Source organism: Ranitomeya variabilis, chromosome 8 (assembly GCF_051348905.1).
Source record: "Ranitomeya variabilis isolate aRanVar5 chromosome 8, aRanVar5.hap1, whole genome shotgun sequence".
Classification (NCBI taxonomy): Eukaryota; Metazoa; Chordata; class Amphibia; order Anura; family Dendrobatidae; genus Ranitomeya; species Ranitomeya variabilis.
The window spans coordinates 29,501,807-29,573,895 of NC_135239.1; positions in this window are offsets into that span (position 1 = coordinate 29,501,807).

Genomic DNA, 72,089 nt, shown 5'->3' on the forward strand with positions numbered 1-72,089 from the left:
GAAGGCGACGGTATGACCCTGCGATATTCCTGGAGAAGTGAGGGACAGTACAGGGAACGGAATGGAGACAGTTTGTGAAGAACCTTGTGCTGTTTCTGTGACTAAACTGGACAAGCTGAGTAAAGTTGTTTTGTTGAAATTGGATTTGGACTCTGCCTGTCATTATGTGGTGCTTAAAGGAATATAGCCCCAGCCGATTGAGGTGGACCCTGATGTACAAGTAAGTGGATCACCAAGTGCACCACAGAAGGGACAGTGTGTTTATGAGATGGAGGGCCGGGGTGTGCCAGTACTGCCACCCTCAGCCATGACTACCCCCGTGGCCTCTGTTTCACATGAGGCAGGAGAGTCACTGTGCCTGTGAGGCAGGAGAGTCAATATGCTTGTAAGGCAGGAGAGTCATTGTGCTTGTGAGGCAGGAGAGTCACTGTATCTGTGAGGCAGAAAAATCACTGTGTCTGTGAGGCAGGGTAGTCACTGTGCATGTGAGGCAGGAAAGTCAGTGTGTACATGAGGCAGGAGAGTCACTGTGCCTGTGACGCAGGAGAGTCACTGTATCTATGAGGCAGGAGAGTCACTGTGTCAGTGAGGCAGGAGAGTCACTGTGTCTTTGATGCAGGAGAAAACAAATTTAAAAAACTGACCATCACATCCAAACATAAACTAGGTCAGAACAGGTGCTTACCTAGAGTCACCAACTCATATACAATCAAACAAATAAAGCAGCACTCTGTAGCGCCATAGCATGCAAATATGAAATATGAAAATTGAATTGCATTATTGCACTAGAAATATGAAAAATTGAGAATGCTTAGCGCATAAATTGGACAATTCATGTGTACCTGGAAGCCATGTTAAGACGTTTCTCATTTCCAGGACCTAGCTTAATGCCAATCCTCTCTTAGAATAAAGTCTTGGTGGCTTCCAGGTACACATTGGCCAAGCATTCTCAATTTTCCATATTTCTAGTGCAATAATACAATTCAATTTTCATATTTCATATTTGCATGTTATGGAGCTACAGAGTGCTGCTTTATTTGTTTGATGGAGGAGAGTCACTGTGTCCATGAGGCAGGAAAATCACCGTGTCTTTGATGCAGGAGAGTACATCTGAGCCATCCAAGAGGAGGCATAATGAAAGTTATGTTGTTACGTGCCAAACATAAAATGAACCAAGACGTGATCATTTAGCAAATTGACCCATTGCACAGATCAATTCATAAATCTCCCCCAGTGGTTTTTAATTGGATATTTAAAATCCTGAAAATGATTGACTTTGTCATCCTCAAGAGTGACTTGTCCTGAACCAGTTATGTGGATCCAGCGTTGGTCATCACTTTTCTTACTTTATTTGTTTTTATTAAAATTGCTACAAATAATCCTGAAGCTTAAATCTGTTGAGCGTATTCAGTGATATGTTTCAATCTATCATCACAAAGGCTCTTTCTAAATCCAAATCACATCAAATAGTGTCACAAAATAATTAGTGCAGACACAAAACCAGTTACCACCTTTTCCTCTGTATATTTCCAAGACACACAAACAGTTTGCAGGTTTTAAAATATAGCTGAAAGAATTACAAGTAATCAGATCTGGAGAGGGTCAACAGTGCAAACTTTTTAAGACTAATGTTTATTTAGAAAGCTGAGTGATGTCTGTTGCTTTTCTTATGTCCCTGTGCCAAAATACTAATGACTTTACCAGACAAAGCAAAGCTTTGCAGGAAAAAGAAAAAGAAAAAAGAATCAGAAGACCACCAGAGAAAACCTATATGTTGTGGAAGACAATCTTCAGAAAATAAACTTCACATTCCAGAGGATCGATAACTGTTTCATCCATATATATTTATTTTATTTATATATATATATATATATATATATATATATATATATATATATATATATATATATATATATATATATACATATACATATACATATATATAATTGCACTCCAGTCTTTTAATTTATTTTTTTATTTCAAATATTTGTATGTTATTTTTTTTTCATTTTGCTTTCAAATATTTTTTTTTATCTGTATGAATTTGAAGAAAGAATATTTTTTTTGAAAAATCACTAAAAGACTAAAGAAACTATACAGACAGTGTGTAACAGCACCGAAGTGTAGAAACAATAGTATGCGAGCTAGGAGAGTCACTGGGTCTGTGAGGCAGGAGAGTCACTGAGTCATTTTATCATTTTTGTGCTATCATTTCTCTCTCCCCTTTTCCCAAAAGCTGTAGCATTTTTTTCTAATTTTTACCTCAATGTACTCACATGAGGGCTTATTTTTTTTGCTGGAGTTGTAGCTTTCAGTGAAACCATTCATTTTACCATTTAACATACTGAAAAACACGAATAATAAAATTCCAAGTGGCTTGAAATGGAGAAAAAAAAATGCAATTCCGACACTGTATAAGAGCAATTATCTGTCAATGTGAGGGCAGTATGATGATTATGATAATACCAGACTTCAATTTTTTTTATTTTTTTTAATTGTTAAAAAAAAAAACCAATGAGACTGGTCCATTAAAATTAATAAATATATATATTTATAATTATATATATTATACTATCAATCATTTTTTCACAAGAAAATAATGTATTTTACCCCCTCCCAAAAAAAGAAATAAAATAATGAATATATATATTTTTTGCTGAAAGGTTTTTTTTTGTGAAACATATGTCTCTACTAATTTTACTTTTTACATAATAATAATAATAAATATATATATATTATATATAATGGAAAAAGTTAAATTATTAGACATATTTTTCAAAAAAAATAATAATAATAAAAGAAAAATATATATTTTGCAAGATATATTTTTTTGAGAAAAATACATATCTGCTAATTTAACTTTTTAAATTATGCATATACCATATACATATATTTATTTGGCAAAAATTAAAATTGTTAGAGACATATTTTTAAAAAAATATTAAAATACAATTTAAAATGATCTTGTGTTGTTCAAATTTTATTTTATTTTTATGTATTCATGTTAAAACCTAAATTTGGAAATAGGTCAATTTTAAAACCAGACTGTGTAAAAATGTAAATTATTTAATTTATTGGTTAAGTTTATAATGTCCTTTGTTCTGTCATTTGTTAAGATATTGTAATAAAATGCAATTTTTTTTTACAATATAGAAAAATATTTACATTTCATGTTGAAATGCTAATGTATGTGTAATAAAATAAAGCATGGTGATACAGTTTCTACAACAGTAAAGTAAATATTTAAAGGTTTGCCTTACCGGATAATTGATTGCTCTTTTCGTGAGATGAATAGGGGGGTGGTAGAGGAGGCAGAAGGTGGTATTAATGTGTTTGCTTAACTGGCAACCTCATCAGAAAATTCAAGAAGCGTCCCTCGCTTCCAACAAAAGATCCACATGGAAAATCAATTGCAAGCAACAAGCTTGTACGGAGCTCCTAACACTTTCTGTTGAGTTATTAGCCAAGAATTACGTGAATGAAAGTCGGATTTAGAGAGGTGATTCATTTATTAGTCTCTAAACTCGTCCCAAAACCACAAATTTTGGTTTCCAGTTATCCGAATCTAAAGGAAGAATTATGATTTTTCGTTAATTAGATCCATTTACAAGTTAAATAAAGTGTAGAAAAAATAGACAAATAAAAATCCTGGGAAAAAAACTGTTTTATACAGATTGTAGTTTAATAAAATATATAATGTCAGGTTGAATACACGGTAGTTTTATTGTAGCCAGTAAAGATTTTTAATAGATCTGGAAAATGAATAATTTTCCGTGTTTATAAACTTGGATAAACTCTAAAGCTGTAAAAACGAGATTCTCATGTGCTGTATAGAGCTCAGGATGAATCCTCTAAGGCCTCGTGCACACACATATAACGCAGCCATCTGCACCGCTGTGATCTCATATCGTAAGTCATTTCATAAGCTATAAGATTTAACAGTCAGTCGATGTTTGACTCTATGGACAACTAGGACTAATTGTTAAGGCATCCCTTAAAATAGAATATTGATAACTAACTATAAAAGAGGATTCAGAGCTAAAATAAGCAAAATATAACATATCATATATATATATTATAGTATTGGGAAGCCATTTTCTATGACTTCCTATTCTAAATCCATAGGCATAAATATAGAGGTGGTCTTCACTTTGCCGCTATAATTCCATCACATTATTCACCCTTGTTTCACCAAATCCAGACTCGTCCATCAGAAGTCAGATAGAGAAGTGTGATTTATCACTGTACAGAACACATCTCCTCTAGAGTCCAGTGGTGGCGGCTTTACACCACTCAATCCGACGCTCAACATTGTACTTGGTGATGTAAGGCTGCATGTAGCTACCCGGCCACGAAGTTCCCGGCAGGGACGCAGTGTTTGTGCTGAAGTCATACCAGAGGAGGTTTGTTCTCTGCAGTTGGGGTCAGCAGAGCATTGTTGACTTTTCTGTCCTCTGCTCCTCAGCACTCGGTGACCTCGCTATGTAACGTTACGGGGTCTCCACTTTGTGGCTGAGTTTCTGCGGCTCCTTCCACTTCTCACAATAATATCACTCACAGGTGATGGAGGAAGATTTATGGGGGAAGAAATGTCATGACCGGACTTGTTACACCGGTAGTTCCTATTACAGGACCGTGCTGGTATCAGTGTGCTCTGCACCACCAGCCTTTATGTTAGTGAAGGCAGATGGCATGGTGGGGGGGCCAGATATTAGACACCATCTTCTACAACCCCCCAACATCGGCTATGGAGGAGTAAGAGGGTACTGTTCACTGCAGGAGCCCAGACTGGTAAGAAGAATCATTAGTTTTTTGTTTTACATGTGTTTGTGGAGAGCACCAGAGTGGAGGACATTATTATAGGACAGTTGACATTACTACAGGAAGCGTGGGACAATTTTAAAGGATGAGGCCCAGAACGGGGAACATTATAATGTTCCTGGAAGGGGCCAGGACGTGGGACATTATTACAGGAAGTGGCCGGGATGGGGGACATTATTACTGGAACGGGCAGAGAAGGGGGACAATATTACTAGAAAGGGCCAGGACAAGTAACATTATTAAAGGATGGGGACATTATTACAGGAAAGTTGACATTATTACAGGATAAGTGCCTGGGCGGGGAACATTATTACATTCCCTGACAGAAGTTATGTCGCTTATCCATGTTATGTAAATAAAAGCTTATAACCTGACGTTAAATTCATCCATTGGTTGTCAAAATTATTCTTTTGATAGCTGAAACCCTCCGAAATGTGATTTAGGTTAAGAAAATAAATTGGCATCAATGCAGAAATATTGATCAGTTAATGGACACAGAATGGTCAGATTTTGGCAAGACTAAAGTTTTGTCGCCCGTAGAAAGTAATGTGATATTCAAACAAATAATTAACTTAAAATATAAATATGTGTTGCATAACATTGGTGAATGAAGTTGTGGTGCTATTAGAGTCATATTTAATATTTTGTGTGTCTTCCATGAGCTTGAAGGACTGCATCCATGCGGTTCAACAATGATTCATACAATTTATTAATGAAGTCATCAGGAATAGCAAAGAATGCAGCCTTACATGCCTCCCAGAGTTCATCTAGATTCTTTGGTTTTGTCTTCCAAGCTTCCTCTTTCATCCTACCCCAAACATGCTCAATGATGTTCATGTCTGGTGACTGGGCTGGCCAGTCCTTGAGCACCTTGATCTTTTTTGCCTGGAGGAACTTTGTTGTAGAGATGGATGTATGAGATGGAGCACCATCCTGCTGCAGAATTTGACCTCTTTTATGATTTGGATTATAAGAGGTAGCTAATACTTCCTGATATTTTAGGCTATTGATATTGCCTTCCACCTTGCAAATGTTTCGCTCACCCCCATACTGAATGTAACCCCAGAACATGATCTTTCCACCACCAAATTTAACTGTTTTCTGGGTGTATTTTGGATCCATACGGGCTCCAGTAGGTCTCCTGCAGTATTTGCGGCGGCTGCGGTGTAATTCTACTGAAGATTCACCAGAGAAATCCACCTTCTGCCACTTTTCCAGCTTCCATCTGTTTAGCAGGCTGTGGGACTTTGCAAATGCCACAAGGTTTTTTATTTGCCTTTTGATTAGTGCTGGCTTCTGGGCACTGATTCGACCATGGAGGCCATTTTGAGACAGAATCCTACAAACTGTTCTAGTTAACACAAGGACTTGAGGTGAGCAGGCCTGTTGGAGCTCTGCTGCAGTGGAAGAGGGGCTTGCTTTGGATTTTCTAACAAACAAATGTTCCTCCTGAGCAGTTATCTTGCGGGGTCTGCCGGACCTGGGCTTGTCAAACACATCTCCAGTCTCTTCAAATCTTTTTTTAATTCTTTGTACTTGACGCTGAGACACATTAAAGGTGCCAGCCACCTCTGCAGTGGATCTGGTCTTCAGCCTCTTGATAATCCAGGCTTTGGTCGCAGGGTGGATTTTTGGCATGTTGTCAGAGCTCAAGTTGCAGTTCAAGTGAAGGTCTGGGGTGGCGGGTTTCTTTTTATACACACACTAATTAACCGATCATTTACTGAGCACAGGTGAGGATGTAAACTAGGATTGAATGCATTATATGACCAGGTGACAAAACTTTTGTCTTGCCAAAATCTGACCATTCTGTGTCCATTGACTGATCAATATTTCTGCATTGATGCCAATTTATTTTCTTAACCTAAACCACATTTTGGAGGGTTTCAGCTTTCAAAAGAATAATTTATACAACCAATGGATAAATGTAAAGTCAGGTTATAAGCTTTTATTTACATAACATGGATAAGCGACATAACTTCTGTCAGGGAGTGTATAGAATAGGGGATATTAGTAAAAGATGAAGCCTAGGACGGGGGACATTATAACAAGATGGGTGACATTAGTTGTAATAAATATAGGGGATAACTCAGGAGACTCTTTGCATGGAACAAGACAACTACAGGACACAGTTTTATAAGTGGTAAAGTCTATATTATCACATGGTGATTCAAACAGGTGCAGAGAGAAACTCAAGTCCACAACACTTGGTGCAAATAATAAACGCAGCTTAGCAGTCTATAGGAAACTTCAGAGGAAAATGCAATCAAGCAGAAAGTCTATGAAGCACAGTTATTCTTGAGGATACTTGACACGAATAAATCCTTGTCTTAGTCCAGGCACAGATAGATATGCTTATTAGGCAGTTCAAATCATATCTTAGCTCAACCAGGGAGGCCTGGTTAATAGTCTCAGGTTATTGCAAAGCAGCAACAGCTTACATGACCAGCAAATACAGATGGAAGTAAACACGAACAGCAGATGAAGGAGGATTACTGGAAACTTGTGTATACAGCAGGAACTCAGAGCAGAGTAGCAGGATCACCACACAGGTTCACAGGAGCAGGTGTATAGCCAAGGAGTAATCAGAGGTCAGGAGCTGGATGCAAGGCAAAATACTCTAGCACAGACTGAAGGCTGGGGTGGAGTTTTATAGCAGGAGACACAGTGCACATGAGACCAAAGACGCCATCTTGAAAAAGGGCAGTAATGCACAAAAGGTAAAAAATGTTCAGAGTCCTGACATTACTCCCTCCTTAGAAGCGGCCTCAGGACGATCCTGCAACTGGTTTCTCAGGGAATCTCTGATGAAAACGAGAAAACTTCTGTTGGGCATTGATGTTTTCCACAGGTTCCCAAGAGTCTTCCTCAGGGGGATATCCCTGCCATCTTATCAGATATTGGAGCCGATTCCTGCGAGTCCTGGAATCAATAATTTTCTCCACCACGAATTGTTCTTGCCCATCAATCACCACAGGCTGCGGAGGTGGCACAACACGTCCCTGGAAGGTATTAGGAGATTCAGGCTTTAGTAAAGATACATGAAAAACTGGATGTACCTTCATTGTCCTAGGCAGCTTCAGCCGGCAGGCCACAGAGCTCACAATACCGTTGATCTTGAAAGGGCCAATTAATTTCTGTCCAAGTTTTTGTGAAGGAACGTTTAACTTCAGATTCTTAGTTGCTAACCACACGGAATCTCCTACCTTGAACATGGGTGCAGACTTACGGAATCTATCAGCCGATCTCTTATAACGTTCTTGAGCTGTGGTCAGGGATTCCTTCAGAACCTCCAGATTCTGTCTCATCGCAGTCAGCCTTTCCTCCACTGCCGGAACCGGAGAATTAATTGGAGACCTAGGTAAAATACACGGATGAAAACCCAGATTGGCAAAGAAAGGTGTAAATTTAGTGGAGGCGCTCTGAGAATTATTATATGAAAATTCGGCTAACGGCAACAACTCCAACCAATCATCCTGGAGATGGCTGACATAACATCTTAGATATTGTTCCAGCGTCTGGTTGGTACGCTCAGTCTGACCATTTGTCTGGGGATGGTAAGCAGAAGAGAGACAGACATTAATATTGAGTGCAGAGCAAAATCCCTTCCAGAATCTTGAAGTGAACTGTACTCCACGGTCAGAAATGATCTCATCCGGAACCCCGTGCAACCGAAAGACATTCTGTATAACCAAGTTCACTGTATCTTAAGCTGAGGGGAGGCCGGTGCACGGAACAAAATGAGCAGCTTTAGTCAGGCGATCAACTACCACCATGATTGTATTCATGCCCCCCGATGTAGGCAGCTCCACAATAAAGTCCATTGATATAGACCCCCAAGGGCGGGACGGAACAGGTAATGGTTGTAGAAGACCCGTAGATGCCACATGAGGAGTCTTGTAATGGGCACATACCTCGCAAGAGAGAACATAGTCCTTGGTATCCTTCAGGCAAGTTGGCCACCAGAAGAATTGGCTCAGGAACTCTTGTGTCTTCTGTACCCCCCTGTGACCAGCCAACTTGGAGTCATGTACCAACTTGAGGATCTGCAGACGGATGACCTCCGGGACGTAGATACGTCGATCTCTGAACCACATGCCACCCTTAAAGACAAGATTAATATCCACAGGTGGGTTGGCCAGAAATACATCACCTTCATAGGCCTCCCTGCACTCCTTCCACAAGTCCTGATCGTGGATAACTCAGGTGAAATTGGCATCAGATAGAATGGTCTTGGACGGGGCTCCAGGTACGGAATCTGCAGCATGGATTCGGGATAAAGCATCAGCCTTCCCATTACGAGAACCTGGACGGTACGAGATAACAAAGTTAAATTGATTTAAAAATAAGTTCCAACGAGCCTGACGAGGAGAAAGACATCTAGCGGATCTAAGGAACTCTAGATTGCGATGGTCAGATAGCACTATGATCTGTTGTGCAGCTCCTTGCAGATGATGCCTCCATTCTTTGAAAGCCGCAATAATAGCCAGCAATTCCTTGTCTCCCACGTCGTAATTCTTCTCTGCTGAGGTTAGTCTACTGGAAAAGAAAGCACAAGGATGTAGCAGACCCTTCTCTCCAGTTCTTTGGGAGAGAATAGCCCCAAAGCATTATCAGAAGCGTCCACCTCCACAATGAAAGGAAATGTTGGATCTGGGTGTATCAACAGCGGTGCTGATGTGAAACAGACTTTAAGCCGATCAAAAGCTTCTTGAGCCTGTGATGACTTAAAGAGCTTTTCCTTCTTTGTCAAGGAAGTAATGGGACGGACAATATCAGAAAAATTTTGAATGAAGCGTCTGTAGAAATTTGCAAAACCAATAAAACGTTGGACCTCCTTAACGTTCTTGGGTACCGGCCAGTCAAGGATAGCCTGAATCTTACCAGATTCCATGTTCAGCCCCTGGGGAGAGATGATATAACCTAAGAACTGTATCTCAGAACGATGGAACTTGCATTTCTCCGGCTTAATATACAGATGGTTCTCTTTCAGACGTCTTAAAACAGTTTTGACATGTTCTTCATGTTCCTGTAGAGAGTCAGAAAAGATTAGTATATCGTCCAAATAGATCACTACAAACTGGTCCAACAAATCTCTGAAAATGTCATTAGCAAGGTGTTGAAATGTTGCAGGGGCGTTACAAAGCCCGAAGGGCATCACAAGAGATTCAAAGTGTCCATACCGGCATCTGAATGCTGTCTTCCACTCATCCCCTGGACGAATACGCACCAAATTATAAGCCCCACGAAGATCCAGTTTAAAGAACACAGCATGGCGGACTCTTTCCAGTAATTCGGAATCAGAGGCAAAGGGTAATGGTTTCGTACGGTTACCTTATTGAGTTCTCGATAGTCAACACAGGGTCTCAGGGTCCCGTCCTTCTTCTTTACAAAAAAGATAGGTGCTCCTGCTGGTGAGGAAGAAGGATGTATGAAGCCTTTGGCCAGATTTTCATCAATATACTCTTTTAAGGCTTGAAACTCAGGTGCCGCCAAAGAGTATACGTTACCAAAAGGAATGGCTGCCCCTGGAAGCAGTTCAATGGGACAGTCATAATGCCTGTGTGGAGGAAGCTGATCTGCATTCTTCTTGTCACAGATGTCAGAGAACTCTTTATAAGTTGGAGGTAAAGAAAATACCTGTACATGTGGTTCCGTAGCTGTGGACTCAGGGACAGCTTCTGTTAATGCTGAGTTGCTCCTTGTTGGGAAGATAATCTCCTTGGTCTCCCAGTTGATAATTGGGTTCTGAGAACGCAACCAAGGAATACCTAAAATCACAGGAAAATGAGGAGAAGAAATTAGCAAGAAAGAAAGTTGCCCCTGATGCTTAGGCTCCAACAAAATTTCAAGAGGTATGGTCTCCTGATCCACAGGCCCAGAGATTAAAGGTGACCCATCCACTGTTTCCATGGTATTTGGAGAGGCTCTTTGCTGAATTTTAATACCATGTTCCTTGGCAAATGCGATATCCATGAAATTGCCACCTGCACCAGAGTCAATCATAGCTGAACTGGAAATCCACTGTCCTGAACACAGGATCTTAATAGGGAGAGAACAGTGAGAGTTCTTTTCCTTCAGCTCCTTGGGGGGTGAAGTCATAGAAAGTGAATGGAATACAGCGTTTAAAGGCAGGCTACATTGAGAGATGTCAGATTCATCATCACAGTTGTCATACTCCCCTATTGCTGCTAGCACCTTGTTAGGCCGTCTATGACACTTAGGACAATTGATCAAGAAGTGGTCAGACTGGCCGCAGTAGAAACATAGACTTTCACGCAGGCGATGCTCCCGGCGCTCATTGATCTCGCGCCTCTGAGCGGAATCAATTTGCATGGGCACCTCCTCCACCTCCCGAGAGGTTTTACCTGCAGGCTCTTTGGAAGGAAGGGAAAAGTTAGAAATACGGTTATATGCAGCAAATTTCTCCTGCCTACGCTCAGTAAGGCGAATGTCAATGCGCACACAATGCTGTATAAATGTCTCTAGCTCTTGCGGTGACTCAGAGCGAGCTAGTTCATCTTTTATAATACTAGACAGACCCCTTTTAAAAATAGGCAATTGTGCATAACTGTCCCAATTGGTATCTAACGCCATTCTCCTGAATTCAGTGGCATACTCAATAACAGAACGTTTAGCCTTTAAAGACAACAAAGCAGATTCAGCGGTTGCACGGCGATTAGGGTCATCACACATTAATGCCATAGCGGCCAAGAAATCATCCAAGTCATTTAACTGTAGGTCACGAGACTCAATCATCGGTTTCGCCCAGGCGAGCGCTCGTGAGGTCAGTAGCATTATTACACACAATACTTTGGATCTATCAGTAGGAAAACGGTCAGCATGCACATCAAAATATAGCATACATTGATTCACAAAGCCACGAAATTTGTCGCGATCACCATTAAATCTGAATGGGGCAACTTAGGTGGGCCAGCTGGTGGCGGTTGCCCAGAGGGTAAAGTCACTTGTGCAGCTATTTGCGTGCTTATGTCCTGAAAAGCCCATCCATACTGGGACTCTATGTCAGAAAGTTTGTTTTCCTGGGCTGCCATGCGGTTGCTCAAGTCCTGCAAAGTTTGTCCAAACACTTGTTGATTGTGTTCAAAGCTTCCAAACTTCTTTTGCAGACCTTCCACATCTTTCTGCAGTGATCTAATTATGGAAAACACCTGCTCTAATTTGCTTTCTGCAGTCATTGTTCCAGCAGTCTCCTTTTTTTTTTGCTAGAGTATCCTGTAATAATTATAGGGGATAACTCAGGAGACTCTTTGCATGGAACAAGACAACTACAGGACACAGTTTTATAAGTGGTAAAGTCTATATTATCACACGGTGATTCAAACAGGTGCAGAGAGAAACTCAAGTCCACAACACTTGGTGCTAATAATAAATGCAGCTTAGCAGTCTATAGGAAACTTCAGAGAAAAATGCAATCAAGCAGAAAGTCTATGAAGCACACTTATTCTTGAGGATACTTGGCACGAATAAATCCTTGTCTAAGTCCAGGCACAGATAGATATGCTTATTAGGCAGTTCAAATCATATCTTAGCTCAACCAGGGAGGCCTGGTTAATAGTCTCAGGTTATTGCAAAGCAGCAACAGCTTACATGACCAGCAAATGCAGATGGAAGTAAACACGAACAGCAGATGAAGGAGGATTACTGAAAACTTGTGTATGCAGCAGGAACTCAGAGCAGAGTAGCAGGATCACCACACAGGTTCACAGGAGCAGGTTTATAGCCAGGGAGTAATCAGAGGTCAGGAGCTGGATGCAAGGTAGAATACTCTAGCACAGACTGAAGGCTGGGGTGGAGTTTTGTTATGACCCCAATGGCGAGGGTCTCAGAGGAACGTGGAAGTCTGCAGAATACAAAAATCCAGCTCATAGGGCAGTGGTAGCTGGGTTGACCATATATCTACTCCTAACGCCAACACTAGAAGTAGCCGGGGATCATTCCTACGTTGATTCTAGATGACACGCTCCAGCCGGAGAATCTAGCTACCCCTAGTAGAGGAAAACAAAAGACCTTTCTTGCCTCCAGAGAAGGGGACCCCAAAGCTGGATAGAAGCCCCCCACAAATAATAACGGTGAGGTAAGAGGAAATGACAAACACAGAAATGAACCAGGTTTAGCACAGAGAGGCCCGCTTACTGATAGCAGAATAAAGAAAGGTAACTTATATGGTCAACAAAAACCCTATCAAAATCCACACTGGAAATTCAAGAACCCCCGAACCGTCTAACGGTCCGGGGGGAGAACACCAGCCCCCTAGAGCTTCCAGCAAAGGTCAGGATATATATTTGGAACAAGCTGGACAAAAATACAAAACCAAAACAAAATAGCAAAAAGCAAAAAGCGGACTTAGCTGATATAACTGGAACCAGGATCAGTAGACAAGAGCACAGCAGACTAGCTCTGATAACTACGTTGCCAGGCATTGAACTGAAGGTCCAGGGAGCTTAAATAGCAACACCCTTAACTAACGACCCAGGTGCGGATAAAAGGAATGACAGAAAAACCAGAGTCAAAAAACTAGTAACCACTAGAGGGAGCAAAAAGTAAATTCACAACAGTACCCCCCCCTTAGTGAGGGGTCACCGAACCCTCACCACGACCACCAGGGCGATCAGGATGAGCGGCATGAAAGGCACGAACTAAATCGGCCGCATGAACATCAGAGGCGACCACCCAGGAATTATCCTCCTGACCATAGCCCTTCCACTTGACCAGGTACTGAAGCCTCCGCCTGGAGAGGCGAGAATCCAAGATCTTCTCCACCACGTACTCCAACTCGCCCTCAACCAACACCGGAGCAGGAGGCTCAGCAGAAGGAACTATAGGCACAATGTACCGCCGCAACAAGGACCTATGAAATACATTGTGAATAGCAAACGACACAGGAAGATCCAGACGAAAAGATACAGGATTAAGGATTTCCAATATCTTGTAAGGCCCAATAAAACGAGGTTTAAATTTGGGAGAGGAGACCTTCATAGGAACAAAGCGGGAAGAAAGCCATACCAAATCCCCAACGCGTAGTCGGGGACCCACACCGCGGCGGCGGTTGGCAAAGCGCTGAGCCCTCTCCTGTGACAACTTCAAGTTGTCCACCACATGATTCCAGATCCGCTGCAACCTATCCACCACAGAATCCACCCCAGGACAGTCAGAAGGCTCCACATGACCCGAAGAAAAGCGAGGATGGAAACCAGAGTTGCAGAAAAAAGGCGAAACCAAGGTGGCGGAACTAGCCCGATTATTAAGGGCAAACTCAGCCAACGGCAAGAATGTCACCCAATCGTCCTGATCAGCAGAGACAAAACACCTCAAATAAGCCTCCAAAGTCTGATTGGTTCGCTCCGTCTGTCCATTAGTCTGAGGATGGAAAGCAGACGAAAACGACAAATCAATGCCCATCCTACTACAAAAGGATCGCCAGAATCTGGAAACGAACTGGGATCCTCTGTCTGACACAATATTCTCAGGGATGCCGTGCAAACGAACCACGTTCTGGAAAAACACAGGAACCAGATCGGAAGAGGAAGGCAGCTTAGGCAAAGGAACCAAATGGACCATCTTTGAGAAGCGATCACATATCACCCAGATAACGGACATGCCCTGGGATAGCGGAAGATCAGAAATGAAATCCATGGAGATATGTGTCCAAGGTCTCTTCGGGACAGGCAAGGGCAAGAGCAAACCGCTGGCACGAGAACAGCAAGGCTTAGCTCGAGCACAAGTCCCACAGGACTGCACAAATGACCGCACATCCCTTGACAAGGAAGGCCACCAAAAGGACCTGGCCACCAGATCTCTGGTGCCAAAAATTCCCGGGTGACCTGCCAACACCGAGGAATGAACCTCGGAAATGACTCTGCTGGTCCACTTATCCGGGACAAACAGTCTGTCAGGTGGACAAGACTCAGGCCTATCAGCCTGAAATCTCTGCAACACACGTCGCAGATCCGGAGAAATAGCTGACAAGATAACTCCATCTTTAAGAATACCAACAGGATCAGCGACTCCAGGAGCATCAGGCACAAAGCTCCTAGAAAGAGCATCGGCCTTCACATTCTTTGAACCTGGTAAATACGAGACAACAAAATCAAAGCGGGAGAAAAACAATGACCAGCGGCCTGTCTCGGATTAAGGCGTTTAGCAGACTCGAGATACATCAGATTTTTGTGATCAGTCAAGACCACCACACGATGCTTAGCACCCTCGAGCCAATGACGCCACTCCTCAAATGCCCATTTCATGGCCAACAACTCCCGATTGCCCACATCATAATTTCGCTCGGCAGGCGAAAACTTCCTAGAGAAAAAGGCACAAGGTTTCATAACAGAGCAACCAGGGCCTCTCTGCGACAAAACGGCCCCTGCTCCAATCTCTGAAGCATCCACCTCAACCTGAAAGGGAAGTGAGACATCGGGCTGGCACAAAACAGGCGCCGAAGTAAACCGGCGTTTCAACTCCTGGAAAGCCTCCACGGCAGCAGGAGCCCAGTTAGCTACATCGGAGCCCTTCTTGGTCATATCCGTCAAAGGTTTCACAATGCTAGAAAAATTAGCGATAAAACGACGGTAGAAGTTAGCGAAACCCAAGAACTTCTGTAGACTCTTAACTGACGAGGGCTGAGTCCAATCAAGAATAGCTCGGACCTTGACTGGGTCCATCTCCACAGCAGAAGGGGAAAAAATGAACCCCAAAAAGGGAACCTTCTGTACACCAAAGAGACACTTTGAGCCCTTGACAAACAAAGAATTTTCACGCAAAATTTTAAAGACCAACCTGACCTGCTCCACAAAAGCGAATCCCAATTATCAGAAAAAACCAAAATATCATCCAGATAAACAATCAAAAATTTATCCAGATACTTCCGGAAAATGTCATGCATAAAGGACTGAAAAACTGAAGGCGCATTGGAGAGCCCAAAAGGCATCACCAAGTACTCAAAATGACCTTCGGGCGTATTGAATGCGGTTTTCCATTCATCACCTTGCTTAATGCGCACAAGGTTGTACGCACCACGAAGATCTATCTTGGTGAACCACTTGGCACCTTTAATCCGGGCAAACAAGTCAGACAACAGCGGTAAAGGATACTGAAATTTGACAGTGATCTTATTTAAAAGCCGATAATCAATACAAGGTCTCAAAGATCCGTCCTTTTTTGCCACAAAAAAGAATCCCGCACCAAGAGGGGAAGAAGACGGACGAATATGTCCTTTCTCTAGAGACTCCTTGATATATGAACGCATAGCGGTATGTTCAGGTACCGACAGATTAAACAGTCTTCCCTTAGGAAATTTACTGCCTGGGATCAAATCTATAGCACAGTCACAGTCCCTATGAGGAGGCAGTGCACTGGACTCAGACTCACTGAAGACATCCTGATAATCAGACAAATACTCCGGAACTTCCGAAGGCGTAGAAGAAGCAATAGACACAGGCAGGGAATCCTCATGAATACCACGACAGCCCCAACTTGAGACTGACATAGCCTTCCAGTCCAGGACTGGATTATGGGTCTGTAACCATGGCAGCCCTAAAACAACCAAATCATGCATTTTATGTAAAACCAGGAAACGTATCACCTCGCGGTGTTCAGGAGTCATGCACATGGTAACCTGTGTCCAATACTGCGGTTTATTTGCTGCCAATGGCGTAGCATCAATACCCCTAAGAGGAATAGGATTTTCTAATGGTTCAAGAGTAAAACCACAGTGCTTAGCAAATGACAGATCCATAAGACTCAGGGCAGCACCTGAATCTACAAACGCCATGACAGGAAAAGACGACAGTGAGCAAATCAAAGTTACAGACAGAATAAATTTAGGTTGCAAATTACCAACGGTGACAGGACTAACAACCTTAGCTATACGTTTAGAGCATGCTGAGATAATATGTGTAGAATCACCACAGTAGTAGCACAAGCCATTCCGGCGTCTATGAATTTTCCGCTCATTTCTAGTCAGGATTCTATCACATTGCATTAAATCAGGTGTCTGTTCAGACAACACCATGAGGGAATTTGCGATTTTTCTATCACATTGCACCGAATTAGGTGTCTGTTCAGACAACACCATGAGGGAATTTGCGGTTTTGCGCTCCCGCAACCGCCGGTCAATTTGAATAGCCAGTGCCATAGTATCATTCAGACCTGTGGGAATGGGAAAACCCACCATAACATTCTTAATGGCTTCAGAAAGGCCATTTCTAAAATTAGCGGCCAGTGCACACTCGTTCCAATGTGTCAGCACGGACCATTTCCGAAATTTTTGGCAGTACACTTCAGCCTTGTCCTGCCCCTGAGACATAGCCAGCAAGGCCTTTTCTGCCTGAATCTCAAGATTGGGTTCCTCATAAAGTAAACCGAGCGCCAGAAAAAACGCATTAATATCAGCCAATGCCGGATCTCCTGGCGCCAGCGAAAAAGCCCAATCCTGAGGGTCGCCCCGTAAGAACGAAATAACAATTTTTACTTGCTGAGCAGAGTCTCCAGATGAACAGGGTCTCAGGGACAAAAACAATTTACAATTATTCACAAAATTCCTAAACTTAAACCTGTCTCCGGAAAACAGTTCAGGAATCGGTATTTTAGGTTCTGACCTAGGATTACTGATAACATAGTCTTGTATGCCCTGCACACGAGTAGCCAGCTGGTCCACACTTGTAATCAAGGTCTGGACATTCATGTCTGCAGCAAGCATAGCCACTCTGAGGTAAAGGGGAAGGAGAAAAAAAAAACAAAAACTCAGAATCTTCTTTCTTATAATCCCTCTTCTGCAATGCATTAAACATTTAATACTGGCCTGGCAAACTGTTATGACCCCAATGGCGAGGGTCTCAGAGGAACGTGGAAGTCTGCAGAATACAAAAATCCAGCTCATAGGGCAGTGGTAGCTGGGTTGACCATATATCTACTCCTAACGCCAACACTAGAAGTAGCCGGGGATCATTCCTACGTTGATTCTAGATGACACGCTCCAGCCGGAGAATCTAGCTACCCCTAGTAGAGGAAAACAAAAGACCTTTCTTGCCTCCAGAGAAGGGGACCCCAAAGCTGGATAGAAGCCCCCCACAAATAATAACGGTGAGGTAAGAGGAAATGACAAACACAGAAATGAACCAGGTTTAGCACAGAGAGGCCCGCTTACTGATAGCAGAATAAAGAAAGGTAACTTATATGGTCAACAAAAACCCTATCAAAATCCACACTGGAAATTCAAGAACCCCCGAACCGTCTAACGGTCCGGGGGGAGAACACCAGCCCCCTAGAGCTTCCAGCAAAGGTCAGGATATATATTTGGAACAAGCTGGACAAAAATACAAAACCAAAACAAAATAGCAAAAAGCAAAAAGCGGACTTAGCTGATATAACTGGAACCAGGATCAGTAGACAAGAGCACAGCAGACTAGCTCTGATAACTACGTTGCCAGGCATTGAACTGAAGGTCCAGGGAGCTTAAATAGCAACACCCTTAACTAACGACCCAGGTGCGGATAAAAGGAATGACAGAAAAACCAGAGTCAAAAAACTAGTAACCACTAGAGGGAGCAAAAAGTAAATTCACAACAGAGTTTTATAGCAGGAGACACAGTGCACATGAGACCAAAGACGCCATCTTGAAAAAGGGCAGTAATGCACAAAAGGTAAAAAATGTTCAGAGTCCTGACATTAGTAAACGATATGGGACATTAGGATGGGACCTAGGACAAGGGACATTATTATAGGATGTAAGTCAATATAGGGGTCATTATTACACGATGGAGAACATTATTATAGAGGCTTACACATCTGACCAACATGCTGATGGGAGCCACGGTCCACATTTTGCACCAGGGCCTATAGGACTCTAGTCAATCCACTGGAGACAAGGTAAGAAGAGCCAACTCATTATTATTACAGGGTGTTGTCCTTCAGAAGATCTAGAGTAAGATGAAAAGACATCAGAAAAGATGCTTCATGGTTCACGGGCCGTTTTCCAGAAGCGTGAATTAAGAATGAAGCAGGTACTCCAGCATGTAAAAGACGCAGTGTGCTCATACCTTAATAGTGAGGAGCGCAAGTGCTCATTACTCGAGTTTGCCAATGGTGCGCAGATATGCACCAAGTATCACAAGTGCTCAAGTGACATGTTCGAGTCATAGAATCATAGAATATTGTAGTTGTAAGTGACCTCCAGTGTCATCGTGTCCAACCCCCTGTTCAATGCAGGATTCACTAAACCATCTCAGACAGATGTCTGTCCAGCCACATTTTGAAGACTTCCATTGAAGGAGAACTCACAACCTCTCGTGGCAGCCTGTTCCACTCATTGATCACCTTCACTGACAAATTTTTTTTTCTAACATCTAATCTTTATCTTCTCTCTTTCGGTTTCATTCCATTGCTCCTCGTGTTTCCATGTGCAATTGAGAATAATGATGATCCCTCTACACTGTGACATCCCTTAAGATATTTGTAGACAGCTATTAAGTCTCCTCTTAGCCTTCCTTTTTGCAAGCTAAACATTCCCAGATCCTTTAACCGTTCCTCGTAGGACATACTTTGCAGTCCGCTCACTATCCTGGTAGCTCTTCTCTGAACTTGCTCCCGTTTTTCATTGTCTTTTCAAAATGTGGTTTCCAGAACTGAACACAGTATTCCAGATGAGGCCTGACCAAGGAGGAGTAGAGGGGATAAATACTTCACGTGATCTAGACTCTATGCTTCTCTTAATACATCCTAGAACTGTGTTTGTCTTTTTTGCTGCTGCATCACTCTGTTGACTCATGTGTAGTCTGTGATCTATTAGTATATCCAAGTCTTTTTCACACGTGCTGTTGCTTAGTTCTATTCCTCCAATTCTGTAGATGTAATTTTCGTTTTTCTTGCCCAGATGTAGAATCTTGCATTTCTCCCTGTTAAATACCATTCTATTCATCGCTGCCCATTTTTAAGGAGTCCTCATGGTCGCATGTTTCGCAGGTGGTTACACAGCCACAAAACATGCAGGGATTTCCTGACAAATATGGACAATCCCCTAATTATTTTGTGGCTATCTAACATGCGGATGGGGGGACTTGAACATGTCATTGGAGCACCAGTGATACTTGATGTATACCCGAGCACCATCGGCAAACTTGAGTAACGAGCACTCATCATCACTATCTTGTAGCTAAGTGAGTTGGTCTTTTGCAGGCTTTATACAATGTATCGGACAACTGATAACTTTGGTTACTGTACATTTCGTTTTCATCTAGAATATTATATAGATACAACATTGCCTTTTTTGGAACCTTATATGTTGTTACCGTCACTATGTATATATTTAAAGTGACATGCAGCTACATTGCTCTTTTGACACTCGATATTTAATACTTGCGCTGTCTAACTTTAATTCTGAAGTTCCTTAAACTCATTGATTCCCTCTGGGAGCGGCATGTAATATCAAGAGCTATTTTCTATAAACATAAGTGCGCTGCATACAGTCTTGCTGAAAGACACGTATCACATCTAAGATCTCTGTGTGGCATAACAATTACACTTAAATCAAACACATTAGCCATGGTACTGAGTGATCTTGCCACCAGTCATTCCATTTATTGTTCTATATTTCAATCTCTTGCTCCTTGACATAAGTAAACAAATCTATGGGAAAACAGATAAACGCAATGTATAAAATTGTTCTGTTTCTCTACGTGTTAGGTCCCCGGAGTGCCAGCTTTGACATTTTGTATTGTTTATATCACTTCCATAAGGTAAATATTTGGGTGTGTGTATGAAATACATGCAAACTGGCATATGGACCCAATGGGGTCAGTCACTAATGTTTGCACTGAGCACGGAGGGACCCTGGACTCTCACAAAGAATTTTATTTTTTGCATTGCTTTTCATAAACCTGTTAAATATTTGCTGGTAGAATAAAATATTTTTCATTTCATACAATACTTTTAGTGTGAACAATAAAGCAGAAGTGTCACCAGATATCAGTATAGAACCTGCTTCCTATATTATTTGAAACAATATTATCTAAACAGAAAACGTAATCTCGGCCCTCGCTAGAGACTTTGTCAAGTTGTGTGCTGCTTCCTATATTAGAAAAATCTCTTAGACCTGATGAGGCTAGTGTACTTACTTTGTAAATCCACATCACAAAAGCAGTATAATCCTTTTTTAAAAGCATTCCTGATGGATAGTAAAGTGAACGTAAGCCAGGCTCATGAGATGCCCATTTTAAGATTAGGCAGGAAAACTTTCCATAAGGTTTGTACCGTCATTCTCACATGGATTTTCAAAGTAAGCAAGCCTGACCCATCAGGTCTCAAAGATCTAATAATACGTGCAGCTTGTATTGTGAAATCTGGTGATAGATCAGCATTAAAGGGATTTCCTCATGTTCTGTCTCCATGAGTCCCCCCTATTCCTCTGCCTCCATTCTTCCTGCTTGCCAGGGGAGAGGGAGGTGGGCGTGCAATATGTTGCTGAATACCCCCAAAACTTCCTAAAAATATGATCTATAAGCAAATCTGCAATAGCTTCACCTCTTTTTACTGCTGCTTCTCTGATACTACATGCAAAAATGGGACAGTTAGGAGAAGTGGCATAACTAGAGTCCAATGGGCCCTGGTACAAAACTTGGACATGAGCTTCCCCCTTTATGTTGGTCAGATGCATGGGCCCTTGTAGTGCTTTTGATCCTATAAAGACACATATGATGCCCTTCCACCCTTCATTATGTAGTAATGTCCCCACTCCTGGGCCCCTTCCAGGTATATCTGTTCCCCATCCTGGGTCCCCTTCCAGCCGGCGCCAATGTACTATAAATAAATAAATAAAATAATGGCATGGGGTAACCTGCACAGGCAAACCTGAAGGCTGCGGGCTGCAACCTTCAGCTGTCGGCTTTATCTTGGCTGGTTATCAAGAATAGAGGGGTCTTAGGCTGTTTTTTTTTTTAAATTATTTAAATAAATAACAATAATAGAAAATAATCGCATGAGGGTCCTTCCATTTTTGAGAGCCAACCAAGCTAAAGGAAACAGCTGACATTCTCAGACTGGTAAGGATATTGACCCCCCCAGCCTAAAAATAACAGCCTGCATCCACCCCAGAAAAGGCACATCAATTTAGATGCACCAACTCTTTCCACTTGCCGTGGTGCAGTAGCAAGTGCTGGTAATAGTTGTGGGGTTGATGTCAGCTGTTTTATGGCTGCTGACATCAAGCCCACAGGTTAGTAAGGGAGAGGTATCTATAAGACACCTATCTATTACTAACCCCTTATAGTAAGATTTTATAATGACATAACCAGAATAAAATACTATAATTGAAATAATGACACAGACTCCTTTATTTGAAACAAAAATAAAAAAGCACAGTTATACTCACCTTTAACTCCTTTACCCCCCAGGGTGGTTTGCACGTTAATGACCGCGCCAATTTTACAATTCTGACCACTGTCCCTTTATGAGGTAATAACTCTGAACTCTGAAAAGCTTCAACGGATCCCAATGATTCTGAGACTGTTTTTTCATGACATATTGTACTTCATGATAGTGGTAACATTTCTTCGACATAATTTGCGTTTATTTGTGAAAAATTTTCCAATTTTCAAACTTTTAATTCTTATATCCTTAAATCAGAGAGATATGCCACACAAAATAGCTAATAAAAAATGGCTTGTTCATTGCAGGGCAACATGCCATCTTCAGCTGTACCATTTTTATTTATATTTGTCTTTTTGATCGTGTTTTATTCCACTTTTTGCTCAGCGGTATGATGATAAAGCATTGTTTTTTGCCTTGCTCTTTATTTTTTGTATGGTGTACGCTAAAGGGGTTAACTAGTGGGTAGTGTTGAGCGATACCTTCCGATACTCAAAGGTATCGGTATCGGATGGTATCGGCCGATATCCAAAAAATATCGGATATCGCCGATACCGATACCCGATACCAATGCAAGTCAATGGGACACAAGTATCGGAAGGTATCCTGGATGGTTCCCAGGGTCTGAAGGAGAGGAAACTCTCCTTCAGGCCCTGGAATCCATATTCATGTAAAAAATAAAGAATTAAAATAAAAAATATGGATACACTCACCCCTCCGGCGGCCCCTGCACCTTACCGATGTAACCGGCAGCCTCCGTTCCTAAGAATGAGGAGTGAAAGACCTTCAATGACGTCGCGGCTTGTGATTGGTCGCGTGACCGCTCATGTGACCGCTCACGCGACCAATCACAAGCCGCGACGTCATCGCAGGTCCTAAACTCACTGCATTCTTAGGAACGGAGGCTGCCGGTTACATCGGTAAGGTCCAGGGGCCGCCGGAGGGGTGAGTATATCCATATTTTTTATTTAAATTCTTTATTTTTTACATGAATATGGATCCCAGGGCCTGAAGGAGAGTCTCCTCTCCTCCAGACCCTGGGAACCATACACTGGGAACTTCCGATTCCGATTTCTGATATCACAAAAATATCGGAACTCGGTATCGGAATTCCGATACAGCAAATATCGGCCGATACCCGTTACTTGCGGTATCGGAATGCTCAACACTACTAGTGGGACAACTTCATAGGCTGGGTCCAGGCGTGGCGATATCATATATTTGTACTCTTATTGCTTAGATTTTTTTTCAGAAACATTTATTTATCAGTACAACATATGTTGATATATTTGATATTTTTTTATAATATTTTTATAATTTTCTAAAAACTTTTTTTACCTTTTTTAAAGAATTATTTTACTTTGTCTCACTCTGGGACTTTCCTTTTTTGCAGACTGATCGTTTGTATGGCATGAGGATGCAGCAGCATTTCTATGCTATGCAAACTGTCAGTGATGCACAAAGTTGCTGATCATGCTCTGAGCATGATCAGGCAACTTTGCTAGCTCTGGTGACCCGGATGCCATCAAGACAACATCAGGTCACCATAGCAACGATCGGGACCCCATGATGACATCATCTCAAATCCAAGGGCAGAGAAGCTGTCTTCCCACTGCCTGCTCCTGAAATGCTGCGATCAAGATCCTGGCACTGACTGCTAGGTGTCAGCTGTCAGAATCAGCTGACACCCGGTGGTGATCACACGTGCAAGCACATGTGTGCGTAAAATTGCCAGGACGTATCCATATGTCCCAGGTCAATAAAGTCCAGGTGACAAGGACATATTGAAACATCCAAGGTGGGAAAGGGGTTAAGCCTAATCTACTGAAGCCCATGTCACCTGTAAAAAAACAGAAAATATTAAACACCCATAATGGTTACCTTTACACCTAATCCCCTGATGTCCATGTCCCCTGGAAAAGAAAAAAAAGAAACAACCATATTTCTCACCTGTCCGATGTGAAGATAATTCATACTGTCCTATGACGATCGGGATGATTTGGATAGCGGTCACATTAGCTTGGCTGGTTGTCAAAAATTATATATAAAAAAAAGGCATGGGACCCCTTTATTTTTGATAATAAGCGATGCTAAAGCTGACAGCTGAGCATTGCAGCCTGCAGCTGTCAGTTTTGCCTGTGCTGGTTATCAAAAATAGAAGAGAGCCAACACCATTTTTTAATTCATTTATTTATTTATTTCACACAGGCGCCGACTGATGAATACTTTCATCTTGCTGTTATTAACGACACCAAGCATAGGCTGATGGGAGTAGTAGTTTGTCATCAGCCAATGCATGTGACCAGGGGTAACCTTTTTACCGCCGGTCACAGCTGCCTGCTGGCCTGGTCATCTGACAGTGTGGGAACCTCAGCTCTCTGACTGACAGTAATGATCTTACCACTGATGAGAGCCATGTTTGCAGTGCTGTCATAAAGATGACAGCGTGGCAAACAATGGATGTTCGGGTCCCCATTCATCTGAATGGGGTCCCCGGGTTTGCCCATCACTAGTGCTAATTTTCATACATTGTCTATATATATAATTTAAGGGGTACTTCCGTCTGTTTGTCTGTAACTTCCGTCTGTCTGTCTGTCGCAGAAAACCCCGGGTCGCTGATTGGTTGCGCCCGGTGGGCCTCGACCAATCAGCGATTGGGGCGGGATTTAAACACCACTTCACGTTTTACTATTGATGCTGCCTATGCAGCATCAATAGTAAAAACATATAATGTTAAAAATAATAGAAAAACAAAAAAAAGCCATTATATTCCCATCTTCCGGCGTCCGCGGCAGCCTTTCCCACCCCTCACGATGCTCCGGCCTCAAGAATGCATTGCGGCAATGACTTGAGATCACTTAGTGATCTCGCAAGATGATGACGTAGCGGTCTCGCGAGACCGCTACATCATCACGGGTTATTGCCGCAAGGCATTACTGGGAACGGAGCGTCGCGAGGAGCATTGCTAAATGCCTAGGCTGGATCGGGGGCCGCCGGAAGGTGAGTATATAACTATTTTTTGTTTTAATTGTTTTTTAACAGGGATATGGTGACCACAATTGCTAAATACTACGTGGGCTGTGTTATATACTACGTGGGCTGTGTTATATACTGCGTGGCCTTTGTTATATACTGCATGGGCTGTGTTATATACTACGTGGGCTGTGTTATATACTGCGTGGGCTGTGTTATACTGTATACTGCGTGGCCTGTGTTATATTCTATGTCGCTGTGATATATACTACGTGGGGTGTGTTATATACTAAGTGGCTGTGCAATATACTACGTGGGCTGTGTTATATACTACATGGGCTGTGTTATATACTGCGTGGGCTGTGTTATATACTGTGTGGGCTGTGTTATATACTACGTAGCTGTGTTATATACTACGTGGCTGTGCTATATACTTCGTGGCTGTGCTATATACTATGTGGGCTGTGTTATATGCTACGTGGGCTGTGTTATATGCTACGTGGGCTGTGAGACTCTTTCACCCAGGGCCCTCAAAATCCTGGAGCTGGCCCTGGCTTCACTGATTAGTTACGCCCGGCCGGCCACGAACAATCAGCAACAGATGCAGTCCGGCTGCGAATTGGCATGGGATTTGAACCACGCTTCGCTGATTGGTTGCGCCCGACCGGCCGAATCCTGTGTATTCATTGCATTATTCTGAAATCTTCATAAATAAACTACATACATATTCTAAAATATCCGATGCGTTAGAATCGGGCCACCATCTAGTCTATAAATAAGCCTCCATAAACTTTCTAGTCCTCTTCGATAAGACCCGTTCCTCCATTTTCCCTGAGCTGTGTCTAAGGCATCTGATCCAGACAACCAATACCTGGCTCTGAATTAAAACTCCAAAACAGCCGTCTACAGATGGGTCTCCCTTCTTCCTTTCAAAACAGTTTATGATTTGGCAGATATGGGAATGTTTTCTTCTTTCTGCAGTAGAATTATTTGGCCAAGTCAATCTAATGCAAAGCCTCAGTAGCAAAATTAATCAGAACAGGGAATTAAAAGGTTGTATCTGGCTGAAGTGGTAAGTTATTTAGTCCCTGACTACACACGTAAATCCCTATTGCTAAACAGTCTGCCAGCAGTTCGTGTTTGGTTCAGATACTTTAGACTAAAGAGATTCTTCTATTTTATTACGAGTATAATATAATCCTTATCTTGCTCTTTGTCCAACTGGCTGAGTGTCGCAATGTGCGTCTATTTGTCACCAAATTCCTTTGCCAAAGAGCAAGAATAATTGAGACAAGTGCTGGTCTAACAGCAAAGTCAAAGATTTTTTCTGTTTGATCTAGCTCTCAAGTCATCTTTCCAGTTACCCGTTTCTGAAGATATTGGCCTACCTTGGATCGTAGGTTTTATGGTACTCCCTGGAGTATAATAAACCCTACAGTAATATGTCATATAGACAGATTCAGACATACCATTGGCGCCACCAGTGCAGCCGCATAAGGTCCCAAGATAGAAGAGGGCCCATTTCCACCTCCAATGAAGCTGAAAGCTTCTGTAACAGACACAAGGAGGGGCCCATTTATGGTTCTTGCACAAGGGCCCTCTTCTGTCTTTGTCTGCCATTACTTATAGGGGTACTCCATCCGCTACTATTCATTCATTTTATAGGCGATAAACACTGGACTGGTGAACTTCACCATGGGAACCTCGACCATTAGACCATTAGCATTGCTACAGCAAGAAGGAGATTGGATGCACCGGTGGATATACAGTGCTGTGCAAATATTTAAGGCAGATTTGAACCAAATTTGCTTCAAAGTTCAAATTCAGAAGAATACAGATATTTTTGCAATTCGCTTGATGTAAATTCAGCTTGAGGAACAGTAGACGGCTGGTAAAAGACAAAAAAAACATGCCACACTGCTCACCTCTCTGGCCGCCCTTGCTGCTCCCTATATGATCCTCCGTACCACTGTCATGTTTCCAGCCCAGTGTCCACTTTAGGCCAGAGTTACCGGCTGTGAGCAGGTCCCAGAGTTCACTGCGCAAGCTCCTGGACCTACTAGTGGCCGGAAGTCCTGGTCTAGAGTGAACTCCGGGCTGGAGACATGATGGAGGTGCAGAGCAACAGAGAGTGAGCGGGGTGCAGTGGGCAGTCAGAAAGGTGAGCAGTGAGTTTTTTTTGCCTTTTTAACCTTTTGCTGTCTACTCTACTTCCAAGACCGCTCCTGCTGCTCCCTGTCTGTTGTCCAATCCTCCGTGCTTCTGTCGCACTTCATCTTTGGTTCAGTGTACACTCTCAGCCATGGCTACAAGCCCTGAGCCGACCCTGAAGTTCACTGCCCATGTTCCATGTCTTACTTGTGAATGAAAACTAGGTCATGACTTCCAGTCGCTGGCCCCTGAGGTCACTGCACATGTGTAATGAACTCCATGGCCTATTCGCAGCCGGAAGTCCCTCCCTACAGTGAACGCAAGGCACATATGCGCATGACCGGACGGTAGGCAGGGAGCAGAGGGAGCAGCTGGAAAGGTGAGCACTGAGATGAGTATAAGGATTTTTCATTTTTTACATTCTATATCCTTTAATATTAGGAATCTTTTAGGCCAAGATCCGAGCTTACAATAAAAACCGCTCCGCAGTTTACCAACTAATAAAAGCTGCTTTTCATTCAGTCTGAAATCCAAAAAAGCTAATTTTCCCCCTCGGCCAGTTTGTGTTTTCTATCTCCGGCAGATGTTAAGATGCTTGACTATCCTCAAAGCTAAGATGCACTTGTGCGGAGGATTCTGTTTTTGATCTAATGGCGATACTGTTCAGTGACACACAGGCTTCCGGCTCTTCAGGACTGGTATCACTGTCTGAAATTGTCTGTCCACAATTCAACATTTAAGAGATGCTAAATGCAAGGCTTGCACTTCTCTGAAGAGCGGGCAGAATGTGTAAAATTACAGGGATTAATGCAGGGCTAAGGGGGTTAGTGAAACAAAAATACTCCAAAATCAATCGAAAATCACAATTATTATAATGCGGTGCTCCACAGCTGGCCGTACGGTAATTATCAGGTTTTGCATATTTGGAAATGAAAAGCAGGAATGGCCAGAGTGGTTAACCCTCCGCATTCTTGTCTGTCCGCCATATAGTCACATACTGCAAGGAAACACAGCGCTGTAACGTGTTTGTGCCTTTTATGTTCATGTTTGTGTTTATGTAACTGTTTGGTGATTAGTCTTTGACACAATGAAGGTTTTAGCAGGTGCAGAAATGTCTTTAATCATCCGTATTTTTTTAATAATTAAAGTTAAACATACTTTTTAAATCCCTTTGGATAAAACCCAAGAAAAAAACAAAACAAAATGAGCACATACTCTGTAATAAGTAAATAGTAATAGTACATATAAATAACATAGGGTACTTAGTTAACATATTTTTTGATCAAAAAAGCGCAAAATCCATCCCACCGTGCCAAGATGTACCCTGTCGGGTTGGTCCTATGTCTAGTATTTAAACCTCATCTTGGCTCAGCTGTACTCAATGTAGATTAGGGCAGCGCAGGATTCAGGTCCGAGAGTTGAGACACCTGCACATGGGAAGATGAAATACCTAGCCCAAAAAGAAGGAGCCTCTGTTTGAACAAAGTACAGGAAACTACAGCAAAACCAAAGAAAGAGTCGGAGCATAAGTTGGCATATTTGCAACGTGTAGGAGCACGTTCACACTGTGGCCATTTCATAGACAAAATCCAAGAAAACACCAAATGAGTGTATTCCCTTTAATAAGTAAATAAGTAAATAGTAATAGTACATATAAATAACATCCGGTACTTAGGTAACCCTATTTTGATAAAAAAAAAAAAGCGTAAATGACATCCCACTGCGACAAGGTGTACGCAATCGAGACGGTCATAACTTCTAGTATTAAAGCCTCACCTTGGGTCAGCCAGCCTCAATGTAGATTAGGGCAGAGCAGGATTCAGGTCCGAGCGTTCAGAGACCTGCCCTTGGGAAGCTATATAGATTAAATGTCTAACTCAAAAAGGGGGAGCCCCTGTTTGAATAAAGTACAAGAAACTACAGCAAAACCAAAGAAAAGAGCCGGAGTATAAGTTAGTATACATTCAACTTGTAGGAGCACGTTCACACTGTGGCCACTTCATAGACAAAATCCAAGTATGTAAATAACATAGGGGAGTTAGGTAACACTATTTTGATAAAAAAAAGAGCAAATGCCATCCCGCTGTGACAAGGTGTCCCCAATTGAGACGGTCATAACTGCTAGTATTAAAGCCTCACCTTGGGTCAGCCGGCCTCAATGTAGATTAGGACAGAGCAGGATTCAGGTCCGAACGTTCAGACACCTGTCCAGGAGAAGCTATATAGCTGAAATTCCTAACTCAAAGGGTATGTTTCCACGTTCAGGAAACGCTGCGTTTTTGACGCAGCGTTGAGCAGCATGCATAAAAAATGCAGCGTCCAGATGTTACAGCATAGTGGAGGGGATTTCATGAAATCCCGTCTCCACTATGCAGTAAAAGACGCATGCGGCACACCCGAGAAAACTCACATGCAGCGCGTCTTTTAAGAACGCAGCATGTCCTTACATTGTGGAAAAAATGCAGGTGACCTGCCAGTGACCTCAGGTGCAGATTTGGTCAGGATTTTACCTGCATAAAATCCTGACCAAATCCTGAAGCAATCCTGAACCTGGACACATACCCAAAAAGAGGGAGCCAGGACACTGTTTGAACAAAGCACAAGAAATCACAGCAAAACCAAAGAAAAGAGCCGGAGTGTAAGTTAATATAGGTGTAAAGTGTGAGGTGTAAAGTTCACACTGTGGCCATTTCAGACAAAACCAAGATAAAAACATAACGAGGAAATACTCTGCAGTAAGTAAATAAGTAAATAGTAATAGTACATGTAAATAACATAGGGGACTTAAGGTACCGTTACACTAAACGACTTACCAACGATCACGACCAGCGATACGACCTGGCCGTGATCGTTGGTAAGTCGTTGTGTGGTCGCTGGGGAGCTGTCACACAGACAGCAATCTCCAGCGACCAACGATCAGGGGAACGACTTCAGCATCGTTGAAACTGTCTTCAACGATGCCGAAGTCCCCCTGCAGCACCCGGGTAACCAGGGTAAACATCGGGTTACTAAGTGCAGGGCCGCGCTTAGTAACCCGATATTTACCCTGGTTACCATTGTAAAAGTAAAAAAAAAACCCACTACATACTCACATTCTGATGTCTGTCACGTCCCCCGCCGGCGTCCACCGGTGTGCACTGAATATGTCAGCGCCGGCAGTAACAGCGGTGACGTCACCCATGTGCTCTGCTTTACGGCCGGCGCTGACACAGTCAGTGCAGGGAAGCTCTCGGCCGGAGCGCGTGCATATTAGCAGCGCTCTTGCCGAAAGCAGTTTTAACCCTGTGGACACCGGGGGACGTGACAGACATCGGAATGTGAGTATGTAGTGTTTTTTTTTTACTTTTACAATGGTAACCAGGGTAAATATCGGGTTACTAAGGGCGGCCCTGCTCTTAGTAACCCAATATTTACCCTGGTTACAAGTGAACACATCGCTGGATCGGCGTCGCACACGCCGATCCAGTGATGACAGCGGGTGATCAGCGATCAAAAAAAGGTCCTGATCATTCCAAAAGACCAACTATATCCCAGCAGGGACCTGATCGTTGGTCGCTGTCACACATAACGTGATCGTTAGCGGGATCGTTGGCTACGTCACCAAAAGCGTGACGTTGCAACGATATCGTTAACGATATCGTTATGTGTGACTCAGCCTTTAGTTAACGCTACCAAAACTAAATCCAGAGGCAGAAAAATAATTCCGGTGTGAATATTACAGTAACAAATGGTGATTAATCTGTGAAGTGTTAGATTTTGCTGCTGATTGTACTGGAGATTCACAGATGAGTTCATCTTATATATTTTGCAAATTGTCTCTTCAGAGAGGAAGAGAGCTAGAACTCTAGTGCCACCTATTGGAAGGTAGCAAGCCTACAAGTCAATGTTGACCCTTTAAAGAGCCTTGTCTCATGACTTAGAATAGTAGCCAAACCAGAATCTTAATTTGCAGACACTGTGTTTCGGGGTACTGCCCCTCGTTAGTGCAAAGTGGAGATCTGGTTTGGCTGTGTGAGAGGCGTCTGACTGAGATCCAAGAAGTATCGTTTCTCCTTGCGGAGATCGACATGCTAAGCATGCTGAGATGAGGAGACTTAAAGCCACAATGCTCCTCTGGGTAATATGCTAATTATGCAAATTGTCTCTTCAGAGAGGAAGAGAGCTAGAACTCTAGTGCCACCTATATATTTGTGACACTTGTGATACTCGGACTTTAGATGGTCAGGACCAGCTCTGACCATACTTGAGGGCGTTAGATCCGGTGAGGAAACCCAACAGATAGGTTGGATATGGCGCTCCGAATATGATCCAAGTTTCATGGACGTGTGAAACCGGCCATAAATTATGTCAAAAACATAAGATCTCATTTTACAATGTGGAAACCGTCAACAAGCTGCTCCCGATGCGCCTCTTATTCTGATTATGTATAAACTCTTATGTTTAGTAATTCGAGTAAATGATGATGACGTCTTGCTGTGTATGGGCTATATTCTCTAGGGAAATTTTCAAACTTAGTAAAGATGTGTTCACACTGAGGTTCTTTTTTTGACACGGATTCCATGCTAAAAAATCCACATTAAAAAAATGCTTGTATGAGGACCCTTGACGTAGGTTTTGAGCTTGCAAATTTTGGGTAAAATATCAACCAATACCCCATTCTTCAAACACATCACTAATCTGACCTGGTGCTGGTAAGGGTTTCTTTTTCTGTGAGATTTTTTTCACAGGGTAGATAAAGCATCATGTCATTTCTCTGATTCATTTTCTGTGCAACTTTTATTTTCGCTGTGGTTTCTATCACAATTTTGGCAACATTTTTGAATCACGAATGCACCTACCGTACATCCCATAAAATAATAAAAAATGCATTAAAAACCACACTGAAAAACAGAACCAAAAACCACATGGTTTTACAAAACCGCACATGTTTTTTTAAGAACTGATGACATGGATTTTTTATCTCCTTCCTTCTCCATAGAATTTTAAAAGTACCAAATGTCATCTCTCTCCTATCTCATGTATGGGGAAAATATGTCTTTGCTGATTACAGGTTTTACAGATTTTAACCATGAATTGGGAATGAAAGATCAGTCCAGGAGTAGAAAGATTTATCTGATAACAGTAAAGTTACCGATTTATGAAATAAAAATGAAAATTACTCTCCGGACATTTTCTGTCGTGGGGCGGTCGGAGGCCCCCATACATATTAGGTGGTTGCCTTGGAAAGCTACAATGTTGATGCATGACTTCAGAGAAATGAGAGGGTCAAAGCTCCAATTGTCATTGATGGTTTAGACATAACTATTGGGGGCGCAGAGGTTGCAGATGCAGTCGGACCCTGGAGCCTGACAGGGGCCAAAAGGTTCCTGAGTCACAATCCTGTGTATAGTTAGAACTTTCCATGGATCCGTTCATAACCTCGTCCAGCCATCTTGCTCCGATGACTGTGTTTACATTGGTGCTTGGCTTCCTTCCAAGGTTTACTCATTTTTAACCAATTTCTTAGTGTCTTTTAACAACTTACATGCTCAAGAGTTCAATATTGTGTTACGTGTCTAAATAATATGTCAACTTCTATTTCAGGGCTCTGCAATACAATACCCTGTATACCGGGCTATTTAAACTAAATGGATTGGGTTACATTGCTGGTAGATGTCCTAGAGATTACCGAGGAAAAGTACGATGAAACAGTCCATTCTCTGATTTATCTCTCCGCGTCTTATAGAGACGGATACAATGACGCTCTGTAGAAGGGGTTATCCGGGAGTCGGAGGCGTATTCTGGAATATTATAATAAAAGGTTGTAGAATAATTAAATACACGTTCCGGGAAATTCACACAATCTTAGAGCTGTTGTCTGCAATGTTTCCTATATTAGGACCTGAATATGAATGGGACTTATGCCATGTGATCAGCGGGTATGGTGGCCTATGCTGATCAGGAGGACGTACACTGCTGTGCATAGTGCAGGCCTTTAGATGGACACAGCTTCAAGTGCCCTAATGGGACTATTAATTCAGCAAAAAAAAGTTTTTAAAAATATGACAAAAATTAGAAAAACACAAAAGTTTAAATCTCCCCGTTTCGCCCCATTAAAAATAAAAAAATGAAAAAAAAATTACACATATTTGGGATCACCGCAGTCAGAAATGTCCGATCTATTAAATTGTAAAGCAAATTAATCCAATCGGTAAACAGCATAACAAAAAAAAAATCAAAAAGCCAGAATTACGTTGTTTTTAAAGCAGAAACATTCCAATAAAAGGTGATCAAAACATCTTATCTACTCCAAAATGGTATCAATAAAAACTTCAACTCAGGGTGTAAAAAATAAGCCCTCCTCCAGCCCCAGATCCAAAAAAATTAGAACGTTAAGGGGCTCGGAAAATGGTGACGAAAGTAAATTTTATTTTGGATAAATTTCAGATTTTTTTCACCACTTATAAAAAACTATATGTGTTTGGTATCTACGTACTCATACTGACCTGAGGAATAATATTGCCAGGTAGGTTTTTACCTTATAGTGAACATGGTAAGTAAAACAAAAAAACGCAAAACAAATGTGGAATTGAACTTTTTTTGCAATTTCAAACACACTTGGATTTTTTTTTCCGCTTTCAAGTATATTGCATGATAAAATGAATGGTGTCAGTCAAAAGTGCAACTTGTTCCAAAAAAAAAAGCTGTAAGCGGATCGAAAATGAAAATAAATTATGGCTCTTGGAAGAAGGAGAGGAAAAAGCTAAAAAAAAAATAATGGAAAATTACTCAGTGGTAAAGGGGTTAAGGCATTTATAGAGCTGACACTTTTGCTGTTTTTACAAAACAAAGCAAAAAGTTGCATAAGATTTTTCACAAAATCTAGTGACACCTTCAGGCTATGTGCACACGTACTCTTGATGTCTGCAGATTTTTCGGCAGCGGATTTGAGAAATCCGCAGGTAAAAGGCGGATTTACTGTGGATTTTGTGCGGATTCCACCTGCGGTTTTACGCCTGCGGATTCCTATAGAGGAGCAGGAGTAAACCGCTGCGGAATCCACACAAAGAATTGACATGCTGCGGAATGTAAACCACAGCGTTTCCACGCGGTATTTTCCGCAGCATGGGCACAGCGGTTTCTGTTTTCCATAGGTTTACATGGTACTGTAAACTCATGGAAAACTGCTGCGGATCCGCAGCTGCACATCCGCTGCGGATCGGCAGCAAAATCCGCAACGTGCGCACAAAGCCTCAGGCTTCTCCTAGATCCTTCATGGGTTTCAATTGCTGAACATTTGGAAGTTCTATAAAGACTTTACTTTGTCAGATAAATTGAAGTAAAGGGGTCGTCCATTTTTGAACATTCTTTTTCTTACAAAGGTCTTTAAGTTGATGATTTGTCAATTTAGCAAAATTATTTTCTTAAAAAGTTTGTAGATTTAGGTCATGTTTCCATGATGAGCTTTTGTCAAGAACGCAGCATCTTACAGTTCCAGCAAAGTGAATGGGATATATAGAAATCTTACGCCCACTGTGCTTCTTTTCAACGCAGCGTAAACCGACCTGCGGTGCGGGTTTCAAATTCGCAACAAGTCAATTTCTCTTGCAGGTAGGCTGAGTTTTTTGTGTGGAATTTCCCCATAGTCTTGCATTAGGTAAATAATGCGCATGTATTTTTCGTGCGTTTCTGCGTCGGAAACGCATTAAAAATGCATGGAATCCGCATCTAAGTATAGCAATAAAGTTTTGTGAAAGCCAAATACAATGAAGTATCAAAATCAAAGCAGCAGCTATATTTAAAATACCACACAACGACAAGAGACAAAAAACCCACAGCATTAAAAATGCGATAAAAATGCATGTTGAAAAACTGCACACAAAAGACAATAAAAAATGCAAGTAACTGCGACCTCAAAAGCTCATTGTGGGAACGTAGCCTAAAGAAGTTGTCCATTTAAATTTTTTTTTAAAGTTCTTCCATTTTTAACCTGACAATACAGTGCCCCGCTCTTGTGAACCACAACAATCAGCTTAAAGAGATAGTTATTCAGGATAACCTACTAATAAAGTTGAATTAGTCTTGAAGTCCCACTTGTCAGCTCCATTTCCAGTCCAATTTTTCACTCAGCTGCTATTAATCTCTTCCAGGTTCATTTACTGTTTCTTCTCTTACAGAATTGTAATGTATCTGTAAAAATAAGGATCACGGATCACGCTATCTCTGTCACGGTCTCCTCTCTCTGCTAGGAACACCCAAGGAATACTGATGGTCCGTATCGCACGCGATTTTTTTCTAGCACTGAACGGATTTCAGAGTGAAATCACAGCATGCTTACATTTTTTTTCTCATGCCAAATACAGTTGAGAAAAAATGTAGATCAGCACTGCCTCACTGAATAAGATTGGTCCCAGTGAGATCTCTTTTTTTATCGGATTACTCTAGTCTGAGTTATACGCTTGTTTGGACCATTAGGGCTCTTTTAGAAATCTGTGCTCATCTGTAAGATCTTGGATCTCAATGCAAAGACTGACTGCGCGTCCCTTGACCCGAGCGTGACAGCTTCGTATTTTTCTATAAGGCTTTCAAAGCTCAGGTCAGAAGATACAAGGTCAATCTGTGCATTGAGATCCATGATCGGACCAATGATCATGGATATCTGAAAGAGCTCTTATTCTTTCAGTACTGTGCTCAACCTGGGACATTGATTCCTGCGTCGGCAACTAAGAAGAGCAATGTGCGAAAGGGGTTGGTTAACTGCACATTTCAATAGCTAAGCCAAACCCCTTCTCTGTCAATACTTGATTTGTTACATTCTTTGTTATTTTTTAGTTTCTAACATGGCATTGGGCGGTAGCCGTGGGCTACATACTCGTCTGTTGTGCCCTGGCACATTACATGTAGTTGTGGGGTCCTGCCTGGGTGTGTGAACTTGTGCTGTGAGGTTGCTATGCCCGTACAGGCCACATGTCATCAACGTTGCTGGTTGGCCAGGACCAGGTGTTTCACAATTCAATAAGGGAGACCACCATTCAAAAATAAACTTTTTACTGAACATTAACTTGGGGAGGGTTATATACAGTATCGTCTCCCAGGCCCCATCTCCGGTAAATCACTCTGTCTCTCAATCACTCTTCCTTGTTTCTGCTTTGGATCACGCTCTTTCTGTCTTGGTCTCCTCTTACAGCTAGGGACACGCAAGCAATGCGGCGATGATCACACCAGACCTTAGGTCTTTTCTCTACACATTCTGGGCCCTGCCTACTGTCTCAACAGGAAACTATTTTCCTTCAACTTAGCCCCTCCCATTCTGGGCCAGTCCCAAACATTAACTATCACTATCCCTACTGTCAAACTACACACATTATCAACATTAGTAACACAAGTTACCTCCTGTGTCGAAGCATGACTTAATCAGGGGGTTAGCTGGATGCTTATTTGCATAGCCTATCCAGCCCCCTTCACATACCGATTTAGTCATGCTCTGACATCGAGGGTTACCCTTGATGAACCAAAAAGTGACAAAGGAAATTAACTGACCCAAGAAGCATGGCTTACTACTTCCTTACATTTCCTACTACTCTAGGATCACCACTCCTGTGTCCACCACCGGTCTTTGCTTTCTGATTTCAGTGCTGATATCATGTCAACACACGTGACTGCTGCAGTCAATCACTGAGCGGTCTGCTAAAGTAGCAGAGGATGTAATAGGTAGTTAATGATTCCTATGTCATTTCCTCTACTTGGTCACTTTTTGGTTGATCTCAGACATCCTCTCTAATGTTTTGGGAAAAGTTGTCAGTGTTTAATTTTTTTAAATGCTCTTTGCATCCGCACTTTCCTCTGGTTAATAGAGAAAGATTCAGAACAGGGGACCCCCGATTGATTCAGAATTATCTAATAGAAAATCTGAAATTGGGTTCTGTAAAATGCAAAATATTCCTATTGATTACATGTCCTGTAAAATAAACTATTGCCATATGAACTCTTAGCAATTCCTGGATCTAAACTTACAATGGAAACTCAATCCCTTATATTTATGGGTTTGTGTTCTGTGACCGTCCCGTTATCGCATTCCCAGATATATATTTGGTGCCCGCACTTATAGACACTGGACATAGCGCTGTCATCCACCGAGATGATTGTTGGAGCAGCAGATGGGAAAAGAACGGCTTCCATGTCATCGGGACGATTTATTGGGGTATCGTGTTTGCAATAGTTAAGCATGACATCTCATTAAACAGTCATAACATTCTCTAGCTGTGTAGTGCTACAAGACTAATATTAAACAATAACATATGGAGGGCAAAGATTTCACCCGACTGCACAGGAGTGGCCGCTGCTCAATAAAACAGCGGAATTCATCTGCCTTCAATTATATTGGAAAAATCAAATATTAATAGTAATAAAAAATATAAAAAAAAAACAAACAAATAGTAAATTAAATAATATAATTATAATGTGTTAATTAATTTTTTTTCCTATGATTTACAGCATATTGCAGCCTTTGGGCATCGATAACAATTTAATGAGGATGTCAATGGCTCCGATATTGATGGACTACCCGGTATCAGATCATAATCAGCAACCAATATGGCAGAAGATGAGCAGCCGATGATTTGAGACAGTATTAAATCAAGAAAAGTGCACAAAGATACAATACTGTCTTTCTTCATACTAAGAGCTGCTTTTATATTTTTACACTTTTTCTTAACTCTAAGGGCCTTTGCACATGTTGCAGATTTGTCACGTTTTTGTCTCGTTTTTTTCTGGACAGATTTCTAATAGTGATGAGTGAACTTTCTCGGACAAGGCGTTGCTCAAATGCTAACCGAGCAAGTATGTTCAAGTCCCTGCAGTTGCATGACTCGCAGCTGTTAGACAGCCACATCACAGGCAGGGATTACTTGTTTCTTAGGCAATCCCTGCATGTGTTTCGGCTGTCAAACAGGTGTGGGAACTCAAAAATGATTTTTGAGCACGCTGAAGACCTTATTCGTGCACGTTCACTCATCACTGGTAATCACATCAATATTTTCCTGAAATTACAATATATGTGCTTCGGGATCCAAAAAGTATCGTTTCTCCTTGTGGAGAGTGACATGTTAAGCATGTCGAGATGAGGAGACTTCCAATAGGTGGCACTAGAGTTCTAGTCCTCTTCCTCTCTGAAGAGACAATTTGCATATTTCCCAGAGGAGCATTGCGGCTTTAAGTTTCCTCATCTCGACATGCTTAACATGTCACTCTCTCAGCCAAACCAGATCTCCACTTTGCACTGACGAGGGGCAGTACCCCGAAACACAGTGTCTGCAAATTGAGATCTGGTTTGGCTATTATCCTAAGTCATGTAACAAGGCTCGTTAAAGGGTCGACATTGACTGTTAGGATTGCTACTTCCAATAGGTGGCACTAGAGTTCTAGTCCTCTTCCTCTCTGAAGAGACAACTTGCAATATATGTGCTTGAAGGATAAAGGGTTCAATACTGCACTGGTGAAAGGGACCTAGGGAGTCCCAAATACTTGTGTTTCCCCCGGGCACTGGTAACTCACCCTATGCCACTGCTTACTATAATGTGAACCTGCACGTAGCCATGTGGATTCTGACATGAGCGGCTCGTCTTGTCCGTATGTGAGTACTTTATAGGAACAATCTATGATTACGGTTGCTGAGGATCTTACTTTAGTTACACACCAAAAACAACTCCAGACTCACTAAGTACAGGATGAGAAACCACCAATTAAAGACTGCGAGTTGTAGATGCAAGTCCAACTGCAAACCACGAGAACGAAGAAATAACCGAGAGACGGCTCACTGCCTCGTGGATATTACACTTATGGTACTTATTCACCTGAAATCTTGAAGATGAGGCTTCTGATATTTTTGAGACACCCAAAAACCAAGAACATATTATAACATGGAAAGCTATATAGTGAAAATTGTTAAAATCAAGAAAAAGTTTTTGCAACCAAATTAGAAAAATGTGCTTAAAGGGGAACGGAAGTTTAAAATAACGTTTGATATGTTATGTAGTCCTACAGATCGGAGAGGGTGTGGGACCTGAGACCCCACTTGATTGCTCAACTCAAGGTACTAGAGTGCTCTGTTTATACTCCAAAAACATCATTAAAGTATATAGTTTAAAGAGGTTGTCCAAGCTTGGTGAACAAGTCTGACGTCACTCTATGTGCAGACTTGTGAATCCTCACAGCGCGCACAGTGTACATTGTCAGGATTCTCTGGTGCCGGAACCCGGAAGCAGGTGGTTATGTGATTTGCATACTTCCGGACACATTTTGACTAGACATGCCTTGCAAAATTCATTTTTATTGACTGAGACAGGACATGCCCTGTCAGCACTTGACTGCATGCATACAAATTGCATACTTGTGATCACTCACCTGATAGCGTCACCAGGGAATCCTGACAGCTTGCACTGTGCGCGCTTTGAAGATTTACAAGTCTGTAGTTAGACAGAGTGACTGCAGACTTGAACTCCAATCCTGGACAACCCCTTTATAGTAGGAGGTCTGTGGGTCCATGTACCGCTTTGAGCCTGCTCAAGAATAAGGTGACCTTCTCTGCCCCTTGGTAGGAGCAATAGACAGGGTTCTCAAAATCCCTTTAAAAACAAAAAAGGAAAGAAATGCTGGAAATAGTTTTCAATAAAAATATTAAACAATATGCATTTCCATACTTTGCTCTGCCCTCGTCAGTGCACCTGTACAGGTCTGCGCTTCAATTGAGCAGGAGTGAGATTGTCGGCGCTGTATTGACGACGTATGATGCGTCATCCACATCAATCAAGGCAGGAGGACGGCGATTGTGGGTATAGAGGACGCATCGAGCAAGTCCAGCAATAGCAATGGAACTGGACCACGCTGTATAATGGAATCACAAGGATTCATTCACACGTCTGATTTTCTTGTACGAATGCTTGCAGTGGTTTTCTCCAATAGCACTCGTGCCCATGATATTCTATTGGGCTGTGTACGTGTCCAATTTTTTCCTTGGACCAAGTGGTTTGTAGAAAATATCGGAGACGTGCCCAATTTTTATCTAGGGGGTTGGATCAAAATTGGCAATGCAAGTCTATGGATCCATGGAAAACATTGGATTGCACCCGGATGACATCTGAGTGGGGTCAGATTTTCAGGGACTAGCAGAATGGAATTTTTTATTTCAATTGCGAGAAAAGCAGATAACACCATCATCACACTCTGATCAAACTCTGATCACAATAATAGGTTCAATTTACACGTACGTTGAAAAATCAGCGTGTGAATGAGCCCTTAAAGGTATTTTTTTCTATGGGGGAGATGGGGCTTATATACAGGTTCCTGAGCTGTGGTAAAAGGGGCGGTAAAGATGATGGCTTTATTTTATATTAGGAAAACCTAGTGAATGGTTCCCTTTAAATGACAAACCTAAAGGTTCACAAGGATTTTGACATTAGACATTTATGTATATCTTCACGAGGCAAGAGTGGTCTCGAGTGTGCAGCCCTCCATTCTCCATTCCTATGGTATTTCATAGGGAATACAGTTATGCACCAAAATTCACATATATGCAATATACAGAAAAAAAGCAGGCAAATGTGAGAGCTGCATCTGTCAGACAATTATGGCAACTCCTGCGCTCACAATTTAGGAAGACCCCTTTAAGTTTACGAGAATTTACCCGGCTCCAATCCAAAATTAGAACGCGACTCCACTAAATCAGACCGAGAACAATAATTCATTAGTGGATAATGCTGATTAATCAGACTGGGAAAAATGACTCCTCACGTTGGGAGAAAGCATCTCAGCAATGGTGCCTACAGCTGGGTCTGCTGTCCTGAACCTTTGACCTGTGCTCTGGAAATATTTAGGAACCCACACAATGCAGGCAAAACCCTTGTTCAGTTTCACTCGGACACCATTTGCCTTAGATTTCAGCTGTCCACAGTATTTCATCTCTCTTCCTGGGTATCAGGGAGAGCAAAGGATCCCACGCTGCCCTGTAGAGTCTCCGAAAGAGGAGACATCCATAACGTCATCTCTACAAATCGCTGTCCACTACCCACAACTTCATCTACCATGACTTTCTACATTTCGGCCTCATTTGTTTCTCAAAGTGCAGAATCATTCTTTTTTTTTAAATCCCTGCATTGTGTTGTCCTACAGTTGTTCCTCTAGGAAATGTATGACCACACTGAAAATCGGATGTTACCATTCAGCTTATCAATAGGGTCGGTGAAACTCAAAGGGAGAAGATGCAGATTAAACATTGGAAAAAACTTTTTGACAGTGAGGGTGATCAATGAGTAGAACAGGCTGCCACGAGAGGTGGTGAGTTCTCCTTCAATGGAAGTCTTCAAACAGAGGCTGGACAGACATCTGTCTGAGATGATTTTGTGAATCCTGCATTAGGCAGGGGGTTGGACACGATGACTCTGGAGGTCCCTTCCAACTCGAACATTCTAGAATTTTATGATTACCCTAGAGGGGTAATGATGAGTGATGAGTGATGAGCGAGCATGCTCGAGTCGTCGCAGCTGTTCGAAAGCCGCAACACATGCAGGTATTGCCTACCAAACAGGTAATCCCTGCATGAGTTGTGGCTGTCGAAGCCACGAGACATGCAGCTGAGACGACTTTAGCATATTTTTTGAGCACGTCAAAAATACTCGATTAGGACACGCTCATGCTCGCTTATCCCTAGTCAGGACTGATCGGGCAGCGCGACAGTGCACAGTGATACTTCATTGACACGCAGGGGCGGATTATAATAGGGTCAATCTGGGCGGTAGCCCAGGGCTTAGTGGTGTGGGGGGGGCCTTGGCTACCATTCAGATTGACTGCCATCATCAGGGCATTACTGCCCTGACTGGCGTATGGGCCCGGTGGGCAGAGGGGGCCCGCATCAGGCCCCATCTCATCTGCTCACCGGGCCCCTACCGGCGCTGCAGCTGTTAAACGCTATTGATGTGCCTGCGCACGTCCGCACGTCAATAGTTAACAGCCGCCAGCCAATCGGAGGCCGGCAGCTGACATCAACCGCAGCGTGCACGTCGCCGACGTCTGATGTCATTGTCAGTTGCCGGCGAGTGCACGCTTCAGCTGCGAGGAGTGAGCTTCACCGAAGGAGCGCGGACAGGTGAGGAGAACCTGAGATGCTGGACACACTGGGGCAATATGCTGGAGACACTGGCGGCAATATGCTGGACACACTGGCGGCAATATGCTGGACACACTGGGGGCAATATGCTGGACACACTGGGGGCAATATGCTGGAAACACTGGGGGAAATATGCTGGAGACACTGGGGGTAATATGCTGGAGACACTGGGGGCAATATGCTGGAGACACTGGGGGCAATATGCTGGAGACACTGGGGGCAATATGCTGGACACACTGGGGGCAATATGCTGGACACACTGGGGGCAATATGCTGCACACACTGGGGCAGAATGCTGGACAAACTGGGGGCAATATGCTGGAGACACTGGGGGCAATATGCTGGACACACTGGGGTAATATGCTGGACACACTGGGGGAAATATGCTGGACACACTGGGGGAAATATGCTGGACACACTGGGGGCAATATGCTGGACACACTGGGGCAGATTGCTGGACACAGTGGGGGCAATATGCTGGACACACTGGGGGCAATATGCTGGACACACTGGGGGCAGGATGCTGGACACACTGGGGGCAGGATGCTGGACACACTGGGGGCAGGATGCTGGACACATTGGGGGCAGGATGCTGGACACATTGGGGGCAGAGAAACTGGACACATTGGGGCAGAGATGCTGGACACACTGGGGGCAGGACTGGAGACAGATGGGTCAGGATTGGAGACATGGGCAGAATGTAGATACGGGGCATGATTGGAGACATGGGGCAGAATAAAAGACATGGGGCAGGATTGGAGACAGATAGTGCAGGATCATGGGGCAGGATGGATATGGTGGAGAGAGATGGGGCAGGATGGGGAGATCATATGGGGCAGGACGGATACTCATGAGGGCAGGATGGGAAAACATATGGCTGAAGCCAGGAATGAGATACACGGGGCCAAGATGGGGGGTATTATTATTACCATAGGGGCTAATTAAGGGATATTATTACTGCAGCGATGTATTTATTTTATTTTTTGAGGACACTGTTTTAAATGGGGGGGCGGTCCTGTTACTGTGTAGAGTGACACTATGTCGCCTCTTTTTCTTCATGTGGTGTAATGTAGAAGTTGGGAAAAAGTAAGTAATGCATTCTGCAAGCGGAGCTCGAGATAACTGTGTTATTTCCTGCAGAGACGAGTCCTGGCTGGATGAAGTGATGGCGGTCTGTGCTGGATGAAGGATGAAGGACTTCACCTAGAGACGTCACTGGTGAGTCAGCGTTACCTATACACTGACACTATACACTGTATACTACACTCACCGGCCACTTTATTAGGTACACCATGCTAGTAACGGGTTGGACCCCTTTTGCCTTCAGAACTGCCTCAATTCTTCGTGGCATAGATTCAACAAGGTGCTGGAAGCATTCCTCAGAGATTTTGGTCCATATTGACATGATGGCATCACACAGTTGCCGCAGATTTGTCGGCTGCACATCCCAAAGATGCTCCATACAAGGCAGGATGGATCCATGCTTTCATGTTGTTTACGCCAAATTCTGACCCTACCATCCGAATGTCGCAGCAGAAATCGAGACTCATCAGACCAAGCAACGTTTTTCCAATCTTCTACTGTCCAATTTCGATGAGCTTGTGCAAATTGTAGCCTCAGTTTCCTGTTCTTAGCTGAAAGGAGTGGTACCCGGTGTGGTCTTCTGCTGCTGTAGCCCATCTGCCTCAAAGTTCGACGCACTGTGCGTTCAGAGATGCTCTTAGGCCTACCTTGGTTGTAACGGGTGGCGATTTGAGTCACTGTTGCCTTTCTAGCAGCTCGAACCAGTCTGCCCATTCTCCTCTGACCTCTGGCATCAACAAGGCATTTCCGCCCACAGAACTGCCGCTCACTGGATTTTTTTTCTTTTTCGGGCCATTCTCTGTAAACCCTAGAGATGGTTGTGCGTGAAAATCCCAGTAGATCAGCAGTTTCTGAAATACTCAGACCAGCCCTTCTGGCACCAACAACCATGCCACGTTGAAAGGCACTCAAATCACCTTTCTTCCCCATACTGATGCTCGGTTTGAACTGCAGGAGATTGTCTTGACCATGTCTACATGCCTAAATGCACTGAGTTGCCGCCATGTGATTGGCTGATTAGAAATTAAGTGTTAACAAGAAGTTGGACAGGTGTACCTAATAAAGTGGCCAGTGAGTGTATATACAGAGCTCCTGTGTATAATGTCACCAGGGATCACTGTATTACCTCTACACAGACACTGCATACTAAGTACAGATCTCCTGTGAATACTGGCACTTATGGTGATAGTATTGTGTTTTTTTTTCTTCCTGAAGGGTAAATTGACTAGATCAATGGATGTTTGACAGGTTATAGTTTCACACAGCAACTGTTTTTCTGGAATAATCTGGTTCAGGTATATGATGACCCCGTCACATGACCGCGGGGCCCACAGTGTCTGAACAGCCCGAGGCCCTGGCTACCCTTAATCCACCCCTGTTGATACGTATGATGGCAATACCCAATATTCAATGTCTTCACAGAGCGATAACAAAAGACAAAATCTTCAATTAGTGTTTAATTGTGAGTCCCACAGGAGAGGTTACTGGTATCTAAATAGAGAAGGAATGTGAGGAAAGGCTGCCGAAGACCAACCGAGCAGAGACGTAATACACGGACAGTCTGTGAGGGAGCAGCACATGTGTGTATTGCCAGTAAAATACGATACATAAGAATCTCCGGAGCGGAGCCTGCAAATAGAATGAAAATGAACTGGAATCTTAGAAATAAAATGATGATGACTTTTGTTTATTTTTATTTTTTGGACAAACGTTTTTCCAATAATTTTTTGGAATTCCGAAATTATTCTGGCTAATAAAGTAAAGTTAGGTTCACTTCACGTCTGGGGATCACATGTGGCGGATATGATGGAAAAACTTCCCGATGTCAATGAATAAGGTGTCTGTAGACTTCAGTTGTGTTTTTGATCATTTTGTTTGTCTCGAAAGATTGTCCTTGGCTGTACATTACAGTCTTATGCGATGTTCACACTAGCAGTATTTGGTCAGTATTTTATATCAGTATTTGTAAACCAAAACCAGGAGTGGAACAATCAGAGGAAAAGTATAATAGAAACATATGCACCACTTCTGCATTTATCACCCACTCCTGGTTTTGACTTACAAATACTGATGTAAAATACTGACCGAATACTGAACGTATGAATGTGGTTTTAAAGGGGTTGTCCAAGTAGCAGATAATCCCTTCTCAATCCGTATGTTCTCCCCCCAGTAAAATAATAACACTTATACTCACCTCCAATTCAGGCGTCGTTCCAGCGATGTCGGCAGACTCGGCACTGATCCTCCCGAGGATTGCCTGACATTGTTACGTCACGCAATCCTTGCTGTCAATCCACTCTGGCTTCACTCCCCTCGCATTCGAACATGTCACATACATCCAGTGGAAGTGAGAGAGCGACTCTTATTTCCTCTGGATGTATGTGACTTGTCTGAAGACGGAGGAGAGTGAAGGGGCTGATGACTGGCTGCAGGGATTGCGTGACGTAACAGTGTCAAGTGATCTCTGGGATAGTCAGTGCCGACCTCGCTGGAACGGCGCCCGCACCGGAGGTGAGTATAAGTGTTATTATTTTACGGGGGCAAACATAGATTCCGAAAGGGTTGTCTGAGTAGTGGACGACTACTTAAATTGTAGTCAACTATGGTTTTAAAGGAGTAATCTGACTCAGCTCCTCACTTCCAAATCGGAACCGTTGATATAATGTCTACTGAGTAGGAAACGTGCGCGATCCCTGTCACTTTCAACAGCCACCTGTTAGGTCTCTATAGATGTGACATAACTCGCCCCATACCCCTCCCGGTGAGGATATAAAAAAAGCATAAAAGCTGCTTAATTTTATTTTTATGGTAGTTTATACCAAGCAGCAGTGACTAATACAAGAAGCAGAATATTTTTTGTTTTTAACCATTTTCCGCCACTGTAAGGTGCAGCATAATTGTGGTTGCGGTTGGCTGCCATTTTGCAGAGTGAATTGCAAAATATTGATATTTGGATTTTAGTAAAATTCCAGAATTTAATTCCAGTTGAATAAATTCGCTCATCTCCATCAGTAAGTAATACAGCCATGTGTAATTGTAAAGAATTTTATGTCGAAATTCAATTAATGAATTGTCGCGCTTCCGATATAAAGACAATGTTTAAAAAATATCTCCGTCTTAAAATCCTTCAAAGTTCTAGTACCCACGTTCTATTGATATGGGTGCTCATGAGTCACCAGAACCGCACACGACTCAGCCCTTTTTCTTACATTTTTTTGGGTTAGGTGAATCTGGAGTTTTTAATCATCCAGGTTTTTCCAACATATGTTGGACCACACAGACATTCCAAAACGAAGCTCCTCAGACAGTAACACACATGGTCTTACCCTGAAGTGGTGTCTTCTTTTTCCAGTCTGTGGGTGTTAGAAAGATGTTCCTGTAATCAGTTTATTGCAGACACAGCTTTTCAAAGCATCTGTAATATTCATTCCATGTCGCTGGTAGAAAGGGAGGGACAATCTAGATTTTACTCTCTGGTATTTTCCATTAGGAGTTTCTTAAGGTGCAGTCTACAGAGTTAACCATGTTATGTTTTAATGTGCCGATTTTTATGCCCTCAATTTAACTATTAACATAACAAAAAACAAAAAGGAAAAAGTATCCAACAATATAACTATCAAAATGTAATTGCATAAGAAGTAAATCAAATAAAAATAATATATGGAGGTTTGGAAATTACTAAAGTAGAGGATCTGAGGGCAGCATAGAACAGAGGAGAAGCTGAGCTCAGGGATACATAGACATTTATTCAGTACGTTTAGGAACACTGCTCTTTACATGATGTCAGGCTTCAAGCAGAAAGCCTGTGAGTCCTGCTTCCCCCGCCCCCATATAGTGATTGGCTGTGTATAAACATATTCAGGCAAAACCACCAATCGTTCTGTGTGGGCGGGGTCACTAGGACTCACAGGCTTTACCTATGAGTCTTGGTAGCATTTAAATACATTTTAACATGAACATCCTAAATTAAATGATGGGAAAATATAAATCTTGAAGGTTAGGTTTACCCCCCTTTCTGCCCTTTCTGTTTATGTCATGTATACCCCTTTATGTTAACTTCAGGTTTACTCCCCTTTTTCTTAAACTCAGGTTTACTCCCATTTATGTTAAGGTCATGTTTATTCCCCTTTATGTTAAGGTCAGGTTTACTCCACTTTATCTTAAGCTCAGGTTAACTTCTATGTTAAGGTCAGGTTTACTTCCATTTATCAAACCAAAAAAAGAGATGGATCTCAGAGCAATAAAAAATAGAAATTTTATTGATGATTATATTAAAACAATTTTATCATCATACCAATAAATAGATACATAAAAAACATAAAAAAGACAAAGAGAAAAGGGTTCAAGTGACACCCAGTGTCACGTCCAAAGGCAGTTGGATTAAACAAAAGGGCATAATTAAACTACATGCATATGAGTATGTGCAAAATGGCAAAATGAGCAGCAAAGTTAATGGTCATAAATATGTTAAATAACGCTTATAAGGCTGCTAACTGCAAAAATTCATGAGGGCCTCATATCCAATATAACAATATAAACTAGCAAGTGCATAGTATATATAAGCACCTAAATGACAATCATGTAAAAATAAGCCAAACCGTTACAATAATAATTGACCAAAAACGGCCTAATAAAGTCGGATTGTAATGCAATCCAGACCCCTTAAAGTGCATGCAGATATTAAGAATAGCAGTGATGAAAATAAAGGTACCTGTAATAGACCAACCTTAAAGACGGACGTGGAAAACAACCCCAACGCGCGTTTCACTGTTGTGCTTCCTCGGGGGGCGCAGTTAGTAGTAGTTAGTAGTTAGCAGCCTTATAAGCGTTATTTAACATATTTATGACCATTAACTTTGCTGCTCATTTCTATTTTTTATTGTTCTGAGATCCATCTTTTTTTTGGTTTGATATTTATGCATTTATGGATGAGCTTATGATATATGGCCCTTCTTTCGGGTAATAATTACTTCCATTTATGTTAATCTCAGGTTTACTCCACTTTATGTTAAGCTCAGTTTTACCCACTTTTTGTTAAGGTCAGGTTTACTCCCATTTATGTTAAGGTCAGATTTACTTCCATCTATGTTAATGTCAGGTTTACTCCCAATTTATTTTAAGCTCAGGTTTACTCCCATTTATGTTAAGGTCAGGTTTACTTCCATCTATGTTAATGTCAGGTTTACTCCCAATTTATGTTAAGCTCAGGTTTACTCCCAATTTATGTTAAGCTCAGGTTTACTTCCATGTATGTTAAGCTCAGCTTTACTTTACTCCCATTTAGGTTAAGCTCAGGATTACCAACTTTATGTTAAGCTCAGATTTACTCCCCTTTATGTTAAGGTCAGGTTTACTTCCATCTATGTTAATGTCAGGTTTACTGCCAATTTATGTTAAGCTCAGGTTTACTCCCAATTTATGTTAAGCTCAGGTTTACTCCCAATTTATGTTAAGCTCAGGTTTACTTCCATGTATGTTAAGCTCAGCTTTACTTTTTTGTTAATCTCAGGTTTACTCCCATTTAGGTTAAGCTCAGGATTACCAACTTTATGTTAAGCTCAGATTTACTCCCCTTTATGTTAAGCTCAGGTTTACTCCCATTTATGTTAAGGTCAGGTTTACTTCCATCTATGTTAATGTCAGGTTTACTCCCAATTTATGTTAAGCTCAGGTTTGCTCCCAATTTATGTTAAGCTCAGGTTTACTTCCATTTATGTTAAGCTCAGCTTTACTTTTTTGTTAATCTCAGGTTTACTCCCATTTAGGTAAAGCTCAGGATTACCAACTTTATGTTAAGCTCAGATTTACTCCCGTTTATGTTAAGCTCAGGTTTACTCCCCTTTACGTTACGGTCAAGTTTACTCCTAAATTAAGTCAGGTTTACCCCTTTTAGTTTAATGTCAGCTTAATCTAGTTTTTGTTAAGCTCAGGTTTACTCCCTTTATTTTAATGTCACCTTTACTCACTTTGTGTCAAGTGTAGGTTTACTCTACTTTATGTTAATGTCAGGTTTGCTCCCTTATTTTTTTGTGCTACTTAGTAGTGCTCCAATTCACTATAGCAGACTGTTCCATGGTAAGACTTAGGCACATTTTGCATCTAGCAAAAATATTCAACCCCTCTAATAAGTCAATGGACTGTTCTGGACTGAACATTCACTATAGCAGACTGCTCTATGGTAAGTCTGCTGGGCTCCTATGCAGATTTAGTACCTTGCAAATACATTTTAGTACTAGGCTTTTATTACTGTTATATATACACATCCAGGATAGAAACGGAATCTTCCTAGTCAACTGCTCTAAGTACCATGTAAGGGAGAGACAACACATTTTTTTAAAGGGGTTGTCCCACTACAAGTCAGTTTTTCCTTTTATAACTTGTCAATAAGTGAAGCTTTAAAAATGATTGAGGCAGTTCTTTGGGACCGCCTGGGTTGCAGAGGACAAGATCTATTAGTGTCTATTGTTGTTTGGGGTACAAGACAAGCATAGGGGTGAACAAATGAAATCCCCCACCCTCACTCTGGGACCCCAGCTTTAGAAAACAGTGCCACACTTGTCCATGGTCTGTGTGTGGTACTGCAACTCAGCTCCATTCACTCAGCTGTAGAGATAAGCGAATCTGCCAAAATGTAAGTTTGACACATTTTCTTGACAAATTCAATTGGTATTGAATAAATTTGGTGTGAAACAAACTTGCTGGGAATTATTATTATTATTTATTATTATAGCACCATTTATTCCATGGCGCTTAACATGTGAGGAGGGGAATGCATAATAAAAAACAGGTACAATAATCTTAATCAATACAAGTCATGACTGGTACAGGAGGATAGAGGACCCTGCCCACGAGGGCTCATAATCTACAAGGGATCTGTGAGAATACAGTAGGTGAGGATAGAGCTGGTCATGTAGCGGTTTGGTGGATCGGTGGTTACTGCAGGTTGTAGGCTTGTCGGAAGAGGTAGGTCCTCAGGTTCTTTTGAAGGTTTCCACATTAGGAGAGAGTCTGATGTGTTGTGGTAGAGAGTTCCAGAGTAGGGGTGATGCGCGGGAGAAATCTTGTATGCGATTGTGAGAAGAAGAGATAAGAGGGGAGTCGAAATGGAGATCTTGTGAGGATCGGAGGTTGCGTGCTGGTAGGTACCGGGAGACGAGGAGACATGGTCACAGATGTATGGAGGAGACAGGTTGTGGATGGCTTTGTATGTCATGGTTAGGGTTTTGAACTGGAGTCTCTGGATAATGGGTATCCAGTGAAGGGATTGACAGAGATGAGAGGCAGAGGAATAGCGGGAGTATAGATGGATTAGTCGGGCAGCAGAGTTTAAGATAGATTGGAGGGGCGTGAGAGTGTTAGAGGGGAGGCCACACAGCAGGAGGTTGCAGTAGTCAAGACGTGAGATGATGAGGGCATGCACTATAGTTTTTGCAGATACTAGGTTGAGGAATGTACAGATCCGGGAGATGTTTTTGTTGAAGTCGGCAGGAGGTGGAAAGGGCTTGGATATGTAGTTTGAAGGAGAGATCAGAGTCAAGGATTACACCAAGACACCGAGTTCGTGGGATGGGGAGAGTGAGCAGCCATTTACTTTAATAGATAGGTTTGTTGATGGAGTCAAGTGAGATGATGAGTTTTGTTATGTCCATGTTAAGTTTTAAAAATCTAGCAGAGAAGAAGGATGAAATAGTGGACAGATTTTGAGGGATTCTGGTTAGTAGGGTGGTGATATCTGGTCCAGATAGGTAGATCTGTGTGTCATCAGCATAGAGGTGATACTGCAAGCTGTGAGATTCTATGAGCTGTCTCAGTTTGAAGGTGTAAATGGAGAAGAGCCGGGGCCCTAGGACTGAACCTTGCAGGACTCCGAAAGATAGGGAGCGAGGTGAGGTAGTGTGTGAGTGGGAGACACTGAATGTCCGGTCTTTTAGGTATGAATAGATCCAGCATAGGGCCAAATCTGTGATGCCAAGAGATGAGAGGGTCTGTAGTAATAGGGAGTGGTCCACTGTGTCAAAGGCAGAGGACAGGTCCAGTAGAAGGAGGACAGAGTAGTGTCACTTGGCTTTGTCAGTCAGCAGGTCATTGGTGACTTTAGTTATGGCAGTTTCGGTAAAGTGATGCCGCCGAAAGCCAGATTATTAGCGGTCGAAGAGGGAGCAGAAAGAGAGGTGGGAGGACAGTTCTAAATGGACATGTTGTTCCAGGAGTTTTGAGGCAAAGGGGAGAAGTGATATTGGGAAATAGCTAGATACAGAGGATGGGTCAAGAGAGGACTTTTTGAGGATAGGGGTGATTGAGGCATGTTTGAAGCATGAGGGGAAAGCATCAGTTGTTATTGATAGGTTGAAGAGATGGGTTAGAGTTGGGATGAAGACTGTGGTGGGGTTTGGGATGAAGTGGGATGGGATCGGGTCAAGTGCATAGGTGGTGAGATGAGATCTTGAGAGTAGGGTGGAAAGTTGGCCTTCTATAATGGTGGAGAAGCTGGAATGAGCCTTTTATAGATCATTTCAACTCCAACTAGCTTAACTGTTCACGATAACAATAGTTTTGACCAGGGGTGTTAGGACTGGCGGAACGCACCAAGTAAAAGGTGAGATAATATAGGTGCGTTCGCAGTCCGGGGTCCACCGTGCAGGTGAGAACCTGCTGCTAGTAAATGGCAGCGCTATATGGCGGTGGACGTGAACCCTGTTACGTCACAGGGCCTCGGTACCGCACAAAAAGCGTAAGCAAGGAGTCACCGAACTCAGTCCCAAGACACGGGATTAGAGTCCGTACAGACTACTTGCGCTTGACATCGCTACTGGGTGTAAGAGGTAACAAGTAATAATAGCTTGAAGCACAAGAGTGAGAGCTGTGCCGTATTGGCAGACACCACTAAACACCCAGACGTGGGTTAGGAAGCGCTCTACTGGCGCGTGGCGCCGCACTGGCGGTCACAGCAATGGACGCTGTTTCGTGTGTAACACGTTGTGAGTCTAGTCGGGCGCTACATAGCAGCCATACACCTTATGCGAGCAGTCATACAATAGGGATGGGATATTAAAGGACGACTTGCACTCATCAACAAACACAAAAAATACAATTGTACACTAGCGCATGGCCGTGCGGTCATGCGAACCTTATATAGCTGCAGCATGTACAGGACCTTCCTAAAAGGACCAATAAGAAGCTGCCACAGAAGTTCAGCACCTTCAGGACTTTCCTGGAGGACCAATGGGATCCGCTGCAGTATCTGAGCATGTGACCCTCGATCTCCAACGGGAGATCTCACCCTGGGCATGCTCAGAAGGGTAAAAGCAGGACTTAGTCCCAAAAGCGTCAGCTCGTCGCTGCCCAGCACTGGCTTTAATGGCAGAAGCTGGGAAAGCCGCAGCAACCCTCAGCACAGAGTGAGACCGAGCAAGACGCTGGGACCGACGTCTCCGCTGAGCAGGCTCCACTGCGACAGAAGAAGAAAGGGAGATCACAGCAGAAACGGCCCGAGATTCCCCCTGTGCAGAAGTGGGAACTCGACCCCTAACAAGGGGTGCCCAAACTTTTACTTACCCCTGTACATCCTTTTTTGCAAATCCCAAATAAACCCTTAGTAGGAGCTCGTCCAGTCTCCATGAGGCCACCAGTGAGAAGTATTTCAGCTTTGTTCCAGCTGTTATTATATGCTTTCTATAAAGTTCTTCTATATTAATTCCAATAAACTCTGTGTTTACATTGAACATGTTAACGGGTTTCATAAAATAACTCATCGACTTGAAGTCTTACTTCTTCTACCGAGAAACCTCCATTTATCACTGCCTAATGAATTTCACCCCATACATTATGAGTCGAGTAGAGTTTTCAAGGCTCAAACTCATAAAATTCATTGCAATCTGGTTTCAAAATAAATAATTGTATTAGTTCTTCGTCAAAGTAGCCGTGCGTCTGCGAATACTTTGTGCGCTGTTTATTTTATTCCTCCTGTGTGCAATTTATTATACCATGTAACACAAATCTGCAGCAGAGATCCATTTTTACGTTGAAGTCTCTTTCATGTTAGATGATTAGCCCTGAAGAAATGTAATGCTAAATTCTTGCGGAGATCAGTGGCTGCTAATAGGGCATGCAATGTCTAATTTCCATCTCATTTACCTTGGCAGTCTTCGAGAGGACACTGCATGGTCACCTCAAACCATAAAAAGTATGAGGATTGAAGAATACTCTGCGGTCGCTAGATAAAACATGTCAACGAATCCCAATAATTTAAAGGAAGTCGATCTTTAAGCCTGCAGTCTTTTCTCGTATAAAAAGTCATTTTGGGTTTAGAATTCAACTACAAAAACATCTGTAACAACATAACTGAGAGATGGGACCTCATAAATCTTACGCGGCCCCTTCTTTCTTTGATTCTTGAATTTTTGTACTCCTATAAATCTGTCTTCTTCCGATTTACCTCTTTCTCAAACGTTCTCCTAATGTTTCTTAACGAGTTTGTCTCATACACATTGGTGGCATATTCCTAGGACCACTTTAATAGTGACTTTAGACTTTGTCTCCTGTTGGTGTGCCTCCATTTTTTCCCCTCTGTATTATCTCCGTACTGTGACATCCCTATGTTTCCTGTACTGTGACATCACTGTGTGTATTATCTCTGTACTCTGACATCAGTGTTTATTATCTCTGTGCTGTGACATCACTGTGTGTATTATCCCTATACTGTGACATCACTGTGTGTATTATCCCTATACTGTGACATCACTGTGTGTATTATCCCTGTACTGTGACATCACTGTGTATATTAGCTCTACACTCTGACATCCATCAGTGTTTATTATCTCTGTGCTGTGACATCACTGTGTGTATTATTCCTATACTGTGACATCACTGTGTGTATTATCTCTGACATCACTGTTTTTTTTCTTTTATTGTGACATCACTTTGAGTATTATCCCTGTACTGTGACATCGCTGTGTGCATTATTCCTGTACTGTGACATCACTGGGTATATTATTACTGTATTGTGACTTCACTATGTGTATTGTGACATCACTGTGTGCACCATGTTTGCACTCTGATGTCACTGTATTAATTACCGTCCAACAGGGACATTATATGTTTATTATCACAGTAGTTATCATCCCTGCGGTGGGAAATCATTGTGTATTATCTATGTGCAGTGACACCACTGTGTGCATTATAATGCACGTACGGTAATTATATACCCTGATACAAGTGCCAGAGTCTGGCTTCTGTGCCGCGTACCATGATAACAATACCATAAATTGTAGGGCTGAGTCTCGCTATTATGCTACTATAGATTTTGCTACAGGTCTCTCGCTACGTCCCTATTTGAATCAGTTTAGCTTCCGGTTCTATTGACGACATTTTTTATTAGACGTAATCACTACATTTTTACTTTTTTCGTCATTTACCCCTCTCTTTAGCTGGAAGAATTGTTAAAAAAGAAGTCAATGTATGTGCAGCGCTCCTGTCATTCTCAGGCAAATGTGATGTGTGAACAGCAGGGGGGAGCCGAACATTCGGTCAGAGCAGTTTGCGGAGTCAGAGGCTGCAACTAATTGTCTGGAAACCGTTCCTTTGCCAAAGTGTCTCTTAACTTCAGGACTCCGTTGGCGTCTTATCTGCATGGGGGAGCTCCTCGCAAACACAGAAGAAACATATTTTTTTTTAAAACCAAATTAAGTGAAACAATAAACAATGTGAATTTTACCCCACACATACAATTACAAGAAAAACAGAAAAAAAGAAACAAAACGCTTAAATATTCAACTGAGCCCAAGAGGCAATTTGGAAAACCCTTATGTTATTAAAAATGCACAATAGTTTTCCTTCTCAATACAAACTTGGTCGGAATTATCTCCCACAAATACAGTATATTAAGCCGTACAAACAGCTGCAAGTAATAAAATGGTAGTCGGATCGACCCTATTGTTACTGTGGTGCTGACTGCAAGGCTATGAATTTCAATGAACTAATACTGTAACCGCAGCAGACTGCTGAATGTAATTATGTAGGGAACAGTTATTAACATTGGAGCATTTACTCTTGCAAAAGGATTTAAAGGGAATGTCTCAATTGTAGCGCTAAGTAGATATTTTGTGTTCGGAATCCATCTGCATAGCTGTAGTTGCTCTCTGATACCGAGCTGCAACCAAATCCTCTGGGTATAGATCAATAAAAAAAACCTCACTTCCCGCCACCACCACTAGGCGGAGTATAGGAACTTACTACATACTATCTTCTGATTAAGTTAATTAAAGGGGTTATGTAGGATTTTTTTTTTCTAACAGCAGGAAAAAAGGAATAGTTACCCATAAAAGCGGATCTCTCACCAGATTCCAGAAACCGAACTGTATATATTATTAAATAGATCACTGAGTCCTGATGAGGCTGGTGTACTTACTATGAAAATCCATATCATAATTATTGCATTTTCTAAGAGTAGAAAGGTCATTCTAGACTCCAGGTGCAGCGCTCGCGTGTAGTACATCCAACCAATTGTAATGTGGCTGAGCAGCGAAGGGGATTTAAAAATACTTTTTTTTTTAGATTATTTTTCTCAGCCGTTGAAAAAAAAAGATTTTGTGTAATTTTCCAATGTTTAGATGCCACTGGGAGCACCATTTTTTGCATTGACCTATTGATGACTGCAAACAAGATGGTCCATTGCTGTGGATCACATGGCATGGCTACTTGAGGTGGTCCTTGGTCCTGCCACTCCTGCAGCCCACCGTCCCGCCCTCCGCACATCTTCATTCCGTCTTGCCCCGTCACATCTTCTTTGGCTTGCTTCACCCTGGGCTTCCTGCGTGACAAGGACTCTGACATCATAAGGACATCATGACGCGCGTTGCGTGCTTATTCGGTGGTCTCGAGGGATACATGTCATGATGTCACCACGTGCCACTCAACGGCACAGACCAAAAAAGATGGAGGAAGTAAAAAACCAGAGACGTGGATGACCGGAAAGGTAAGCCATGAGATACTATTTTTTTTCAACCTTTTGCCTGCCTTTTATGGTTCAGCAAAATGGCGACCTGCCGGCTCCTATTTTGTTGAATTTGCGCAGAGCAAATTGCAAAAAAAAAACTGTATTAAATAAAAGACTAATTTTTGTAAAATTCGAGGAGAATTTAATCTCACTCAAATAAATGGATTCATCTGTATATTTAATTTATAGTGAAATGTTGAAATCCTGCTTCCCTGATTTCCACAAGATAACCCCAGAATCACATTTACGTGGGCAACAGGTGACGGTGAGTGGAAGGGTTGGTCGATCACCAGATCAGGTTGTGCGTAACACAACTACGTACATAGTGATGTATAATCATGGCTGCTGCTCGGGCCGCTGTACTCCTACCAAAAGGAGAGTGAACATAACAAGAAAGGGAGAGAGGAGTGCGGTGGACCCCAGGTGCTGCCACTGACGGTAAATATAAAAAACATCCAATTTTTGGTGAGGAAGAACCTGAACCTATTCCTTCCTCACGAGTAGGTTCTACTCTGAAACGTGTTGTGATAAACTGGAAGTTTTTTATATGTACCGCCTAGATTAGCCTTTGTCAGTGGCAGCGCCTGGATCCACCGCCCTCCTCTCTCCTTTGCTTGTTTTTTTCCAGTACAGGTGTCTGTCTTACCTTGGCTTCTAATACCTATGAAAAGCTCCCCGAGAATCTGCCTCCAGAGTTTATTTTAAGGAAAGAGGGCATTACCAATGTGAGACATGTAGATCAGGAGAGCTGACTGTCAATCATTACATGTCTCACACTGGTAACGCCTCCTTTCATTTACAAAAAGCTCCGGAGGCAGATTGGCGGAGAGATCTATAGCCTGGAACAGCTCATTTACAGTACAGGCCAAAAGTTTGGACACACCTTCTCATTTAAAGATTTTTCTGTGTTTTCATGACTATGAAAATTGTACATTCACACTGAAGGCATCAAAACTATGAATTAACACATGTGGAATTATATACTTAACAAAAAAGTGTGAAACAACTGAAATTCTGTCTTATATTCTAGGTTCTTCACAGTAGCCACCTTTTGCTTTGATGACTGCTTTGCACACTCTTGGCAAATTCATAGTTTTGATTCCTTCAGTGTGAATGTACAATTTTCATAGTCATGAAAATACAGAAAAATTGTTAAATGAGAAGGTGTGTCCAAACTTTTGGTCTGTACTGTATATATTAAGAAAGACTAGGATTTCTGTGGAATAAGACATCAGATCACAGATATCAAGGCATCATTTTATTTAACTTTCTAGGACCTACATGCCCATATAGACAGCTTAGGAGGTTTATCCTACAGACAGATCCCTTTTAACCATTTTCCTTCTGAAAATTTCTGGTCATGGTCCTGATCCTGGTTGACATCTTTGGTTTTAGCTTCTGTCTAAAAGAATCATAAATAATAAAATGGAAATCTAACAATAGACATAAATCAGATTTTAGAATGATTACCAAATGTTTGACTCTTGCACTTAATTTTTTTGCCATTTTTGTATTCAGTGGTGTGACCAATTTCACAAAATGAAAATTACATCTATATTGGTTGTGACTTTCAAATTAGCTTATCAGACATCTCTCAATTACAGCAATTAGAGTAAATAGGAAAATTCCAATGACAGTTAAAACTTTTTTATTGCATGGATGTTCATGTATCATGTGAACAAAAAAACAACAACATTTCTTTTGGTTTTCATTACAAAATGTTCTAATCATTTTGCATTTGCATGAATTACGATACATTACAAGCAGCTCAATGCTTTTCAGTGTTAATACAGACAAGCTGCTCCATTTCAGCACAGCCTCCATCCCCTCCAGTCTTCTTCTGAATAGGAATCTAAGCTCAATTTTTATTTAATTTACTAGAATTGAGCTTAAATTTGCATTCACAAAAAGACAGATTGGGACGGAAACTGAGTCACTTTCTTGAGAATTAAACTGAATGGCGCTGAGCAGTTTGTAATGTATCACTATACATGCAAGCTGTAAAAAGCAATGTGTTACAAATCTCTAATTAAAAGTAATTAAACAATATTTATGTCCAGAAAATGCAATAGAAAACAATGCAAAGGCTGGCATAGCCTTCAAAGAAAAATCAAATACCAATTTCAATCTATCTAAAAATGGATCATTTACAAATTGGAAATATTTTCAGCTTGATTTGACAGTTCAAATGCATTTTTCCATTCGATTTATTTCCATTCTTGCCCCGCTCCCCTACTATAACAAAACAATGTAAAAACCAGACAACAAGGCAAGTACATACAATTTTTTTTTTTTTTTTAACAGTACCCCCCCCTCACGTAAAAGTAGATAGATCGCCAGCCAATCTGTTATTTCTTTCTGTTTTCGTTTACTCAGGTCCGACACGTTATTAAAACATCAGTGCTTCAGGAGAGAAGAATGTCTCTCTTTACGGAGAAGGCAGTAGAATAGAACAACAGTGCTTCGCTGTCTTATGCCTGGGGCAGGAAAACAAGATGAAGCTGAGAAATAGGAAGAGTTTATTCATAAGCGCAAGCGGTTCATGTATGAGTCCATCTCATGGTGTTATTCTATGAACTTGTGACCATCTGATAAAGACAAACACACACTAGGGAAATGTTGCCACCTTTACCAAATGTTATTTTTTCGGTAATAAAGTCTTTTTTTGCCTGCGGAAAGTACCATTAAGAGATTTAGGTTGTAGGTCTGGAGACAAAAGAGTATAAATCATTTACGTAACTGCACCGTCTGTACAACACATGTAGAAGAGGAGAAGAAAAATGTTCTACCTTCAAGTTCCTGGAGAAATCTTGGAGAAGTTCAACATTTTTCACCAATGCAAAAGAAAAACTATGACCCCCCATGGAAAACTAGAACAAGAATGGGGCCATGGAGGCTCCACTCCATTCAAGGAGAACTCATAGTTGGACATACTGAATAGTGGACATGTAATGGACCAACCATGCGGGCTCAGGAAAAAGAGTGTAGGTGGCAGAACACAATTTCTAGCACACATGCCACTTTGTTTTAGGAATCAGTGGGGTAAGAGTGGGTATACTCCAACCGAACAGGCATTTATGACATATCCAAGTAATAGTCCATACAGAAAAATCAAATAAAAGGGATATGAAGCCTAGAAATTATTGATTAAATTAAAGATGTCCTCAATGATTGCTTGTTTGCAGCATTTTGAGTATGATCTTGAAACAGTTAGTTTCAAGGGTTAAAATCGACCTGTTGTTTTAGGAGAATATTCAAAATTGGATGTTTTTAGTGTACTTGAAGAACGACCCTATTTTTGACCATAATTTGACTTGTATTCTGCATTTTCACCAGTTTCTATTAGGGATGAGCGAGCACTTAAATTCTCGAATGCTCATTACTCAAATCGAGCAATTCCTAATGCTTGGGTGCTTGTTTCAAGTTTCGAGTATAATAGGAGTCAATTGGAACTCCAAGTATTTTTCCGGCAGACCCTACGAGGAGCTTTGGGGGGGGGGGGGGGGACAATGAAAATGTTGAAATGGATGGGATGGAAGAAGAACAACATGGGAAAGACCCCTGGAAACATCTCTGACTCCCAGATGTCTGAACAATGGTGTCACACTTTTACTCCACTTTAAGCACTGACAATAAAACTTTTAAAAATCGACAAGACATTGGAGGTCCCAGAAAAAAAATGTTAAGAAATATTCTTTCCTGTACAATGACATGTATATAAGGCAAAATTTAAAAAGGATTTAAAAAAAATAAGAAAACCAAAATGTATTATTTATTTTTTTTAATCAAATTATAAGAATTTTTTTTTATAAAAAAGTGGAAATTTCAGTGTAATTTATGAAGGAAGCAAGAACTGCCAAAAATTAGATGTGAGAGGGACTCAGAAACACCCTGTGCTAAAGATAAAGAAGAGCTTCATGCACATTATGTTCAAATTGTCATGTAGTGGTACTCCTATACTCATAACGGCTTTGCACAAAATGCAAAGCCAGGAAAAAATGATAAGGAGTGTAATACAGTCATCCATAGACCCTTTAATGCAACAACTTGGGGGCCTCATTAAAATATTTTGAAAGTGTAGTTTGTGCACTCCTACACTCATAAAGGCTTTGCACAAAGTGCAAAGCCAGGAACAAATTGCTAGAGGGTCATCCGGTCATCCATAGACCATTGAAGGCAACAACTGGCAGACCTCATTCAAATGTCGAAGATTACAAACACTGTATGTGCTGCTGTAATCTGGTGGTGTGGGAAAAGTCGGGGCTAATCCAGACTTTGTTCATTTTTATCAAAGTGAGCCTGACAGCACATTCTGTTGACAGGCGAAAGCGCCTGTCTGTTATGATCCCCCCAGAAGCACTAAAAACCCACTTAGACAAGACATCAGCGTAAGGGCAGCACAACACCTCCACGGCCAAGAGGGACAGCTTATGCCAGGTGTCAAGCTTTGAGACTCAAAAGCTGATGGTTGTAGAGGAATTAGAGAGTACGCTGGATTTGTTGGCCAGGTATTGCTTACCCATCTTTACTTTAAAAACTTTTCGATCCTTGTAAAAAAATACCCAGTTATCAGGGCCTGGAATCTGGGAGGGTGTCATGAAATTGGCCAAGACCTTTGACAGTGTACCCCTGTCTCTGCTGTACCTGGTGTGTGTCTACTTCGCATCTTCTACTTGGTTGCGGAAGGAAGCTTGCCCCCTGCCACGCGCATTGTCTGATGAGAATATTTTCCACAGTGGCTTTCCGGTATAGCATCATTTTAGAAGACCTCTCAGCATCAGGAAGGAGATAAGTAAGGTTCTCCTTGAAGCGAGGCCTAGCAGAGTGAACTACCAGTACTCTTTTTTGTCTAAGATGAATGTAACATGAGGGTCAAAGGAAAAGTAGCGGTGCACAAAATCTGCCATATGTGCCAAGGTGCCTATAGCACACACTTCCCTATCTACACCATGATGACTACTCTCCATTTCCTCCTCCATGTCTTCAACCTCAATCCCCTCCTCAGCACATCCATGTAGGAGAGATGGGACGAAGCTTGTGTGGGTATTAGCCTTTGTTGCGCTATCAGCCAAATCCTTTTCCTCCTCCACTTCTTCAGCCTCAACCTCCTTATTGTTACCTAATCTTTTCTGAATAGATGAGATAAGGCTGGGCTAGGTAGTATCTCCCTGTCTCATGTCTTCCTCCATCTCCACCTGGTCTGCATGTAAAGTTTCATGTTTAATTGTTAGCAGCGACTGTTTAAGTAGACAAAGAAGTGGGATCGTTGCACTGATGATGGCATCATCGTTGCTCACCATCTTTGTGCAGTCCTCAAAGTTTTAGAGAACAACACAAATGTCAGACATCCATGCCCACTATTCAGTTGTTATGTGTAAGATGCCCAAGCGAGGTAGTCGTGGATGAGCTTCGGTCCCCACTCGTTCTGGCATCCTACAGACAAGGTGTGTCCCAGTCTCGGTGTGCTGCTGTGTAGTGGTGCTTCCCACTTACATCTGGCCAGCAGGCCTCTTCTAACTCCAGGAATCCTTCTTCAGGAACTAGGGCAGCAATCAATCCAGGGGACACAAGCTTTACAAAAACCAAACTTTTACTTTGTGAATGGCAGTATGTACAGTATTTACAGGCAGATGCAGAGGGTAAGGCCCAATGGATTGTCATATTACCCGCAGGTACTGAATACAACTTCAGCTCTGGTTCTCGGTATAGTTGGCATGTCCCTCTCACTGGCTTTCCTAGCCCTAGGGAATCTTTCTCACCTCTAAGGTTTCTTTCACACTTCCATTGGTACGGGGCCGTCGCTAAGCATCGGCGCGACGTACCGACGGACATTGTGAAAATTCGGCACAGCGTGGGCAGCGGATGCAGTTTTTCAATGCATCCGCTGCCCATTCTAAAGTCCCGGGGAGGAGGGGTTGGAGTTCCGGCCGCGCATGCGCGGTAGGAAATGCAGGACCCTTGAATGTTTTTTCGTGACGACGGTCCGCCAAAGCACGACGCATCCAGTGCACAACGGACGCAACGTATGGCCATGCGTCATGATCCGTCTGCAATACAAGTCTATGGGAAAAAAACATCCTGCTGGCACATTTGCAGGATGTGTTTTTTCCCAAAGCGACGCATTGCACGGAGGCCAAACGATGCAAGTGTGAAAGTAGCCTAACAGTATATCCGAACTGCAATACCTTCAGCCCCATGTAGTCTGTGTCCCTCTTTCCCTGTAGCTTCACAAACTGAGTGTGCCCCTGGTCCCTGACAAGCATCTTGAGGTTGCTCATGGCCATTTAGATGAAATCACATGGAAGGGTATTTGCGGCAATCCACTGCCCTGAGTATTGGGCTCATGTTGTCCCTAGCAGCCTCCTAGGCCTGCAACTTTACTTACTGCTGCCCACACACTGACTGCATGTCACTTCCTGGAATTGCCACTAACACTCAGTTCCCCCTCCCAAATCTGGGCTGACTGTTAAACCTCAACTAACTCCATGCCTTTTGTGTTACTGCGCAAACCTCACCTACATTCTAGACAGTGACATCTTGTGACTGTTAGTTATTACTGCAGTCCACAGGGGAATTACAATTGCTTTAACAAAAAAACATAACAGGAACAAAACATTATTCACATTCTACACTACCGTAGCATTAATTTCTTCAAGGGGAACACGGCAACTGGTCCATCTCCTCACATATGTGCTGAGGCTGACCAGAATACCAACAAGCATATTGGAGCTAGTATTCCTCAACTGGCCACTGCTGCTCACAAAACCTAGCCAGCATGTGCAGTGCGGAGTTCCAGCACATGTTCATGTTGCACACCAGTCGGTGAGCAGACACTTGCAGGCGCTGCTGTAGCCCTGCTTGAGTGGTGACAGCTGTAGCTGACTTGCGGAAATGGGCACTGACATAGCATACCTTGACCAGAAGCTCGTGCAAATATGGGTAGGTTTTTTAGAAACCGCTGAACTACCAAGTTTAACACGTGGGCCAAGCATTGTATGTGTGTGTGAGCTTGACAAACTTCACAGCCACTACCAGGTTACGGCCGTTATCACACATGACCATGTCTGGTTGTAAGTTCAGTGGTGAGATTCACAGACCTGTCTGGTCTATTATTCCTTTCAATAACTCTGCCACGGTGTCTCCTAGTCAAATTAGATTCAGCAGAGCCTGTTGCCGCTTCGCTGAGGCAGTGCTGCAGTGTTTCCAGCTTCCGGCTGATGTGGACGACGTGCTCTGAGGCAACTCATCAGAGATGGAGGATGAGGAGGAGCTGAAGAGACATGCAGGAATTGGTGTAGGAGGTGGAGGAAACCATGATAGAACAGCAATCCTCGGCGTCGGTAGCACATGTGCCATGCCAGGGTGAGACTTGACTCCGGCCTCCACAATGTTCAACCAGTGTGCTGTCAGGGAAATGTAGTATCCTTGGCCAGAAGTGCTTGTTCATGTGTCGGTCGTTAAGTGGACAATCCCAGCAACCGAGTTTGTAAGGGCACGGGTGATGTTCCTAGACACGTGCATGTACAAGGTGGGGATGACACACCAGGAGAAACAGTGGTGGCTGTGGACCAAGAACCCAGGGACCAAATTTTTATACCTGTAGCAGGCCAATGTTTCTTTTTTTCTTTCAAACCAGCAGAATTTCACACAAAGCAGGTTACACAGTATACAGTATATGTCAATATTTGGAACAAAAATATTTTGCAAACTGTACCAAGCCAAGCGGTTTTTAAAAATTAAGTATTTTGACCTTTTTTTGGAGTTTTATATACCACCATAATGTAACAATAACAGGGTTAAACTGCATGGATAACATTGAATACAGAAATTTTTTTTTACCATTTTTGGGGAAATTTACTTACCATGTAATGTAACAATAACCACATTAAACTGCATGGATGACTAATTGCATTCAGAAAAAAAATCTTGAACTTTTTTGAGTTTTATATAATACCGCTATAATATAACACACAGGGTGTAATAGTCTATGGATGAGTAATTGAATCCAGAAAAATTTTTCAACTTTTTTGGAGTGTTATATACCACCAAAATTTAACAGAAATCATGTAATACTCTATGGATGACAAATTGAATCCATAAAAAATTGTTGAATGCTTTTTTGGAGTGTTATATAGCTATACCACCAAAATCTATATATATAAGAGGCATCGTGATTACTCGCTAATCCCACCCCCTGCACAGTAGCTCCGCCCACCACATCACCACACATAATCCTGCCCCCCACCCCATTACCACACACAATCCGCACCACACCACCACACACAATCCCGCCCCCCACAAATCCCGCTCCCCCACCACATCACCACACATAATCCCACCCCCCACCACATCACCACACATAATCCCGCCCCCCCACCACATCACCACACATAATCCCACCCCCCACCACATCACCACACATAATCCCGCCCCCCAACACATCACCACACAATCCCACCCCATCACCACACATAATCCCACCCCACCACCACATCACCACACATAATCCCGCCCTCCCACCACATTACTACAGATAATCCCGCCCCCCACCACATTCCCACACATAATCCCGCCCCCCACCACATCACCACACAATCCCGCCCCCCAACACATCACCACACAATCATGCCCCCCCACCCCATTACCACACATAATCCCGCCCCCCCACCACATTGCCACACATAATCCCGCCCCCCACCACATTACCACACATAATCCCGCCCCCCCCACATTACCACACATAATCCCGCCCCCCCCACATTACCACACATAATCCCGCCCCCCACCACATTACCACACATAATTCCGCCCCCCCACCACATTACCACAGATAATCCCACCCCCCAGCACATTACCAAACATAATCCCGCCCCCCACCACATTACCACAAATAATCCCACCCCCCACCACATTACCACACATAATCCCACCCCCCACCACATTACCACACATAATCCCACCCCCCACCACATTACCACACATAATCCCGCCCCCCCACCACATTACCACACATAATTCTGCCCCCCACCACATTACCACACATAATCCCGCCCCCACCACATCACCACACATAATCCCGCTCCCCACCACATTACCACACATAATCCCGCCCACCACATCACTACAGATAATCCCACCCCCCACCACATTACCACACATAATCCCACCCCCACCACATCACCACACTTAATCCAACCCCCCCACCCCATTACCACACATAATCCCGCCCACCACATCACTACAGATAATCCCGCCCCCCACCACATTACCACACATAATCCCACCCCCACCACATCACCACACATAATCCCGCCCCCACCACATCACCACACTATTGTTATTAACTTCATTTTAATTTAATTTACCACCTGCGTAAGCGCTATTGAATGTTGTCATTATTTACTTTAGTTTAATCACCAGCAGAGTTAATTAGATAGCAATGAGTGTGCCGAGCGTTAGCTGGCTGAAAACATCTAGTTTAACATAAAGCATGTAATACACTATGGATAACAATATAGCAATTTTTTCACCCCCCCCTTCTTTCCACCCCCAAAAATGTGGTCACATGCAGCAGATATATATTTGGCACCAAACTGCAAAGCCCTAAGCCCTGCCTAGAGGTGTTTCTTAAAAGGGGTGTTTATGTCTGTAAAAATCCAGGGAGGTCTGTGATTTTTGGTTCTGTAGTCCAGAAACAATGTATCAGTAGGTGACAACTGCAGTTCCATTAGTGCAGTTCACGGTCCTTCCACATCCTTGCTTTTCACAATTACCACTGTCTGAATGTCGCTTTTAAAACTTTTGAAGTGTTTTTCAGACAACAATAATATTTGCTTCTGCAAGGACGTTGGAAATATCTCAAGAGGAAATCCTTATAAGTTATTTGTAATGAACAGTGATGACAATAAGAAAAGCTCTTGAACAAAGACCAGCATTGACACATTTCATGACTTAACCTCGTGATTCATGTGAAGCTTTTTGTGTGCTGCTCACAATATCGGCTTTATGATTGACAAACGTAAATATTTCCCTAATGTAAACGACTGTTGTTAACGGAAACATTTATATGTATAAGTTTTACTGTCTTTTTCACCATTGTGCTTTATACTACAGCTTTGCTTTTTTTTACAAATGACATTGTATAGGCTATGAGTGAGGTCACCTATTGTGTCCTTTGTTAGGTAGTAGTCATCAAACTCTGGCTACTGAAATAATTTCACACAAGAAATGCGCACAGAAATGTCCCCCTCCTACTGCTCACTATCCTGGGTATGGATATTAGGCATTTGGCTGCAGCAGGAGCCTCTCCCTCTTCCTGCAAGAACTGATCTCATGGTCCGTTCTGGGAACATTCACATAATAACATTGTAGTATTTTCTGATCCGGCTCTTTAATAGCTCCCGAACAACAACTGAAGCTCAGGACCCTTTAATGAGTCAAGTCAGAACATGCTACAATATTGCATTTTCAATACGGTTCATTATTTTTGCTTAAAAAACTTATAGAAAAGCCTGATGACAATAGTGGCCACAAAAAAACCTGATATTTGGAAATGCAGCCTATCTCGAGTAATGAGTCATGAGTGAATGATGAGTTTTCTCAAACTCATCATTCACTCAGAAAAACTTTCTTACAAAAATCCATCCTTCTCAAGACAAGACTGACTGTCGGCTCACTGAGGCGTCAGGTTACAGCTGTCTATAAATCCTGCACAACTGAGTTGTCACCTACTGTTACATTGTTTCTGGACAACTGAACCAAAAATCACGGATGTCCCTGGATTTTTACACACATAAACACCCCTTTTAAATAAAACACCTCCATGTCACACCCCCAACATAATGACCAAGAGTCACAGAAAAAAATCAAAATTAAAGGATAGCTTGATTATATAGAATGCATATAATGTTAGGATGATACGGTCACTGTGAGGTTTACTGTGACTTTGTATATAGATTTTGTCACTGCAGCTCTGGATGCTACTAGAGCATGACATAATATAACAGTAAAATAGCCACTGCAGCTCCGGATGTGACTGGAGTAAGCAGAGGCGTAGCTAGGGTTTTGGTCCAGGGGGGGCGAAGCTTCTGAGTGGGCCCCTAACCAGGTAACCTTGATTACAACTCGATGACGCACCCTAATAGTGGAGGAGACCTCAGCAGATGACCGCGCTGTTACTGAAGTTAATCTCTATACAAAGACCAACATAGATATTCCCGCCATATGGTCAGTGGTAGATACCAGCCCTACAGAACATATAACAGATCACAGCACAGTTATAGATGGTGACTTACAGCTGACGTTCTTTATGATGGAATCGTCACTTTTCCCGTCTTTTCCATCTGGCCCAGACCGACATGACAACTTCTTCCGGCAAGGACTCAGCTGCAGGAAATACAACAAAGACACATTTCTCTTCTCATATTTCCAGCCCCATCACCATCTATTCCCAACCTGCACAAACTCCTCATCCTGCTGATACCCCAATACTGAGCCGCTACTGCCGTATGTGTCCCTATTACTGCCCCTGATACCCCAATACTGAGCCGCTGCTGCCATATGTGTCCCTATTACTACACCTGATACCCCAATACTGAGCCGCTGCTGCCGTATGTGACCCTATTACTGCCCCTGATACCCCAATACTGAGCCGCTGCTGCCGTATGTGTCCCTATTACTGCACCTGATACCCCAATACTGAGCCGCTGCTGCCGTATGTGTCCCTATTACTGCCCCTGATACCCCGATACTGAGCCGCTGCTGCCGTATGTGTCCCTATTACTGCCCCTGATATCCCAATACTGAGCCGCTGCTGCCGTATGTGTCCCTATTACTGCACCTGATACCCCAATACTGAGCCGCTGCTGCCGTATGTGTCCTTATTACTGCCCTGATACCCCAATACTGAGCCGCTGCTGCCGTATGTGTCCTTATTACTGCCCTGATACCCCAATACTGAGCCGCTGCTGCCGTATGTGTCCCTATTACTGCCCCTGATACCCCAATACTGAGCCGCTGCTGCCGTATGTGTCCCTATTACTGCCCCTGATACCCCAATACTGAGCCGCTGCTGCCGTATGTGTCCCTATTACTGCCCCTGATACCCCAATACTGAGCCGCTGCTGCCGTATGTGTCCCTATTACTGCACCTGATACCCCAATACTGAGCCTCTGCTGCCGTATGTGTCCCTATTACTGCACCTGATACCCCAATACTGAGCCTCTGCTGCCGTATGTGTCCCTATTACTGCACCTGATACCCCAATACTGAGCCTCTGCTGCCGTATGTGTCCCTATTACTGCACCTGATACCCCAATACTGAGCCGCTGCTGCCGTATGTGTCCCTATTACTGCCCCTGATACCCCAATACTGAGCCGCTGCTGCCGTATGTGTCCCTATTACTGCCCCTGATACCCCAATACTGAGCCGCTGCTGCTGTATCTGTCCCTATTACTGCACCTGATACCCCAATACTGAGCCGCTGCTGCCATATGTGACCCTATTCCTGCACCTGATACCCCAATACTGAGCCTCTGCTGCTGTATGTGTCCCTATTACTGCCCCTGATACCCCTATACTGAGCCGCTGCTGCCGTATGTGTCCTTATTACTGCACCTGATATCCCAATACTGAGCCGCTGCTGCCCTATGTGACCCTATTACTGCACCTACTCTGTGGTTCTCTGTCCCCTCTAAATTCTAAAGCACCCCTCTATAATATAGTAATGCCGGGTGCAAGTGCCGTAGAAAACAGGGCCCACATTTTGCCCCCTAGAAAATAATAATGCCCTCTGTGTGCCCCTTTGATAGTCACAGTAACCTGAGTTCCCCTATTACAATAAGTGCCCACTTTACATTTAATAATGTCCTGAGTCTCCCCCCTGTACAGCTCACCTATACACAGTATAATGCCCCCTAACTGTATAGTACCACCCACACAGTATACTGACCCGTTAGTAGCCTTCAAACTGTTTGATGGCTCCAACACTGTAATCCCCACACTGTATGATGGCCCCATAGATAACCTCCATATAGTATAATGTGCCAGATAGTCCTCAATATAGCACAAGGCAGCACCCCTATAGGCAGACCCTGTAGTATAAGGCAGCACCCCCCATAGGCAGATCCGGTAGAATAAGGCAGCACCCCCCAAAGGCAGATCCTGTAGAATAAGGCAGCACTCCCCCCATAGGCAGATCCTGTAGAATAAGGCTGCACTCCCCCCATAGGCAGATCCTGTAGAATAAGGCAGCCCTCCCCCCTATAGGCAGATCGTGTGTATAAGGCAGCACTCCCTCCCCATAGGCCGATACAGCAGAATAAGGCAGCACTCCCCCCTATAGGCAGATACTGTAGAATACGGCAGCACTCCCCCCCCATAGGCATATCCTGTATATAAGGCAGCACTCCCCCCTATAGACAGATACTGTAGAATAAGGCAGCACTCCCCCCTATAGGCAGATCCTGTATATAAGGCAGCACTCCCCCCCTATAGGCAGATCCTGTGTATAAGGCAGCACTCCCCCCTATAGGCAGATCCTGTGTATAAGGCAGCACTCCCCCCTATAGGCAGATCCTGTGTATAAGGCAGCACTCCCGTGCATAGGCAGATCCTGTAGAATAAGGCAGCACTCCCCCCCTATAGGCAGATCATGTGTATAAGGCAGCACTCCCCCCATATAGGCAGATCCTGTATATAAGGCAGCACTCCCCCTTATAGGCAGATCCTGTAGAATAAGGCAGCACCCCCCTGCATAGGCAGATCCTGTAGAATAAGGCAGCACTCCCCCCTTATAGGCAGATCCTGTATATAAGGCAGCACTCTCCCCCTATAGGCAGATCCTGTGTATAAGGCAGCACTACCCCCCTATAGGCAGATCCTGTATATAAGGCAGCACTCCCCCCTATAGGCAGATCCTGTGTATAAGGCAGCACTCCCCCCTATAGGCAGATCCTGTAGAATAAGGCAGCACTTCCCCCTATAGGCAGATCCTGTATATAAGGCAGCACTCCCCCCCTATAGGCAGATCCTGTGTATAAGGCAGCACTCCCCCCCTATAGGCAGATCCTGTGTATAAGGCAGCACTCCCCCCCTATAGGCAGATCCTGTGTATAAGGCAGCACTCCCCCCTATAGGCAGATCCTGTGTATAAGGCAGCACTCCCCCCTTATAGACAGATCCTGTATATAAGGCAGCACTCCCCCCTTATAGGCAGATCCTGTATATAAGGCAGCACTCCCCCCCTATAGGCAAATCCTGTGTATAAGGCAGCACTCCCCCCTTATAGGCAGATCCTGTATATAAGGCAGCACTCCCCCCCTATAGGCAGATCCTGTGTATAAGGCAGCACTCCCCCCTTATAGACAGATCCTGTATATAAGGCAGCACTCCCCCCTTATAGGCAGATCCTGTATATAAGGAAGCACTCCCCCCTATAGGCAGATCCTGTGTATAAGGCAGCACTCCCCCCTTATAGGCAGATCCTGTATATAAGGCAGCACTCCCCCCTATAGGCAGATCCTGTGTATAAGGCAGCACTCCCCCTTATAGGCAGATCCTGTGTATAAGGCAGCACTCCCCCCCTATAGGCAGATCCTGTGTATAAGGCAGCACTCCCCCCCATAGGCAGATCCTGTATATAAGGCAGCACTCCCCCCCTATAGGCAGATCCTGTATATAAGGCAGCACTCCCCCCCTATAGGCAGATCCTGTATATAAGGCAGCACTCCCCCCTTATAGGCAGATCCTGTAGAATAAGGCAGCCCCCCAGGCAGATCAAGCAGCCACCCCTCCCCCCCGGCAGATCAAGCAGCCCCCATATAAAACACAGTAAAGAAATACTCACCTCTCTTCCTCCTTGTTCCAGCGGCGCTCCCTACTCCCGCTCATCTGACAGTGGGCGCTGGGTGGTGACGTCATCGCGCCCACTGTCAGACAGTGTGGGGGATGATGGGAGGAGCGCAGCGCAGCGCTCCTTCCCTCATCACTGCGGTGAGCTGTATCGGCTAGATGCCGATACAGCTCACCGTGCAATGACAGGCGGGGGGCCCACTGCTGGCACCGGGCCCCCGCCGCCTGCTCAGGGGCCCCATAGCGGCAGAGCAGGGGATTGATTCTCCCTGCTCTGCCGCAGAATGTAACTGCATCGGCGTGCTGCGAGCGCCGATGCAGTTACAGTAGCGTAGCTCCGGGTGGGCCCCCTCAGAGCGCGGGGCCCGGGGCGATGGCCCCCTCTGCCCCCCGGTAGCTACGCTACTGGGAGTAAGTCATGATGTAATTGCAGAATAGTGAAAATGACATGTATGCTAAAGAAGGATGAGAAAAATGTAAAATAAATGTATTTCCAAATGTGTCCAATCTGGTTTAATGTAAATAGGAGTTGTAGGCTTGGCAAATTCTAGCTATCTACAGGTGCTTCTCACAAAATTAGAATATCATCAAAAAGTTAGTTTTATTTCAGTATTTCAGTACAAAACGTGAAACTCATATATTCTATAGAGTCATTACACACAGAGTGATCTATTTCAAATGTTTACTTCTGTTAATG